General features: G+C 36.5%; 4 protein-coding genes across 4 annotated transcripts; 1 reads left to right on the forward strand and 3 right to left on the reverse strand.

The window, feature by feature from the left end:
• Nucleotides 1-11,715: 11,715 nt before the first annotated feature.
• Nucleotides 11,716-12,657, reverse strand: OR13G1 (olfactory receptor family 13 subfamily G member 1). Its single transcript, XM_026685635.2, has one exon. The coding sequence runs from the start codon at nucleotides 12,655-12,657 to the stop codon at nucleotides 11,716-11,718; it is 942 nt and encodes a 313-aa protein (XP_026541420.2).
• Nucleotides 12,658-22,370: 9,713 nt separating this feature from the next.
• Nucleotides 22,371-23,387, reverse strand: LOC113424027 (olfactory receptor 13A1-like). Its single transcript, XM_087945959.1, has 2 exons — nucleotides 22,645-23,387; nucleotides 22,371-22,413 (listed from the first exon to the last, which is right to left on the reverse strand). The coding sequence occupies exons 1-2, from the start codon at nucleotides 23,385-23,387 to the stop codon at nucleotides 22,371-22,373; spliced, it is 786 nt and encodes a 261-aa protein (XP_087802085.1).
• A 17,263-nt stretch (nucleotides 23,388-40,650) lies between these two features.
• On the reverse strand, nucleotides 40,651-42,091 carry LOC113424028 (olfactory receptor 13A1-like). The gene is given in 3 exon segments (XM_087945960.1): nucleotides 40,651-40,948; nucleotides 40,950-41,620; nucleotides 42,086-42,091. Coding segments are annotated over 3 exon segments (975 nt in total).
• A 23,572-nt stretch (nucleotides 42,092-65,663) lies between these two features.
• On the forward strand, nucleotides 65,664-66,808 carry LOC113424029 (olfactory receptor 13G1-like). Its single transcript, XM_026685637.1, has 2 exons — nucleotides 65,664-65,669; nucleotides 65,852-66,808. The coding sequence occupies exons 1-2, from the start codon at nucleotides 65,664-65,666 to the stop codon at nucleotides 66,806-66,808; spliced, it is 963 nt and encodes a 320-aa protein (XP_026541422.1).
• The last annotated feature ends 1,420 nt before the right edge of the window (nucleotides 66,809-68,228 follow it).

The raw sequence follows: 68,228 nt of genomic DNA on the forward strand, positions 1-68,228 counted from the left end.
TTACAGGTGGTACCTAGCCCCAGCAAGGCTGGCCAAAATGTATCCAAACACAAAAGCAGAATGTTGGAAGTGTAAACACAAAAGCAGAATGTTCTTCCATATGTGGTGGCAGTGTCCAGAGGTTAAAAAATATTGGATGAGGGTACAAAGATGGTTATTAGAAATTACAGAGCAAAAATTAGAACACGAACCAGAAGTATTTTTATTAGGAATAGTTAAAGGAAAATTGAGCATGGTCATCCAACACATCATTATACATATCATAACTGCAGCGAGAATAGCCTTCGCACAGGGATGGAAGAAGGAAAAGATACCATCTGAAGAAGACTTGACACAAAAAATAATGGATTGTGCAGAACTGGATAAATTCACAATGGAATTAAAAGACAAAGATGATTCGGACTATTATGCGGTTTGGGATAGGTGGTACAAATGAGTGGAGGATAGAAATAAGAGCTGATGTTTATGTATAAAATGTGAGGTATATATTAATAATGACACCAACACTGTTAATGTGAATAGAGATTTGTATTTTTGTTTTTTAAAAATAAAGATATTAAAAAAAATAGAATCTGAAGTAAAGACCCTAAGTGAAGACCAGCAAAAGAGTGGGTTGCAATTGTATCCCAGTGATACTAATAGAATGATACTTAGGTATTTTTGGCAAGGAAATTATTCATGAAGAAATCAGGAGTTAAACTCATTGAATTGGTTCAAAATATAAGAAAAGTAAAATTGACAGGAATTATTTTTGAATATTCTATATCATAGTGAATTGTGGAAGTACCAGCTTCTCATTAAGAACAGTGTTAAATCCACAATCCTTTATTTATGATTTTGGAAATAATCTGATTGATCTCAGAGATGGCTATAGTCTCCTGGCTACTTACTTTTTGTATTGGACCCAGAGTAACATTGTTTGTAACACTGTTAACAGTTAACACTGTTATATTATTGCTTGCAATAAATCCTATGTGAATTAATTTTCTCTCAATTAGAATATGAAAGTACCCTATCAATTATTGAATTAATTTCAAAGTTAATCATGTAGCATTTATTGCAAAGTGTATTCCATGATATATAGGTGGAAGTCTATAGGAAAGGGGAATAAATTCTCACCTTGGTTCTGCTTTTTGACACCTAAAATATGATTAAATAAAATAAAGTAAAAATATTTTACAGTTATCCTATATAAAAATAAGTACAGCAAAGGCAGTCCGGAAGCATCTTAAGAAATATGTCATGAATCATGTAAAGCAGGGGTCTTCAAACTTGAGAACTTTAAGATTTGTGGACTTCAACTCCCAGAATTCCTCCTCCAGTCATGTTAACTCAGGAATTCTGGGAGTTGAAGTCCACAAGTCTTAAACTTGCCAAGTTTAAGATATAAAGTGTTCCTTTAAAGACTACATTTAACTCACTGGGGAATACTCATTGGGAAATATAATAAGGCCCCTTAATACCTTCCCTAACATAATTGCCGTATTTGTTGAAACCTATGCCCAACACAATTCTTCTCCTTGCCCTTCTCTGTCTCTTTTTCCTTTTCTGAGTTTTAATAACCTCTCACTCTCCAGGGCAGCAAGCAAATGAGCTTGTCTTTGTTGTATTTGGCATTTTTGAAGATTTAAGTATTGGAAAGGGAGAAAGACCCTACCCTTAACCCTTAAAAATATTTGTTCCATGGGCTTCTCACCATGATGCTACTGTCAGCTTTGGGATTGTAGCTTTGGGATTGCCACACAGCTGCAGAGGATTGGAAGGGGCTGATGTTGTTTGAGTAGCTCTCAGTAGACAAAATAGATTCGTTAATAATTCAAGGTCATTGTGAATGGCGCAGAAAGAATTGAGACTGAAGAAGGATTGGTTCACGTGTTGTATGATGTAGGGAAAAGGGCCTGGTTTGTAGGTTGGGTCCTTGTGGGAAGTCTGGGAGGAAACTTTAGTTTTGGAATTCCACAGAGGTACCAAGTTTCTATTCTAATAAAAGTACTTTGAGATTATGATTGTCTGGAGTTACTGGCTGGAATGCATAATCTCTGGAATGCTGACAATATTCCGAAACTCAACTAACACAGCACTCCCATAAGGGGGAGCAAAAAGGGGTTGTTAGGATTTATTCCAGTGATGGAGAAAGCCAAAGAATCAGCCAACATAGAAGGTGATAAAGAAGGAGCTTGGGGGCTCCAGAGCATTAGCCAAATCCCTCAAAACCCCCCAGAGGAGATGATGCAAGCATTTAGATATGCAGAGGAAAGACATGATTTAGGAGCCAGGCCCAGATGTTCCGACTCATGGGAGAGTTGTCAGACGACATTAAACAAACTGGGAAAAATCTTTCTCAAGCCCTCTACATACAGCAAAGGAGAAAAACTAGAGGTTTGAGGCCCAAATTGAATCAGAACCCTCTCAAGAAGACAACCCATAGATTTATTCTAGGAGCTGATTGTTAGCAGAATTACCACAACAATTTCAGCAATTAAAGATGGAAAGTTTTGCCTCAAAGCCACAACCTATCCAGCCAAGTTGGAACCTGGCACAGCCCATCTTCTCTTTCCCCAGTGTTACGAGGGAAGAGGAATTTACTCTGATGCCAGTTGGACAGCCCACAATGATGAGAGAGGCAGACTACAATAGATATGTTGCAACCTCCAAGTCCTCCTCCCCAACATCCAGAAAGAAATTTACCCCCTGCAGAAAGTATCCCTCCAGGGTGGGGATTTTATCCAGGCCAGAAGTGGATCCAGTGCCAATGGATGCCAGTGCCAATAACGTCCTGGTCCAAAAGGGAGTCAGCAATCCCTTCCCCAAAAAGGGATATGCACAGGCAGCAGACAGCAATCACTCCCCCTTCACCCATGCAGAGAGTAAGGCAACACCCACCCTCTGCATGGCAGGCACCAAATCAACCCCTACTTGGAGCAACCCTGCAGAGGCCCCTCTCCCAGGGAGACACAACCCAGCCAGGCCTCAGAAAACCCTTCCAAACTAGACACATACCTTGTCAGGCTCCTTTCATTCCAGCCCAACCTGCAGGTGCCAGGTTGATACCACCTCCCCACCCACAACCCAGACTTGACCAGATACAGTTCAAGGCCATTTTTGATGGGTGCCATGAACAATTTTCTTATTTCCTCACTCAAATCTGGTCCCATATGGACCAATTTGGAGGCCAATACGCAACAGAGCGTGATCTGGTTACTGCAATAACAGTTGGGATGAATGAAGTGGATGCTTCTGACTGGGTAGCCCAGTTGCACTCTGAACAAGCCCCAGAGCTACAAGATGTCAATGGATTTATTCGGTTATTGAGATTCAGATTTGAAAATCCAGACAGGGCAGCAAAAAATGAAGACAAATTAATGGAAATGAAACAGGGCAAGCAACTCTTATCAGACTTTATATGGGACTTTAGAAGGGTCACGAGACATCTCATGGATTGGCCATAAAGAATAATCTTACACTATTTTAAAAATGCCATTGACCTAAAGAAAGCCTGTAACGTTAGAGGAATACCAGAGACTCTGTAACGATGGTATACCACCACCCTTAAATTAGACTGCGACATCAACCAACAAAAAAGACCCCTACCTGAAGGCCTGCCTAGGAGAACTGTGGCCAGATGACCACTGACCAAACCTGCTGAAGCTACTCCCATCTGACCCAACAGGATGATAAAGTGTTACCATTGTGGCCAGGATGGCCATAGAGCAGCCAACTGTCTGGTCCCCGCACCTGTTCCACAAGCACCACAATCAAAGTCTAACACAGCCATCAGGGATCGAAAAAATCAAGGAAAGTCTCCCTACACTAGCCACTTTGCTAGACACATCCTGGAAGTTCCTCTCCACACAGAAAGGAGCAACACACTTCCAGATCAACACCATCTCCCTGGAAAACCCACAGATGATGATGACTCTATGGTGAGTGCTCCCATCATACCTTTTACTGTCAAAGTGAAGTTAGTGTACCGAACATGGGGAAGGCAGGGGAATTAGAAGCTGTCATTGATACTGGATGCTCCAGATGCCTTATTGGGCTCCCTATCGTTGAACAATTGGGTATAAAGACTAAACCACTAAAATGCCCAATCAGATTTGAGCAAGTGGATGGAACATTAAGTGGGGGGACCCCAGCCACCCAAATGACAGAGTTAATCAAAATGGAGAGGGGCCCTCACCGCAAACTCATATGCTTTATAGTGGCTCCAAGAATGTCAGAATTGGTCATATTGGGACTTGCTTGGATAGATAAATGGGCCCCTAGCATCAAGTGGGAGGATGGATTCTGGAAAATCATTATAGGAGTAGGCCCACTGCCCCCTTCCTCCCACTAAGGAAACACCACCCGACCTGGATCCAAAAATGGAAGCAGCAGCAACAGCCTTGAACCTTCTCCCAGGTGCTCCCCAAGTACCCAGACAATACATAGACTTGGCTGAAACATTCATTGAAGAGGAATGTAATGTTTTACCTCCACATCAAGCCACTGATTGAGCCATAAAATTAAAATCAAGGCAAAACTGCCAAAACCAAAGATGTATTCCATGACAACATTTGAAATAACTGAATTGAGGAAATACATCAATAACAATTTGGACAGAGGTTTTATTGAAACTGCCAAATCTAGATTAGCCACCCCAGTGCTGTTCGAAGAAAAGAAAGATGGTGGCTTGATATTATGTGTTGATTTTAGGGGTGTAAATGGCATGTGCATCAAAAACATGTACCCTCTCCCCCACATGAAAGACTTATTAAACCACCTGTCAAAAGGCAAGGTCTTCACCAAGCTAGATCTGAGAGAAGCTTACTACAGAGTCTGTATAAAAGAAGGAGACAAATGTAAACAGCCTTCAAGTGCCTTTTGGGCAGTTTCAATTCCGAGTTATGTCTTTCGGACTCCAAGGGGCCCCTGCAGTATTTATGCAACTCATCAATGAAGTATTACATCTGCACCTGTACCAGGGGTTCTACCTGAATAACATCCTTATATTCAGCGAAACCACCAAAGAACATGTCAAATTGGTCAGACAAATGCTGAAAAAACTTTTAGCCACCAAGTTATACATAAAACTGTCAAAATGTGAATTCCACAAGGAGTTGTTGGATTACCTTGGTTACCAAATATCTAACCAGAGGATTGAGATGGATCCTGGGAAAGTGAAAGCTGTGCTAGATTGGCAACCCCCCAAAACATGCAAGCAACTTCAAAGTTTTTTGGGTTTTGCCAATTTCTATAGACAATTCATTCCTCCTTTTGCCGAGGTCACTCTCCCTTTGACAGAATTGTTAAAAACAGAGCCTTCCCCCCTCAAACCGAAGCCCAGCCAACCCCTTGTTTGGACAATGGACTGTCAGAAAGCTTTTGAAACCTTAAAACGCCTCTTTGCAGCTGAGCCCATTCTCCAACATCCGGACCCAACCAGATCTTTTATAGTCCAATCTGATGTGAGTGTTGTGGTGGTTGCGGAAGACTTCCTCCAAAAAGATTCTCAGAACTGATTGATGCCTTGCGCTTATATGTCCAAAAAACTGACAGACACAGAGCTAAGATGAGCGGTCTGGGAAAAAGAAGTATATGCTGTACGATGGGCTTTACTGACTTGGAGGCATTTCCTAGAAGGGGTGAAAGAGCCGTTCGAGGTGTGGACTGATCACAAGAACCTTGAGGCTCTAAAAACACCTTGAAAGTTATCACCTAAATAAGTTCGCTGGGCTCAATATTTCAAGCAGTTCAACTTCAACATGAAATATATCCCTGGAGGAAAAAATATATTGGTGGACGCCCTATCCAGGAAACCCCAATTTGACAGTCGCTGAGAAGAAGTGGTGCAGACTATGATATCAGAGGCTCAATTGGCAGGCCAAGTAACTACTTGAGACCAAGCCAATTGTAACCCCAGATGCCTAGAAGACAACTGAATTAAAAACAGCCCTATTCACCGATCCCTGATTCCTGGAGCATCAAATCAAATTGACAATGAATGAGAGATTGGCTTGGAAAGAGACTAAGCTTTATGTACCCACAAATAATGATACTAAAGGGTAGCCATGACTTGAGGTTGGGAGAACATTTTGGGTTCTTAAAGAACCTACATTTAGTCAGAAGACAGTTCTGGTGGCCAAAAATGAAACCTGACATCAAAGATTGTGTAAAAAGCTGCTCAATTTGTGCAACAATGAAACACAGAAACCCCCCTGGCCTCTTTCAACAAGTAGCTGAACCAACACAATCGTGGGAAGAAATTGCAATGGACTTTATTGTAGAATTACCTGAAAGTGGAGAAAATACAATCATTTGGACTGTTATTGACTTATTCTCTAAACAGGCCCACTTTACAGCCTGTAAAGGATTTCCATCTGCAAAAAAGCTTGCAAAACTCTTCATGAAGCATAACTTTAGGCTACACAGAGTACCTCGCAGAATAATCTCAGACAGAGGAGTACAGTTTACTGCTAAATTTTGGAGAGAGTTTCTAAAGTCTCTTGGGTCATCTCAAGGATTATCTTCAGCATTCCATCCAGCATGCAATGGAGCAGCAGAGAGGTGGAACAATACATTAGATGCTATGTAAATTATCAGCAAAAAAACTGGGCCGAGTTATTACCATTTGCGGAGGTTGCTTATAATAATGCAGTACATAGCAGCACAGGATTGACTCCATTCCAAATCAATACGGGCATGGAATTTGTCCCTGTGCCAGAATTACTGAAAGAACCCCCCACATCCATGTCTGTAACAGAATGGATGAACTCATTAAAAAAGGGTTGGGGGGATACAACAAAAGCTTTGATGGAAGCTGCTAAGGACTACAAAAAAACAAACTTAGATCCCTCCAACAACCATTTAAAGTGGGAGATAAAGTATATTTGTCAACAAAATATCTTAGATTGAAACTCCCTAGTAAGAAGTTGGACCCAAAATTTTTAGGCCCATTCCCGATAACAAAAGTAATCAATCCAGACACAGTCCAATTAAGTCTTCCCTGGTTACTGGGAAAAATACACCCAGTGTTCCATAGTAGTTTACTAAAACCGGCTGTTACATCAACAATAAGACCACTGACAACCACTCCCCCTCAGCCTTTACTCATACAGGGTGAGAAGCATTACGAGGTTAAGAGAATCTTCGATTCCAGATTACACTGAGGATGGTTACAATACTTAGTATTGTGGAAAGGTTACCCAATCTCGGAGGCAACTTGGGTAAAATGTTGGGATGTACATGCTGATAGATTGGTTAACCAATTTCATGAGGAATTTCCCAACAAGCCAAAGGGCCCTCTTGGAGTGGGGAGAGGGGGTTAGGACATAACATTAACCCGTTTGTATTTGTTTCTTATGTTTCTTTTTAGGAGGTGAATTTCTTAAGGGGGGGATATTTGTCAGCTTTGGAATTGTTATTAAAAGCTGCCACACAGCTGCGGAAGATTGGAGGGGGCTGATGTTGTTTGAGTAGCTCTCAGTAGACAAAATAGATTCTTTAATAATTCAAGGTCATTGTGAATGGCGCAGCAAGAACTGAGACTGAAGGAGGATTGGTTCACGTGATGTACAATGTGAGGAAAAGGGGATGGTTTGTAGGTTGGGTCCTTGTGGGAAGTCTGGTGGGGGGGACTTTAGTTTTGGAATTCCACAGAGGTACCAAGTTTCTATTCTAATAAAAGTACTTTGAGATTATGATTGTCTTGGAGTTACTGGCTGGAATGCATAATATCTGGAAGGCTGACAGCTACCATATCAGAGACATTTTCCAGATCTCCAGAAGATAAAGAGGAATACTTCTGTTCCCCTTTAAACATTGCCCATCACTGCTGCTAAATCAAATAAAGTGTGTACTAGGATTGTACATTGCAAAAAATAAAAATAAAAGGATTCAGTAGTTTTTTAGATATTAAAAAGCAAAGATTTCCCAATTAATTAAAATTTCTCTTCAGTATCCTGAAAAATCTTCCACTACTGCATTAATTTTAATGTGTAAATTTATTAAATATCTGTAATGTATTTGTTAACATCTTCATTTTTCTAAGGCTGGAGAACTTCAGAAGAGAATCAATTATTCTTAATTTAATATAAATCAATGCACAGTTTTAGTTAGTGAAATGGCAAAAACAAGAACACTGGAGAAAGATAATCATGTTTTTCAGAATCTTTGAACTTTTGTTTTAAGTCAACAATATACATAAGGCTGGAAAAGACCTTGGAGGTCTTCTGCTCCAGCTCCATGCTCATGGTAGGAGTCTTATACCATCCCAATCAAACAGTTATCCAATGTATTTTTTGAAAACCTCTAATGATGGAGCATATGCAACCAAAGAAGACAAATTATTTCATTTATTAATTGTTCTCACTGTCAGAAAATTTCTCCTTACCTCTAGGGTTGGATCTATCTTTAACAAGCTTCCATCATCCTGCCCTTTCCTCTTCTTTGTGACATCTCCTCAAGTACTAGAAGATAGTTGTCATATCACCCTAATCCTCTTCTTTAATAGGCTGGACATACCTGGTTTCCTCAATTATTTATTTATTTATTTATTTTTATTTATTTGATTTGCCAATTGTTTACAAGATAATAAGTATAAGTGTATACATAGTTGTGAATATATGAAATGGGTACATATAAGAAAAATAAAAGAAGAATAAGAGAAACAATAGGACAGGGACGGTAGGCACGTTGGTGCGCTTATGCACGCCCCCTACACACCTCTTAGGAAAGGGGTGAGGTCAATAGTAGACAGTCTAAGGTTAAAGTTTTTGGGGTTTGGGGAAGAAACTACAGAGTCGGGTAGAGTATTCCAGACATTGACCACTCTATTGCTGAAGTCGTATTTCCTGCAATCAAGTTTGGTGCGGTTAACTTTGAGTTTGTATCTATTGTTTGCTCTTGTGTTGTTATGGTTGAAGCTGAAGTATTCATTGACAGGTAGGACATTGCAATGTATGATTTTATATACCATGCTTAAATCAGACCGAAGACGGCGTAATTCAAGGTTTTCTAGTTCTAGAATTTCAAGTCTGGTGGCATAAGGTATTCTACAACGAGTAGAGGAGTGGAGAACTCTTCTTGTGAAATATTTCTGGACTTTCTCAATTGTGCTAATATCAGATACGTAATGTGGGTTCCAGACTGATGAACTGTATTCAAGTATTGGTCTAGCAAATGTTTTGTATGCTCTAGTTAGTAGTGTGATATTACCAGAGAAAAAGCTACGTAGGATTAGGTTAACAACTCTTAATGCCTTTTTGGCTATGTAGTTGCAGTGGGCTCTAGCACTTAGATCATTAGAGGTGAGTATTCCAAGGTCCTTTACAGAGCTTGGGTCATCAACAAGATCTTGACTATTCAGCTTGTATTTTATTTTCTGATTTTTTTGCCAATATGTAAGACAGAGCATTTATTTGTTGAGATTTGAAGTTGCCATTTGTTTGACCATTCTGATACATAGTCAAGATCTTTTTGTAGGGTAGCAGTATTGTCTGTGGTATTGAACAGCTTTACATCATCAGCGAAAAGAACGCAATTGCTCTTAATATGATCACAGAGGTCATTTATGTATTTTAGCATTAAGAATTTTGACCATCTTTGCTGCTACACAATTTCCAGGGTCTCAACTTTGTATTATGGTGAGCAGAAATAAACATAGTATTATAGATGTGGCCTTTCTCCTCCTCCCCCTCCTATTACTCTCCATTCTCATTCTATTTCCTCCTCCTCCTCCTCCTCCTCCTCCTCCTCCTCCTCCTCCTCCTCCTCCTCCTCCTCCTCCTCCTCCTCCTCCTCCTTCTCCTCCTCCTCCTCCTCCTCCTCCTCCTCCTCCTCCTTCATTTTAATACCCCCCACTATTCACTTTCTATACACACATACACTTTACTTATGTTGGATGCCACCCATAATTGTTGTTTGTGAGATATATAAATTTGGTGTAATTATTAAATAATTAATAAATGCATGAAATTTTTACAGTGTTTTAACAGCCTCCCTGCCTCCTTCTCAAGTTTAATAGGCATTTCAGAATAAACATCTCCAGTTTTGGATGTTTACTTTTAAAGGCATTATTGGTTTTGCTTTTAGCTTAAAGAGGGAGATGGAAACAGGGAAAATGACTCTTTTTTGAGCTTCATCAAAACCCATAACATTGTGACTCTTTTTTCCTCCTTTTCTGTGAAATTGTAGTCTGTCATTTTAAATTATTGCCATCTTTTCTTCCATTTTATGATTCCTGATTTTGATATATCTGTCTTCTATTTTCTCTAGAGCAATGTTTTTCAACCTCATGATCTTTATTTTATGCTACACATCTTAATATTCATGAGGTTTAAAAATATTCATGAGGTTTAAAAATATTCATGAGGTTGAAATGAGTTCCTTTCTCCAAACTTGTCTGCTTTCCTCCAACGTCTGCCTATGCCCCTAGATAACCAAGCATCTGGAATCTACACAGTGCAATACAACACCCACAACCTGTGTTACATATTTTCAAGAAAAGACAGCTGGCTCACAAGGTTTTAATTGGGCAAGAAGTTTCTATGTGTTCATCTGATACTTTGGTACAAAGTGAAAAACTCATCTCTTGAAACTAATTACAGCACCTTGAAGCAATTAATCCTGCCACAAGCTATATCTTTGGTTTCTGAGAAACTGAAAATATTTCCAATTGGATTTTTTTTTAAGTTTGCTACAGACATGTATGCATTCACAGAGTAAATAAGTCAGTGTGCAATATTATATGGCAAACTTGTGCCCACCTTTGGGATTGAGAAACACAAATTATTACTGATATTTAAAAATAACTTAAATATATAAAAAGCATGAAATTGCTTACAGTTTGTAATTTCATATCATACAGTACCCACTATCCCATACAACAAGTACTTATAAATAAATCATTTATTTTTAAATGTTGCATTGCTGCCTTCTCAATATGAAACATACATTACTTCCTTCTAACACTAAGGTTCCAATATGAAATGCAGCAGGCTGCTAAAATAATGCAAATCTTAATTACCTTGTATCCAAATTGAAAAATTGGCTGTATGTGTTTAACAAGCTATAGCCTAAATAAAATTAAGTGTATTATATATCTTATAAAAGAACACTAATCATATACTGCATATATCAAAATAATTAAAAAAACCAATTAAAAAGAAAATGAGATGTAAAATTATTCATTAAATTCAATCAATTGTAAAAAAGTAATATTTATCTCTGTTTTATATGTATACCAAATCACAAGCACAGTAGAATATTGATTGCCATTGTATATTTCATACATTTCTACTACAGCAACATTTCATTTTATAAATTACATCTTATAAACAGGAATACAATATTAATCAAGAGAAATGATTTAAGTTCTCTTCAAATAAAGCTAACTCTAAATCACTTCTGTTTCAGCCAGTTTTTGAAAATTCTGGAAGATTCAAAGTGCATTAATGCATATTAATATAGTCAAAATTGTTCTAATAACTAAAACCCTGATTATTGTTCTGGAGATGACTTAATTAAAAGCATTTACAGAAACTATTTACATCTTTTCTAAACATAACCACAAACATACAAATAAAATATTTACTGTTTTATATTATGCAATGTAGATATATATATATTTATTTCTCCAATCTGGGATAATCATGTCTGGAGCGGTGAGAAAGATATATACCCTATATTTTGTCACTCACATGAAGATAATAAATATATTCATTTTTAAATAATTCATTAAAACAGATCTTGCTGGAAGAATTTTCTGTCAATTAATTTTCTGAGAGCTTGCTTAACATCAGTGTTTCTCAGAGAGTATATAAGGGGATTGAGGACTGGAGTGACAACAGAATAAATAATAGCAATCACCTTGTCTTCCTCTAAAGAGTACATTGAAGCAGGACGGAGGAATGTATAGATAATGGTGGAATAGTAAAAGCTAACAACCAAGAGATGGGAAGAGCATGTGGAGAAGGCCTTCTTCTTTCCTTCTGTGGAACGGATTCTGAAGATGCTCCTCAGTATAAACCAATACGATAAGAAGGTCAGGGTACAGCTGCCTATAGCAATAACAATGGAAGCTGCAAAAACCATGATTTCATTCAGGCTTGTGTCTGAACAAGAGATCTTGAACATTGGTGGTAGATAACAGAAGAAGTGATTGATGATGTTGGAATCACAGAAGGAAAGTCTTAATACAAGTCCTGTCTGAATTGAGGAATTTATTATACCTATCAGCCATAGCCCAGACATTGTCCCAAAGCAAACCTCCTTCCTCATGATTACTGTATATTGCAGAGGTTGGCAAATAGCAGCATAGCGATCAAAAGCCATAAATGCAAGAAGCAGGAGCTCTGTTCCTAAAGTCAAAGTAAAGAGAAATACCTGTGCAATGCAGCCAGGAAATACAATAGTCTTTCTCTGGGTTAAAAGAATTTGCAGTAATTTGGGAACTATTATAGAAATTGAACTTACATTTATAAAAGACAAATTGATTAACAAAAAGTACATGGGTGTGTGAAGTTTCCTGCAGACACTGATGGCAAGGATGATTAGAAAGTTTCCTACCAGAGCCACTCCATAGATGAGAAGAAAAGTCCAAAAGATGACCATTTGCTTTTCAACGGAACTCGAAAAACCTATCAAGATGAATTTTGTAACAGTGGAAGAGTTCTCCATGTTCAAGTTTGTGATGCAAGGGAATGAAACAGCACATCACTTTGTGTAGAGATGCTCTTTCTTGGCATGTAGACTGTTTTTCATTCTATTAATAAAGAATTCTATTCTATAAATAAATATCCCTATTATATATATTCAAAATATATAAGGATAATGGAAAAAATCCATAGAGAAGCTTTCCAAAGCAATTAAATCTTACAAAATAGTTGAAACCTTTTTTTTTGTTTGTAAACCAGGCTTCCAAATGCTCCTAATTAGTCAAAGTGGTTAAATTTCTGGGGAGGGGAGGAAGTTGTAGGAAACAAGCAGTAGTGTTGAAATCATGTCCACCTTAAATAGGCTTTTAGAGGGCTTGCAGATGTCCAAATTAGAGCATTACAGAAACATAAATGGAATCTTATAAAATTTAAAAACTGTAATAATACTATTCAACCAGTTTTCATATAAGCTGCAACAAGTTTATTTTTATTCTCTCTGAATATGTAATCTCTATGTCAAACTACTTTTATACTGCCCCACAGTTCCCTAGTGATGTTCTTTGGAGATTGGTTGTTTTAATTAGAGAAAAGAACTTTTAGAAATCTGTAGATTTTCAGTATTGCATACACCTGCGTATCTACAGAGACTTCTTTTGTCTTAAAAATTTCTCCAACACTGATTACAATGGTTATAATTGTGTCAATATTTATTTGGATTGATTGATTGATTAAAGTTATATGCTGCTTTTTCTTATCTCTCAGGTGATTCTGGGCAGCTCACAATAGTATTAAAATGTAGCTATTAAAATCTTAAATTAAGAATTACAACAATTAAACAAATAAAGTTTAAAAAGATGGGCAATGACAGTACAGGAGTGGGTTCCACAAATCCCATGGTGAGAAATAGTGCCTCAGATAACCTGGTCCCATATCACAAAGGGCATTGGGTGATACCCAATATTTTGAATTGGACCCAGAAGCAACTGGAAACCAATTCAGCTCATGTAACAGCAGTGTTACATGTGCCATCCTAGAGTCTGTACTATATGTACAGTTTAATGACTCTTTCAAATTCAAACAAGAATGCATTATGATGGTCTTCTGTCTTCTGTAGTATTACAGCTAGAGAACAGAATGTGCCAAACAAGAGATGATAGGTCGGAATCTATGAGATCATAGTTGGCTTTTTTGAATTTGTATTTTGGGGATCCATCATTATGGTCCTCTTTGTGAGGGTGTAAATTGAGTCAAAAGTTAATCATATTGTGGTCATAGTTTGAAAAGAGTTCTTGTATTTGTAGTCCATATATTGAGGGTGAGCAGTTGTTGAGTCTAGTGTTGTTCGTTACTAATTGATCCAGTCCCAGTGTAGTAACACCATTGTACAGGGTTGCATGTATGGGTTCGGATGTACATTCATTTAGGGTTCAATCTACAAATTTAGATAAACTTATAGTTAAGCTTATAAATTTATAACTTAGAAGAAAGACCAAATAAAGCAGTAGCAAAAAATAAATAAATGTCAAGGCAAACTTTTACACAGCCAGCAGAAAAAATATATACAAAGTTAGAATTAAGAAGGCATCAAGAAATAGCAAATGCTACCTCTGCAAAGAAGTTGAAGAAATAGTGGCCCACTTCGTTAGCTGCTGCAAGAAGATCACACACACTAATTACAGACAAGGGCATGTAGCAACAAGGGCATAGGGCAAGAAATACTATGCCTGCAAGCAAGATCTGTTAGGGCCACAAAATGAGAAAGTAATAAACAATGAAGAAGCCAAAGTGCTCTGGCACTTATAATCCAAAAACCTGCAAATAACACCCAGATTTAACAATTTTAATAATAAAGACCAAAAAAAAGTCTGGATAGTGGACATTGCAGCAGTTTCAAACAGCAGAACAGAAGAGAAAGAACTGGAGAAAATCACAACATCCAAAGCCTTGCAAACAGAAATAAAATGACTATGGTGAAAGCAAGCAGGAATGGTATGAATAGAAATAGGTGCCCTGGGTGTACTCCCAAAATTATTGAAGCACTATTTGAAAACTATTTTCATTAACAAAACCACCACCAATTAATTGCAAAATGCAGTGTTATTCTGAACAATTTATATTTATATTCTGTGGCAATGTTTTTAATATATGTAATCTGCTTATCATAATTCCTTGGGAAGGATAGTTGGAAAAAAAATACCAAATACAGTCTAAACATCTGTGCAATGAATTATAATAAAATATGTGTATTGTAGAAAAAAAATAAACATTTGGGCAAATGGTGTCCAAAGATGAATGTTAAAATATAAATACATTATTTATTATAATGCCAATAAAATAATTTAAAGAACTCCACGATCAATTCCGAGATAGCTTCCAGCAATTCAGAGAATGAGATTTCTATGCAGCAAGGAGGTTGATGCAGTATCAAAAATCCCAATTCCAAAAGCCCACCTTTAGAATCAGGGATTCACAGCCAACAATTTGTGAAACAGGATTCTGAAGGTCAACAAAGACTCTTAAATGACAAATCTTATTCTCCTTCCCTGCTCTGTGGCCTCAGTTGGTGGCATGCCTGAGATCCCATTGGCACATTTCAGAAAAGGGACTTCATCCTCTCCAGACCCAGTCAATCTGTAATTCTATAGAACTTGTATACTGTAATTTACAAGGCTTATTGCATTGAGTAGCTTGCATTTAAGGCCAGTTGTGGTTGGAATAGATGTAGTTAGGGGTGTGCGTGCCTAGTTTTGAGTGATATTAGATTGGATGGGGCGGGGTTGGATGCAGAGTTGTGGGTTATGTGACTTTCTTTTGATGCAATCAGCTTGGTAGTCAATGTATAGGTCCTTTTCTCCATTGTCTAGATGGTTTTTGAGTTCTGAGCAGAGTTCACGAGAGTGGATTCATTGCAGTATGGATAAGTCTGGTCTTGAGCGAAGTTTTTTGTGGTTGGGATTGGTTTTTGCAATGGCGTTTATTGTATGAATGAATATGCGTTTGCTGGACTCATTTTTGCATACAACTCTACAAAATCTTGGGGCCACAGAGCTGTCATTGTATTTGTACCCAGGGCCATCTCTGGTTATTTCAATGATATCTTCAGGAGAGATGTTTGTTGTATTTGAGTTGCTTATGATATCACGAACTTTGGTGATGTCGTCTGATTCGTTGGTGTCTTTGAGACCAAATAAGATGGCATTTAGATGTTTTTATTCATGTTCCATGATGTCTTTGATGAGTAAGGGGATATTATTTGAGGAATTATTTGATGGGATAGTAATTGTTTGTGGCTGTGGTTTGGTGGTTATTTTTGGTTGTAGTTGTGATTGTAGTTGAGGTATTGGTTATGGTTGTTGTGGAATTTGATTTTGAGCTGATAGGTACTCACTTACCTGTGCTGTATTATTTTCAAGAGAGATTAGGCTTGCTTGTATAGTTGTTTCAAAATGTGTTGCTAAGCGTTCTTCTATTGAGTGAATGAGTGATTCTATGCTTTCAACTCTGTCAGGTAGGGTACTCAGTTTGTTTAGCTTAGGAGAACATGATGGACATAGATAAGAGAATGTATCTGATTTTTTAACCATATCAGCTAGGCTTTTGTTTGCTTTTAAGCAGGCAGGGTGGGCTTCATTGTCGCATAGGCAGCATTTGATGTAAATTTTGCTTTCATTGATGGTTTCAAGACATCTGAAACATGTCTGGGAGGTCATTGGTAGAGATATTTTTCTTTTGTTTTGGTTTGGAGTTTTTGGCTGGCATGGCCAATGGCAATAGTACAGTAATCAATTACAATAGCTAGTTAATGTGATAGGTAGACAGTTAATGAATGTTGGTAATTAATAAATGTTAATTGATGCATTAGAGAACAAATCAAAAGTAAGGTTACTTATTACTAAAAATCAATCAATCCATCGATTATTCAAATCACTCTAATCAAAATTTTTTGCTAAGCAACAAACATCCTAATTAATTGCAGTAATTACTAAACACACTGGTCAATTAAATTCACTAAATCACTGATTTTACTAATCAGATATTCAGTAATCACACTATATGCATTAAACACTCAATCACACTAATCAATAAAAACAATAAATTAATTAAGCATTTGATAAAAATTAATTATTTTAAAGAAATTGATTTGGAGAAATCATTATCTAATCTTTGATATAGGTCTTAAGGTAGAAAGTTATAAGTTTTGAGATAATGAAAGTAATGAAGTAGTATTGAGAGTCAGCAAATAAAGAGTTATTGCTTTGCTTAGCTGTTGCTGATATTTGAGAATAGGTTTATAACCCCTAATAAACTGGCAGGAGGCCTCTTTTCCTGGGCTGGAAAACAGCAGTTCCTTTGTGTCAAACAAGGTTTTAAAACATGAACAGAGGAAATATTTTCAAGTGCTACTCAAGCTGTTTGCCTCTTTCCTCTTGAAAATAATCAGTGAGCAAGGGTTTACACTCTCTTTCTTGTTTTGTAGATTGAGTTTTTGAGATAGTAAAGATGCAAAGATGCTGAAGGGGGGATCTCTGACCCCTTCTCTTTGAATTAAAAAGAAAGTTTGTGGCTCAGAGAGAGAAAATAATTCAGGGAAAGGATTCGGGCAATCTGATTACTTATAACCTTGCTTTGATTTATTGCTGCTGTTATCCGATCTGCTGGGGACACTTGTTGTAAAAACTGTAGGTTTTGAACAAGCTGAAATAAGAGCAATACATGCAGCTGAAAAGACAGGTTATCATAGGCCATTCTAATCACAATTATATTATTGACCAATCAGGCATTAAGCAGCAGCAGCTGAAAGTCAGAGCCTCTGCTATCTCTGATTATCTCTATCCACCCACCAGATCAGGCAGGGTGGGTGTTCTCCATGTCTCTTCTGTGAAGCTATGTAACCTCATGGCTTTTCATTTCAGTTCTTGATCTTGAAACAGCTGCCCCATGAGAGTTAGACAATCCTTCTCCTACTGTTAGTTTGGGGTGTTGCTGTAGTCTGGCTTGTGTATTTCCGATATTCTAAAAGGAAAGACTGAATATTTGAAAAGGAGAAATATCTAATAACAGAGGTTTAGGCTTATTTTTGTGCCCAAAGATATCACCACTTAAATATTAAATTTTAATTATAATTTATGTGATGTTTCTTGATATTAAGAAAGGAAGTATTGCTTGTTCATTTCCTCATTTTAAAAATTAAAAATAATTTTATATAACATAAAATTATGTTCATTTCTTTTCCCAGATGACCCATTTTTAGGGTATAATCTCCAAAATATAATTTAAGACTAAGTATGGCCCTGAAATCCAAAACATTCCTACTGTATCCTATCAGGTTGAAATCCAAGTGTTGTTGTTGTTAGTTGAAAAGTCATGTCTGACCCCATGGACAATGTTCCTCCAAGCCTTCCTGTCCTCTACCATCCTCATTTAAGCTCACGCTTACTGCTTCAGTGACTCTATCCAGCAACCTCATTCTCTGTCATCTCCTTCTTTTGCCCTCAATTGTTTCCAGCATTTGGCTCTTCTCCAGTGAGTCCTTCCTTCTCATTAGGTGGCCAAAGTATTTGAGTTTCATCTTTAGGATCTGGCCTTCTAAAAAGGAGTCAGGGTTGATCTCCTCTAGGACTGACTGCTTTCATCGCCTTGCAGTCTAAGGAACTCACAGGAGTCTTCTCCAGCACCATAGTTCAAAGGCCTCAATTCTTTGATGCTCAGCCTTTCTTATGGTCCAAATTTCACAGCCAAACATTGCAACAGGGAAAACCATAGCCTTGATTAAACACACTTTTTTTTGGCAGGGTGATGTCTTTGCTTTTTAGTATGCTGTCTATATATAGCTTTCCTCCCCAGAAGTAAGTGTCTTTTAATTTATGGCTGTAGTCCCCATTTGTGGTGATTTTGGAGCCCAGGAAAATAAAATCTGTCACTACCTCCATTTCTTTCCCATCTATTTGCCAGGAATTGAGAGGGTCAGATGCCATAATCTTAGTTTTCTTAATGTTGAGTTTCAAGCCAACTTTTGTACTCTCCTTCTTCACCTGCATCAAGAGTCTCTTTAGTTCTTCTTCACTTTCTGCTATTAGAGTGGTATCATCTGCATATCTGAGGTTGTTGATATTTCTTCTGGCAATCTTAATTCCAACTTTTGATTCATCTAGCCCTGCCTTTCTCATTATGCATTCTGCATATAAGTTAAATAGGCAGAGCAACAGTATACAGCATAGCCGGACTCCTTTCCAATTTTGCTTCTTGACCCATGTATAAGTTTCTCAAGAGGCAAATAAGATGGTCTGGTATTCCCATCTCTTTAAGAACTTGCCCTAATTTGTTGTGATCCACACAATCAAAGGCTTTAGCATAGTCAATAAAGCAGAAGTAGATGTTTTTCTGGATCTCCCTAGCTTTCTCCATGATCCAGTGTATGTTGGCAATTTGATCTCTAGTTCCTCTGCCTTTTTGAAATCCTACCTGGTAGCTGGAGCGTAGCTTGTAGGATTTTGAGCATAACTTTACTAGCATATGAAATGAGTGCAATGGTGTGGTAGTTTGAACAAACCAAAGTAATAGGTACAAATTAAATTCATTTAATACAGAATCAGTTTATAGCATATTGTATTCATGTGATGAACAATAAATTCAGGATACATTTTGAAAATGTATCATTTGCTTCTCTACATTGTCTGATACTATATTAAAACTCTGATTAATTAATACATCAAAGATTGAGTACTATTGAGACTTCCGGTTTGAGTTCCTTCACCGAAAGACCGAAACCACGATCTTGCATGGTTTTGATCCATGCTCACCACTGGAGCACCCCAAGCCGGCTGGTTTTGGGGCTAAGCCACCCCGTAGAGGTGGTGGAGAGGGGGGAGACTGCCAGTAGGGTTGAGGAGAGCCACATCTCTCCTCCTCAGCTGGTCATTACTCCCTTTCCCGAAGGCAGTTGCAGCGATGGTCAGAAATGGCCACCGAAGAACTCGACTGGAAAAGAATGTGCAGGAGGAAGATAAGAAGAGAAAGTTTTGGTTTGACCCGGGTTAAACTGCAAAAGCAACAATGTAAGATACCCTGGAATTTAAACTATAAAAAAATAACATTGTTCCCAAAGAAGATTTTGAAGCAGCGAAGGAGAGAGGGAAGGGAAAAGATTTGGTTTTTTTTTTCTTCCCTTCCCTATACTGACAGCTAAGAGACTTAAGCAAGAAATTGAAAAAAAATCCACTTTGACATCAATAGGCATTTAAGCTGAAAATAAAATGTCAAAGGGATAATAAAGATTTCTGGGTACTTAAAAGCTTTTAAAAGCAGGAAAGGAGAGAAAAAGAATAAAAGGGCAGGATCTGGAAAAATGGAGGAGATTGCCTGGAACTAAAGGGAATTGTTAGGAATAACATAGGTTACCTAACGTAGTTTGGGTAAAATAATATATATAAACTATGATAGTGAATTTATGTGTGTGTCACTTTAACTGCAAAGCATGTAATTTTGGGTGCGGTTGTAAAATCGCCATAAGAGGGAGCAAGAGAACTTGATTGATTGCTGGCTTACTGGATTGCTTGCAGACGATGATGGATTGATGGTTTGATAACTGCGTGTTCTTTGCTGTTGCTGAAGGAAGAAAAGAGGTTTGACTTCTTCATATCTCTAACTGAGAAGAGATATATTACAGGACTGATATTTGTAAGTTTACTGATCTCTTTTTCGACACTGGATTTTGCAACTGGATAATCTCCGGACGGACTGAACTAGTGAATGATATATGGACTGTTTGACTATGCTATAACTATTACTGGAATAAACTATTTAACTAGCACATTGTATCTGTTTTACTGAGTGTAAGCTACAAAAACGTTTATCTCACATACCTGCCTGACTGCCATGCAGATTCTGCTAGGGTGTATATCCCTAACAGGAATGTACAGTGAAACCTCAACAAGATTCCTAAAAGATACATTTTAACTGAAACTTGGCAACAAAATAATAGAACCCCAGGAAGAGAAAGTAGAAAAAAGAAGCAAGAAGACACAGCTTTGGATTATTTGAATTACTTGGTGATCTTTGGATTTTTGGTTATTGCATTTAAATGACTAAAATCAATCAGGTGGTTGTTTAAAAGTGTTTAAAATGGCACCACTTTTAGAAGAACTGAAAATGGAACTTTAAAAGTACAAAGAAGATGCACAAGAAGGGAGAGGCTCTTTTGGCTTCGTATTTCAACTCTTAGAAATGGAGATCTGGAACTATGAGAAACAACAAGAAATGCTTGCAGAACAAGAAGACTGGGACAAAGAAGAAGCCATCTTTAATGATCAAGTAATTTTATGTGGGGGGAAAAGGAAAGGGGGAAAAGAGAATTAAAAGTTTAAGATTTGAAAAAACAACCAAAAACAGAATAGTTTGAAAAATAAATATAATATTAGAAAGCAACAGAAGGGGGGATTACAGAAGAGAGAATTAGAAGTAGAGAGACAAGGAGGGAAAGGGGAGGAAGAAGAAGAGGGGGAAGAAGGAAAGGAAAAGAAGTTATAAAGGACAGAAACAAGATATAGAGAAACAGGGGAAAGGTATAAGAATTGAAAGTATAAGCCTGTTTAGAGATAATGGGTGAAAACTTAATTGTAAAAGAAATTCTGCAAAGGTACATAAGATAGTATTGTTATATTACAAATAGAAATAATTTTAGAAAATATGATTAAAATGATGGATAAAATATTTATCGTAATCTAGTGGAATGTTTGTTAATAAATAAATGAAATAAAGTGAATGAGAGAATTAAATTAGGAAAGATGGGAACATTTTAATTATTATTAATGATTTATAAAATATAAGTGAAGAGAAATATGGGGGGGAGAATTAATTATGGAAAGTTTATAAGTGTTCCCAAGGAAGTATGATATTTAATTGAAAAGAAATGTTAAAGATGTTAAGATTTTAATGAATATTAATGATAGAATTGAATTGGAATGGAATGAGTGCTTTATTTACATATATACATATATACATATATACTTGTTTTCTTAACAAACAAAGCTGAGTACCACACACACACACACACACACACACACACACACACACACACACACACACACACACACATATATATATATATATATATATATATATATATATATATATATATATATATATATATATAATCTTTTTTAAGAATATAGTGTGTATTTTAAGAATGTACCAAGAAGAATTTGATTGGAAGTTATGTATTATATTGAATATTATAATTTTAAAGGTATACATTGAAGCTTAAATAAGAGTTGAATGGATAAAATTAAAAGGATAAAGTTAAAAGATATAAAGGTGTCATACTCCAATTAGTAACTACAGGGGAAAAATTGTTTAATGATAAAAGATAATATGAAATTGAAACAGGACAGACAAAAGTATAAATGTAATGATTTGAATTGAGATGAGATAATCAAAATAAAGTTGAGAAAATTAAAAGAGGGGAAAAACTATGTAAAAAATGTAAAACAGTAATAAGATATGGAATAGAACACAAAAATGAGCATGAAATTGAGTTTGTGTCTGTATGAAGAAGTGATAACCCGGGACCATGCTATTTTCAAAAAAAGATGTTTTATTTGTATTATGTTTTTTTTTTTTTTGTGAAAACCCAAATAAAATTTTCAAAAAAAAAAAAAAAGATTGAGTACTATTAACTTTCAGAGAGCTACATTATATAGATTAATAATTATATAATTAAAAGATATATGTTAACGTTTAAAGATCTCTATTAAGTCTTATTATTTCTTCAAATATATCCAAATAATAAAGGCAAAAATTGACATCAAATTGAGAGAGGGAAAAAGAAATATAGATATGTGCATTTTATATTGTGTAACAGGCTCCAAGCACAAAATATAGCATGAAATGGTAATGAAATATGGTTTTCTGCGCATCAGAACTGCAGAAGCATTTTATTGATGAAATTTAAGATCTTGGAAGATCTTAAATTTTCACTCTGAAATTTCCTGTGAGCACCTTCATTGCTTCTTTAACATCTTTGTTCCTCAAAGAATATATGAGTGGATTGATAACTGGAGTTATTACTGAATAAATAAGAGACACAAGCTTGTCCTTATCTAAGAAATAGACAGAAGAGGGTCTCATGTATGTGTAGATGATTGCAGAAAAGTAAAAACTGATTACAAAGAGATGTGAGGAACATGTGGAGAATGCTTTCTTCTTCCCTTCAGTAGAACGGATCCTGAAGATAGTCCTCAGTATAAAAAAATAGGAAGTTAGAGTCAACCCACAAGTACACATGCCATAAACCACATCTGCAACCTTTGTCATAAACTCATTTATGCCAGTGTCCGAACATGAAAGATGTAATACTGTAGGGATATCACAATAGAAATGATTTATAACATTGGAATCACAAAAAGAAAGCTGCAGGAGAACTCCCGTATTCACAGCAGTATTTATCATTCCAGTAATCCATACAAAGATTGCAATGCCAACACATACTTCTTTCCTCATGATAATAGTGTAATGCAAAGGGTGGCAGATGGCAGCATAGCGATCAAAAGCCATAAATGAGAGAAGGACCAACTCTGACCCCAATGCCCATATAATGAAAAATATCTGTGTGATGCAGCCATGAAATGAAATTATTTTTCTATGGGTCCAGAGACTTTGTAGTAACCTAGGAATGGTAACTGAGACAGACAGTATATTTAGTAAGGACAAATTGAATATGAGGAAGTACATGGGTGAGTGGAGTTTCTTGAACATAGATATGGTAAAAATAAGGAGTAAATTGGCAGTTAGAGCTGCAACATAAATGAAGGCAAACACCCAGAAAAGAAGAATCTGCAGCTCAGGGGAATCAGTGAGACCCAGCAGAATAAACTGTGTGATGGCAGAATTATTTCTTATTTCAGCAACTCTGATTATAGTGACCTAAAAAGACATATTATAGGATTAATTCTTTCCTGATGTAATCATCATTTGTAATATTAAAGATAATCAATGGTGGATACAAAGACTAAATAAATAAATATCATCAACAACAAAAACCCAGGTATTTTATTCTGAAAACTCATGGTCAATCAAGATGATCAGATTCATCGACTTAGAACTAAAATGCTTTATATATACTGTCTGGTTGAATATATACAATGTTAATTTTCTTGATATTTAAAAATCATATATTATTTTTTTCATAAATTATTTCCATTTCAGATAACATACCAAAGACATGGTATAATTCTCTTTAGAATGTGTTAAATAACCTGTTAACTTAAGAGCAATCAAGATCTAAAGATTTATGTAGTCCTGAAGTTAATAATCTGCCAAAAGTATCTTTTTATCCTTCTGCAATTGATCATATGGCTAATGATCTTAGCTTATCAAGAAAACATAATTTACTTAATTCTAAATTACAATACAAAGTAACAAACATTAAGTAGCACATGTGATCTGTGCATTTCTGGCAGTAATTGGAGGTTATTTGAAATGCAAATTGTCATTGTGAAACTTTTATTCTGTACTGGGAACATACTTTAGTTTTGAAGGTCTTATTTGATGAATACTTGCTGTGATCCAATACAGATTAGAATCCATCTGGTTTCAGTGTGGATCAAAACAAACCACTAATAATTTCCTAACATTATTCAGAAAATTGAAATCAGAAGAATTCTTCAAAATTGTACTCTTTTGCTAAATAAGATTAAGAGTTTGAATGGGACCTGTTGAATGGAACTAGATGTCTCCAAAGATAAATAATATTTTTCCCTAAACTGAAATGACAAATATACAGTATAACAAGACAATTTTAGATCTGAACTGAGGTTTTCTTAAGCTTTCTAATTGAATAGATTTTTTGCTCCTTAATATATAGTTATGAACTAAACTTCGTTGGCAAGATATTGTGTATTTGTACATTATTATTTTTATATTGTTTAGTTATTTACTGTCAGTAGTATTTAATTATAAGTACTTAATTACAGTTGTTTTTATGTTTGTGTTTAGAGTATTATGAAATCTGGATTGAGTGCTCTTTTTTAAAAGCTAGAATGTCCTCATTACATTTCTTTCTATAGGAGTTAATTTATGTTATCCTACCTTAAATTTCATTTATCAAAATAAAGTTTCTATATATTTTTAAGTCTAGGTAACTTTTCACTGATAATGAATTGAAAATCTCTTTATGGCATGTTCTAATTATTTCCACTAATAAGTATTATGAATGAGATAATAAATTATGTAGTTTTCTTATTAGTGGGTTTAACCATGCACACAATTTAATAAGAATTAAGGAAGTTAAATTGATCATCCACATTCAGTGATTTCAAACTTAAGAAACCACAATTGTTTTAAAATAGCATATTAAAAAGCAAATATTTTGAAAGAAAATATATTTAAAATCTACTGTATTTGGTTTTTTTTAAAAAAAAGGCTGTTATTTACTATATGAAATATGGAAAGTACACACATAATCAGAAATCATATTTTATGAATGAATGAGAGAGGGGGGGAGGGAGGGAGGGAGGGAGAGGGAGGGAGGGAGGAGGAAAAGAAGGAAGGAAGGAAAGAAGAAAGGAAAGAAAAAAGGAAGGAAAAACAGAAAAAACATTTCTCATGTAGAAAATATGAATAGTCTTATATATTCCTGTGATGATATAACATTCAGTTTTTAATTAGTTATAGTCATTTCATTTAACAATAGAAGAAAATAAAAACAAAATTAATTAAACTAATATTAATATTAATTAAACTAATATGCACAATATACTTTTTGGAATAATCTTCTAAAAGAGACTACTTACTGCAGAAGGAAAATCATTGTCTGTAAGAGTACAATATATATAACAAAGTGATAAAAGCTGATTTTTCCCCCTTTTCAATGTGAATTGACATATTGGAAAACAGAGAAGGTTGGAGAAATATATGATTCAATTTTAATGAAAAGAATCTAACTATATATTATACTTTCATTACCCTAATTAATATGAAATGTGTAGGAAATGGTAATGCAGTAAAGATGATGATTTTAAAAAATCTCAGAAAGATTCTTTAAAAAAAAAAAGGATAAATAACAATCTGAAACAAAAGTATACTTAACATGAACAGCAAAGGTTAAAATAAATCTATGAAATGAAAGGGAAGTGTACCAGATTTAGATATCTAAATCCCTCCCTTATAGAAGTTCAAAGAAAGGTAAAAAAAAAAAAGGATGGAAGAATTGAAACAGTTACCTTCATTCTTATTTCTTTTTTACTTTCTTTTTTTGTGCTAGGCTTTGGTTCTCTGAGTGATGGAAATATATTTTGGTTTGACATTTATAATCAGCAAACCATTGGAGCCAATCACTTTTCATCAGTCTGATGGGAAGGGCTAAGTCTAAGATAGGCACCTTATTTACAGTATAATCCAATCTTCTGGTTCTTTCTTCTAACAAATTGATGAGAAGGAGAAAGTCCTTGGAGTAATGAAAAGAAGCATGGTCCTTCCAATTCCAAAACAACTTTTGTTTACATTTTCATTTAGCTCTATAATTACATTTTGTACATTAACAAAAGTCCAACTTTTACTTTTAGTCTTGTTCAACTAAAATGTATTTGTTAAAAGCTCTTTAAAATGCAGTTTTAGTGGGGAGATTTATAGCACAATGTTGCCTCTTTAATAGATTAAACTGGGATGAATTACCTAGGTTACACTTGCACTAATAGAGTTATTAATATATGGATTGAAACTCAACTACAGTTTTATATCCAATAGTTTCCTAGAATTTATGAAAATAAATTGTACATAAGTGTTTTGGTTATGAAAAAAACCAATAAATATACAAGACTAAGTTTGCATCTCTCTAAAGATTTTTATAAAATATATGTGTCACTTGTTCAGACAATGTTGTGTGTGTGTACACACACACACACATATTCCAGAATTTATATTTTATTTGCAATACATCCTTCCACAAAGTCCTGCTATGTTTCCTCATTGTGAGGGTGGATTTTCTTGGGTGGGACCAATAAATAATAAGAACTATAGAGAAAGAGTAAACATATACAATCCAGCAGGATCACTGTTAGGAATGATAGTCACCTAACAGTTGGGTTGGCAATATATAAACCAGGATATTCATTTAATACTGTTGTATCTTTAAGAGAATGTTGTAATTGTGATTGGCTGAGGTTCCTCCAATGGCCATAAGATGGAGCCAGTAACCTGGTTAGTTCTTTTTTGCATTTCCTTTGCTTCCTCAGATAACACTCAGATAACTGAGTGTTAGTGTGAATACACAGTACTGTATACAGACAGCTGTGTATTGTTTAATTGTGGGTTACTGTCCTGGTAAAGATGGCACAAGACCCGTCAACAAGTCTATCACTGATAACCCAGTTGGATGGAACAAACTATGTTTCCTGGTCTATGAACTGCAGTCTACTTCTGCGTAGGGAAGGGTTATGGGCTGCAGTTCAGGATCCACTGGATGTAAATGCTTGGGATCCAGATGATGAGGATGATGCCAAAAAGTTAGCTGACTTTAAACGGAACAATGAACGAGCTCTTTGTATAATTAGATTAACACTGAGAGACCAGCAGCTAGTCCATATTTGTGGAGAAGAGTCTGCTGTTAGGTGTTGGGAGAATTTGAAGAGGATTTATGTTCGTGACAGTGTGGGTGCACACATACATCTTACACTTAAACTGTTTAGAACATGTCTTCTGAAAGGTGGAGATATGTTAGCTTATTTGAACTTTATGAAAAGAACTTTTCAAGAGCTACATGAAAAGGAACTGTTTTTTTCAGAGCTGAATCGGGTTTACATCATTCTTTCTTCATTGGATGAAAGTTATGATAATTATGTATCTTCACTGGAAGTCCTGACCAGAAATGAACTGACATTGACTGACATAACCGGACGATTGTTAGAAGAGGCCAGAAGAAGGCAGGATAGAGACCAACTGAGAGAGAAACAACTATAAGAAGAGGATTTGTTTTCAACTGCCTATGCTGTTAGGAAATGTTTTTCTTGTGGGGCTAAGGAACATATAGCTAGATTCTGCAAGAAGGACAAACAACAGAATACTGGTAATCACCAGAAGGCTAAGAAGAATGTTAATTTAGCTATGTCTAGCAATTCAACTGTAAACCATGATTTGTGGGTAGCTGATAGTGGAGCATCACAGTGCATTACTAGAACTAGAGAGAGGTTTGTAAAGATGTCCATGAGTAAGCAACATGTATCATTGGCAAATGGATGGAAGATGAAAGCATCTGGTGAAGGTACTGCATATTGTTCATGTGTAAATGAGCATTTACCTATGTTATATGTATCTAAATTGAAATTTAATTTGTCATCAATAAGGGCTTTAGTTAATATTGGTTATGTAGTAACCTTTAGGGGAGATAACTGTTTAATAGAGAAAGAGGGTAAAAGTGTTACTGCTACTTTAAAGAATGATTTATATGTAACACATGATGAACAGTTAAAGATGACTAACTCAGTTTATAACAATGTTAAGCCACATGATGAATGTATACATTTACTGCATAGACGTCTGGGGCACATTAATTTCAAAATGCTGAAACAAACTGTTAAATTGTCAGAGGGAGTAAAATTAAAACCCTGTAGCAAGTACTTAAACTGTAATGCCTGTAATCAGGAGAAAAGCAAGGTTACTCCTGCAAACAGACTGAATGGGTTTAAGACCAAAAACCCTTTAGAAGTTGTTTTTGATGACATAATTGGTCCTAAGACACCCAGTTTGGGAGGTGCCTGCTATGTTTTGAGTATAATGAACCATTACTCATGGTACGGTTTTTGCTATCTAATGAAAAACAAAACAGAAACGTTCCAACATTTCTTTAACTGGCTAAGATTTGCTGAAAGGAAAATGAGACATAGGGTAATTACCTTAGTTACAGATAACGGGACTGAGTTTATTAACACTAGATTCCAAACGATATTGAAATTGGCTGGTGTCGAGCATAAGCGTTCTGCCCCTTACAGGCCACAACATAACTTGTTTATAGAACGAAGGGGGCAAATGTTACAAGCCATGGCTTGCACTATGTTATCTGATTCAGATTTGCCTGCAACATTGTGGGGTGAAGCTATAATGTGTAGCAACCATGTTTTAAATAATGTGGTGAAGACAACAACTGGTGAATTGCCATTCACTCGTTGGCATGGCAGAAAACCAATTTAAGTTATCTACATACATTTGGAGCTCCAGCATGGGTGCATATTCCCTCATAAGTAAGAGTGAAACAGCAACATAGAGCTAGGAAATTATTTTTTGTAGGTTACAAGGCCAACCATAGATCATTTACATTCTGGGCTCCAGGCACAGCTAATGTTTACTGTAGTGCTAGTGCTAAATTTCTTGAGCACATTGGGTGGAATAAGCTAGAACAGGAATCCAACAATGATGTTGTTATTGACACCCAAGTAGTCCCTAACAATGAAATAGTTAAACCATCAATAGCCATTAAAAAGGAAGAACAGGTACAGGAGGAGGTAGAAGAACAGGAGCAGGTGGAACATGAGAGTCCACCAATAAGCCCTGAGTTACCTAGACATTCAACCCGTGTAACATGACCTGATAGATATCAGGCTAGTATAGCATGCCAAGTAAATATAGTTCCTACTAACTATAATGAACTGAAACTGTTAAGGTTCAGGCTGCTTGGCAGGAAGCAATGGATAAGGAACTGAAATCCTTACAAAGGTTGGAGGCTGATGAAAATGTCAGGTTACCACCAGGTCAACATGCCATACGGTGTAAGTGGATTTATAAAATTAAGACAAGGATGGATGGGACTGTTACCCATAAAGCCAGGTTAGTAGCACAAGGGTTCAATCAGTCAGCCAACAACTACGATGAGGTGTTTGCACCTAGTCTGAAGGCTACCACATTACGAGCAGCATTAGTGTGGGCAGCTAAGAAGAAATACACAATAAACCATTCAGATGTTGAGACGGCATATTTACATGCACCATTGCAACATACTATATATTTAAAAAAGCCTTTGGGGATAAAAACTGATAACAAAATTGATTGCTGGAGATTAAAAAAGAGTCTTTATGGCTTGAAGCAATCAGGCTATGAATGGAACCAGTGCATAGTGAAGGAATTAACAAAGATAGGTTTTGTAGCTGGCATGGCTGATCCATGTTTATTAAAAAAGGAAAGTGATGGTGTAATTTCATTGTTGCTATTGTTCACTGATGACATAGCATTAATCACAAAAACTGAGCAAGAAGCTACTGGGATTATTTCACTGTTAGAGAAGAAATTTAAAATCAAACATTTAGGTGAGATTAAACAGTATCTTGGTTTGAAAATAGAAAAAAACTAAGGGAGGCTACAAAATCTCACAGGCAGATAAAATTAATCAGTTACTGAAGAACTTTAAAATGGAACTCTGTAAACCGGCTAAGACACCAATGAGCCAGGAGTTTAGCCACAGTGATGTGCAAAGTCCTGTTTTTGACAAAAACATTTTTCAATCATTAATTGGTAGTTTATCCTATCTTTAGTAATTGGTCTAGGCCAGACATAGCATATGACTGCAATTGATGATTGATTGGTGTGATATTGTTCCATTAATTAATTTAATCAACGTACCATCTTAACAAACCTACCATGACAAGAAAAAAATCCTATGCCAAAGCACTACCTACAGAGAACATAATCCCCACCAATGATCCACAAGACTCCTGCACATGCCTTAAATGCTACAAAAATCTAAAGGATAATGAAAACTCCATCAAATGTTCTCTGTGTAAGAAATACACTCATCATGACTGCTTGGGATTAACCGAGCAATTTATTCAATACCTGGAATCATCCAATGAGTTTCCATATTACTGCAATTCATGCAAACCCAAACTGGATCTGTTGGAAAGAATTGATACCATTGAAACCATAGTAGCATCCCTGGACGCATGCAAACCCAAACTGGATCTGTTGGAAAGAATTGATACCATTGAAACCATAGTAGCATCCCTGGACGCCATAAAAGAAAGAATATCCAACCTTGAAAAAAAAGAAACAACGCAAAAACTTGAACTTCCAATAGCTACAAACCACATCTCTACCCAACAACCACAACCCAATCCAAAACCCAATCCACAAATAAACACAACCCAGACAAATATTGATATCCCAATCCTCATCAGAGAAGCTGTTGAGCGTGAACGGAAACGTCAAACGCCATCTTATTTGGTCTAGAGGTCACCAATAACAATGATGACATCACAACTGTCCGAAACATCATCAGGGATTATCAAGCATCAACCATCTCCGCTGATGAAATACTTGACATTTCACGCATTGGCCGAGAGCTCAATAACAGTGACGGCTCTGTAGCCCCACGCCTGTGCAGAGTCATTTGCAAAAATGAAACAAGCAAACGTAAATTCATTTATACTATAAACTCACTCGCCAAAACCAACACCAACCATAAGAACCTCCGTTCGCCCTGACCTAACCATACAGCAACGTGCCCGCTCCCGTGTACTCCGCATTGAACTCAAAAACCGTCTAGACAATGGAGAGAAGGACCTGTACATTGACTACCATGCTGACTGTATCAAAAGTAAGCCACGCAACCCAATACTCAGCTTTTACCCTCAACCACAACCCTACCTCAACCGATCCACCATCACCCAAGACTAGGCACGCACGCCCCAACTACCTCAATTCCAACTACTGCCGGCCTTAAATGCAAACTACTCAATGCAAGAAGCCTCGTGAATAAAATACCTGAATTTCTCATCCTCCTAAATATGGCTAACTTTGACATTATATTTGTCTGTGAAACATGGCTCAATGCATCTCTCCCTGACTCCATTACCACAGTAAGAGACTATCATGTTTACCGATCAGATCGTGAAAATCGTCGAGGAGGTGGTGTTGCTATCTTCTATAAAAATCCTTACATCTAAAAAATATCCAAGTTACCCAGGAGCTTGCTCTTCCTGAGACCATCATCTGTGAACTATCCTTAAATATCACAATTCGATTCTTACTATGTTACAGAGCACCTGATTATGACATCGAACATGTAAACAAGCTAAATACATTACTAACATGGGCTGCATCCTGCCCATACCCTTTTATCTTTCTTGGTGATTTCAATCTACCTCATATTGACTGGACCCTAAATGATTGTACAACTGAAATCATACACACAACCTTCTACAATGCTACTACAAATCTGGGACTGGAACAACTAGTAACCAACAACACTAGACTAAACAACTGCCTCGATCTCATCTTCTGCAATAGTTTGAATTTAATTTACGGAATACAAACTAAAGAACCCTTTTCCAGTAGCGACCACAATATGATTGACTTTTGTCTCAACATACGTCCACACAAAAATCACCACAATGATGTAATTCCTAATTGTAACTTCAAAAAGGCAACTATGATCTTATACACAACGATCTCTCATCCCTTGATTGGCAATCTCTATTCACTGGATGCAATACTGTTGAAGACCATTACAACATATTTTTACTTGAAGTCAAAAGAGTCATCAAACTATATGTACCAACAACAACTCCCAAAACAAAACAAAAAAGCAGATTACCCATATCAATAAGGAAACTTCAATCCAAAAAGAGATCACTCTGGCGGAAAAACAAATCTGGTCACGTTGCCAATTTCAAAAACCGATACAAAAATTTATGCCACCAGATAAAGACCGAATGCACCAATTATCACATTAAACAAGAGGAAAACCTTCTAAGCACCAATTCCACCCGTGCTTTTTACAATTTTGTAAACAACAAACTAAAAGACTCAAGGTCCATCCCTCCCTTGATAGGACCTGATGGTAAAGACTGCAACGACGACACCATTAAAGCCAACATCTTTAACACATTCTTCGGCTCAGTATTTGTAAACAGCAATGGATCATGCCCAGTATTTCCTAGCCGTACCACAGATAACAACAATGATCTAATACATATCGATTTCACAGAAGACAATGTTGAAAAAGCACTACGCAACCTAAAACCATCTCTATCTATTGGACCGGATGGAATATGTGCCTACTTCTTAAGAAAGCTATCCACTGCCATAGCCAAACCTCTAAGCATAATCTTTGAAAAATCTTTCAGAACCAGCTCCTTGCCTAACCTATGGTCACAAGCCACAGTCATCCCCATCTTCAAAAAGGGAGACCCAAGCCTAGTTGAAAATTACAGGCCAATCTCCTTATGCTGTGTCACCTGTAAAGTCATGGAATCAATTATTAACCAATCCATCATCCTTCACTTAGAGACAAATAACCTACTCTCCAATAAACAATTTGGTTTCAGAAAAAAACTATCCTGTAATCTGCAACTCTTACACTGCAAAAACATATGGACGACACAACTCGACCAGGGCAAAGCAATAGATGCAATCTACATAGACTTCTGTAAAGCCTTTGATTCAGTGGTACACGACAAACTACTCCTAAAAATAAAATCCTATGGTATCTCTGGACAACTGAATAACTGGATAGAAGCATTCCTGTCAAACAGACAACAAATGGTCAAAATCGGGAGCGTACTATCAAATCCAGTACCTGTCAATAGTGGTGTTCCCCAAGGCAGTGTTCTAGGACCAACTCTCTTCATACTCTACATAAACGACCTCTGTGATCATATTAAGAGCAATTGCGTTCTCTTCGCTGATGATGTAAAGCTGTTCAATACCACAGACAATACTGCTACCCTACAAAAAGATCTTGACTATGTATCAGAGTGGTCAAACAAATGGCAACTTCAAATCTCAACAAATAAATGCTCTGTCTTACATATTGGCAAAAAAATCAGAAAATAAAATACAAGCTGAATAGTCAAGATCTTGTTGATGACTCAAGCTCTGTAAAGGACCTTGGAATACTCACCTCTAATGATCTAAGTGCTAGAGCCCACTGCAACTACATAGCCAAAAAGGCATTAAGAGTTGTTAACCTAATCCTACGTAGCTTTTTCTCTGGTAATATCACACTACTAACCAGAGCATACAAAACATTTGCTAGACCAATACTCGAATACAGTTCATCAGTCTGGAACCCACACTACGTATCTGATATTAGCACAATTGAGAAAGTCCAGAAATATTTCACAAGAAGAGTTCTCCACTCCTCTACTCGTTGTAGAATACCTTATGCCACCAGACTTGAAATTCTAGAACTTGAAAACCTTGAATTACGCCGTCTTCGGTCTGACTTAAGCATGGTATATAAAATCATACATTGCAATGTCCTACCTGTCAATGAATACTTCAGCTTCAACCATAACAACACAAGAGCACACAATAGATACAAACTCAAAGTAAACCGCACCAAACTTGATTGCAGGAAATACGACTTCAGCAATAGAGTGGTCAATGTCTGGAATACTCTACCCGACTCTGTAGTTTCTTCCCCAAACCCCAAAAACTTTAACCTTAGACTGTCTACTATTGACCTCACCCCTTTCCTAAGAGGTCTGTAGGGGGCGTGCATAAGCGCACCAACGTGCCTACCGTCCCTGTCCTATTGTTTCTCTTATTCTTTTATTTTTCTTATATGTACCCATTTCATGTATTCACAACTATGTATACACTTATACTTATTATCTTGTAAACAATTGGCAAATCAAATAAATAAATAAATAAAATAAATATAGTGTCAACCAATTAGCCAGGTTTAATGTTGAGCCTACTGAAAGGCACTGGCAAGCTGCTAAGTGTGTGTTGAGATATCTTAAACAAACAATGCATTATGCATTATATTTGGGGCCTAAGGATGAACTAAGTTTAACTGCATATGCCGATGCAAGTTTCACTACAGATGTACCTACACGTAAATCAATGTCAGGTACTGTAGTGTTATTAGGAAAGGTGTTAATTGGATGGCGGTCTATTATCAACAATGGAAGCTGAATTCTCATGTTTGTCCCTATTATGTATGGGCGTAGTATGTTATAAACAACTAATGATAGACATGGGAAGTAATGTAAGGGAACCTATTGTTGTATATGAAGACAACCAATCAGCAATTCAGATGGCTTCCAATTTTGCCGTAAAGACAAGATCAAAACACACTGATCTATGATATCTGATTGTGAGACTATGTGTTCAAAGTAAAATGATTAAACTGGAGTACTGCATGTCAGAGAATAACATTGCAGATCATTTTACGAAAGCCCAAGGCACTGTAAAACATAAGGCTTGCTGTGAGGAATATGAACTTAAACTGTAAGGTTTTATATATTGTCCTACCCAAAGGGGAGAATGTTAGGAATGATAGTCACCTAACAGTTGGGTTGGCAATATATATACCAGGATAGTTATTTAATACTGTTGTATCTTTAAGAGAATGTTGTAATGGTGATTGGCTGAGGTTCCTCCAATGGCCATAAGATGGAGCCAAAAACCTGGTTTGTTCTTTTTTGCATTTCCTTTGCTTTCCTTTTGCCTTTTGCCTGATCATCATTCTGCTTGAATTGCTGTGAGTCTTGCAACTATTTGCAAACTCTGTTTACTGAACTTTGTTATGATACTGGTAGAGAAAAGGACTTCGTTTTTGGATTATCCCTAGACTGATTATTTTAAATACTAACTGCTTTAACCATGTATGATTTGGACTGTTTGTTGGACTTTGTCTACCTGTTTACAGGAAGTAAAACTTACATTTTACTATTCAGTGTATCTGTGTGCTGGTTGTGTGTTATTCATCACCACTCTCACTATGTTTCCCTGAGTGCACTCATTCTCCTAACAGGGAATACCTTAACAGTCACCCAAGGCATGTAATTTATCCCAGTGCCCCTCTAAGGCAGAGAGGTACCTGTATTGGTAAAGGAAAATGCTGGAAGTGAATTATCATTTTAGCGGCAATCAAAAATCTTTGTACACTGTGAAGGAAAAGACAATAAGTCAGTTTTGTTTTTCACAATGAAAACCACATGGATAGATATGATATTAATGATGTAAACTGGGTAATGTGCCTTAGAGCTTGGATGACATTTCAAGTACTATTGAAGTTGTTAGGAATATAAGTCACCTAACAGGTATTTGGGTTAGAAATATATAAACCAGGATAAACATTTTAGTACTATGTCTTTAAGAGATTGCAAAAACTGCAATTGGGTGTGGTTTTTCAAACGGCCATAAGATGGATCCAGAAACCTGGATTGTTTTGGTCTTAGTCTCAGAAGAGAGTGTGAGTGTATCTTTGTTTTCTTCTGTTGGAAAGTATTGCCGTTGCTCCATTTTTCCTAACTGACTGATATTTTCTGGATTTAATGTAAGTCTGTTACTGAACTGTTTTTTTGACACTGGACTTTGATATTTGGATTATCCCTGGATTGAAAACTGACTGATTTAACTTGTGAATGACTTTGGATTGCGTATTTTGGACTTTGCTTAAACCTTTCTGGAAATAAAAACCTACATTTACTGTACAGTGTATCTGTGTACTGTGTGTGTATTATTCAAACACTTCTCTCAAATACGTCTCCCTGTATGCGCTCATTCTCCTAACGGGGAATTACCTCAACAGAAGTATAACTGAAGATATTTCAAAGTATTATTTAATTTTACATCATGGCTAGATTAAAGATTTTATGAATGATGTTGCAACATAGGAAAATAAACTCATGTATAATTATTTTATTTTATTTAAAAAAAATACAATTAGAAAGATAAAAGCTGATACAAACAAAATCTATCTATAAACAAATCCTTAAAGCTGTCATTTCAGTCATTATCAGCAAGGAAAAAAATCAAGAAGGGTTACCAGAGCTAAAAACCTATTTATATTTTAGATTTGATCAAATAAATTAACTTTACATGCCTTCATTTTATTTCTTTAAATCTTGATTGTTAATTAGGATAATGTCTATTCAAATAATTTCTTGAAGTACACTGATTAGCAATATTGAAAGCTAACTATGTCCATTGTCTGGAGTTCAATCCAGTTTTTACAGAAAGACATCCAAATGAAGAGACTGCATAGTCCTGAGTTACATGAAGGATGAAAGAAGAGGTTAAGTTGGATGGAAGAAGAGGTTAAGTTAGCCAAACCCTAGAATATTTCAGGATATATCTAGTTAGTAAGAGAAAATAACATTTATTAATTATTAATTAAAAATAGCATGTATGGTTTTTAGCATTGCATATGCTTGCATACCATATCTTATCTTGGTCTTTAAAGTTTCTCCAACATTGATTTTAAGGGCCATTGTGACAATGTGTCAATATTTATTTTTATTGATTGATTAAATTTATATGCCACTTGTCACACTGTGTTGGGTGACTCTGGACAACTTATAATAAAAATATTTAAAACATCTTTTAAAAAAATAAAAATAAAAAATAACAATTTAATAAATAAGGTTAAGTAGAAAAGCAAGGACTGTACAGGGGTGGATGCTTGTTTCTCACTCAGTCAATCACACCCAGCATTGCACAACTCCATCAGGGCTTCCATCCAACCAGCAGAGCCAAGTTTTAAGGGTGGAGGCAGGTCTCACCCCTGGAACCATGACGTAGAAGACAGTTCTAAGTGATACCCAATACCTGGAATTGGACCCAGAAGCAGCTGGTCACCAATGCAGCTCATGTAACAGTGTGTTACATGTGCCATTCTAGGGGCCTCCCAGCTATCACAATTTTAGCTTGCAAATATTCTCCAAAGATAACCTCATGTAGAGTACACTGCAGTAATTCAACCAGGAGATGACTAGCACATGAGTGACTGAGCACAGAGTCTCATGATGCAGGAGCGGGCATTACTGGTGAAAACTCTTCCTCTCTGATGCTTCAAAGTCCAGCTTTCACATTTACAAAGTATCACAGGAAAAACCTTTGGCTGTGCAGTTCTTTTGTACACATCTTTATAGGTATTGAGACAACATGGCTTCTTAATATTTCATCCAAGACCTTCACTACTCATTTACAAATAGCAATTGGCAACATATTTATTCATCTCTCTGGTCTTTTATCACCAATAGTCAAGCCTAAAAGTATGTTCAGAATAGTGATATAAATATAGCACAGATCATAGGTATTTCTTCTTCCAATTTCAAAAACAATGACTATATTCCTTTAATATAATTTAGCATCAATTTGAATACAACAGATCTTCAAACAGATAGAATCAGAATTTCACACTTACATGGTAGTTCATGATTCACCTCTCCTTTGCCCATTTACAAATACCTGCTATTATTTTATATATTTCACATAGAAAACTTTTGATCAAACTGGCCAATTACCAATTAATGGCAGATATGCTAACATTCCCTATAAAGTGTGTGTGTGTGTGTGTGTGTGTGTGTGTGTGTGTGTGTGTGTGTGTGTACTACTGTCAAATTTGTAACAATAAATATGGCTCCTAGGTGTCTCCTAGTATGCTTCTTTCCCAGTACTATTTTTAGGGCTTCCCCGTAATGGTCATTTTTGTTTTATATTTCTTGTTTTATATTTCTTATAGCATTGTATTTTATTCCAATTGTGCTTTTTCATAAAGGCAACTGGACTTTCTTGGTTTTTTTTCCCCTTTCCTTTCACTTCTGTTCCAAGAAGCTTCTTCAGTTCTTCAGAACTTCTTGGATGAAAACAAAATGTTTTCAGAGACAAAAATCAAGAAAATTCAGTTCCTTTTGGAAAAAGCACCTGGGGACACTCATGACTTAGAAGATTGAGAATCTCCATAGATATTATATTGCTATGTTTATACACCAGTCAGCTGAGGAAGAAAAAAGGGCTTTGGAAGAATGTTTGAAGGACAGTGAAGGAGATGCATTGAAACCAGAATATTATGAAGGCTTACAGAGTACTGGAGTGACCAAACTGACTTACAAGGACAAATAAAGAATAGAAAAGAAATCATCAAAGTTTTATTGGCCAGTTCATAAAAAAATAGCAAGCAAAGCAAATAACAAGAGCTGTCAATGACTAATAGCAGGAAAGCTGAAGAAAAAGACAGTGGGGCTAATTCTGACTGCATAAGACAAAGCATTAAGAGCAAATACATAAAAAGCCAGAATTGAAAAGATAGCAATAGATACCAAATATTGCCTCTGCAAAGAAGCTGAAGAAATAGTAGCTGCAAAAATATCATACAAACTGATTATGGACAAGGTAATAACAATGATGCATTGAAATATCTGCAAGATATTTTTCTGTAGGCAAGAATTGGTAGGCAAAGTAATAAAAAAAATACAGAAACTAAAGTGCTCTGAGACTTAGAATTCAAACAGATCATCACCTGCCATATAATACAAGATTTAACCATTTTGATAATAAAGAAAAAATGTCTGGATAATGGACATTGCAGTCCCTGGGAAACAGAAGAAGAGCAAAGAGGAAGCAAAAGGGGAGAAAATCACAATATATAAAGACAGAAATAAAATGACTGTGGCAAAAGAAAGTACAGATAGCACCAATAATAATAGACACATGAGGCAATGCTAAAACTCTTGGAACAGTACTTGAAATCTATCAGAATTGATAGAACCATCCTTTGCAAAAGGAAGTGTTACTTCAAACAGCTTAAAAATACGTGACAATGTCTTTAATATATCAAAAATAATATCTGTCTATCACAGGTTATTGAGAAGGATAGTTAGACAAAAATACAAAATTCAGTCTAAAGACTTTGGTAATGAACTATAATAAAAATGTGTACTGTAAAAAATAAATGAATGTTAGAGTAAATTGCATCCCAAAATAATTTTTAAAATATAGATTGTCTACATATAACATGTCTACTATCAATAACATAATTAACTTCAGAATCCTGATTATAAAAATGCAGTTGTTTTTAAATTAAATTAATAATTTTTGTGGGATGGTGGTAGAAGGGAAATTGAAAGAATAAAGTATATGAGAAAATTGATGGATTCCAAAATAAAATATATGTAACATTTTAAGGAAATCCTTATCAATGGTGATACAATAAATATTCAATATTCTACTGATTTTCAAAATACAGTCATCCCTCCCAGTTCTGCAAACTACAAAAAAACTTAATTACTTCAAAAGTATTTTAAGTGTTATTTTTATTAAAGAAAGACAACAAAAATATATTAAGAATTGTAGCAGCAATTACAAAAAAACCCTAATCATGTCTATTCATTCTATGGTGTCACTTCAGTATAATCCTAAACACTTCAGTTCAAAGTACAAAAGAATAAAAAACATTATCTGCTATGACAAGAAAACTGATTGCTCTTTTAGATAAGGAAGGCTTTCCATACAGAACTTTATAACATGAAAATATGATGTTTCATTCAATATACACAGCAAAACATTGGACGTCATATAATAATAAAAACAGCATAAATAACACGATAAAATATAAAATATAAATAACAGTTGAGGAGCCAAATCAACCAAACTTTTGAATGTATGATGATTTTCTCACAAATCAAGTACTTTTAATTTCAAGGAGCCTTGGTGTTCTCTGAGATTGGCTGTTTTCTTCCAGATTTTTCATTACCCAAATTAGATGACATCATCAGTACTAGGATTGATTATGTTACCTAGTTTGGGTTATGAAATGTTTGAAAGAAAACAACCAAACTTGGAGAGCACCAAGAATCCCCTCATTTCAATCATGAGCTACAAATATCTCTTTTATTGGTGGTTTTAACTTCTCTCCCAATTTTACTATATAAAATCCTTTTAAAAAAAGTACTGATTCCCAAATCAGAAATCTTCAAGATGTACTATGAATGTAGCTTCATGTATTTGCAGAATGTTTTAAAGGAATGTTTCATCAAATAATCCTTATCTAATATACGTTTTCATGTAGCTTATAGAAACCATCAGGACATCATTGTATTTCTGGGTTGTCTGGAAAAAAAGGCTTGAGCAGTATTTTTGAAAATAAAAGATAAGATAATGTATCAATGTAATCATCATGAAAATAAAATGTTTGAAACCCAATTTTGTTACCATATATGATAAGTATGTTTGTATTTTTATACCAACAGAGAGACTCTTAAGAACAATATGTAATATATGAAGAAACATTGTTTAATGCTCACTGGAATTGTAGGAATATTTTACTGATGAAATTTAAGCTCTTGGAAGAACCCTGAAACTCAGTGAACATTTTCATTGTTTCTTTAACATCTTTGTTTCTCAAAGAATATATGAGTGGATTGATAACTGGAGTTATTACTAAATAAATAAGAGACACAAGCTTGTCCTTATCTAAGAAATAGACAGAAGAGGGTCTCATGTAGGTGTAGATGATTGCAGAATAATAAAAACTGATTACAAAGAGATGTGAGGAACATGTGGAGAATGCTTTCTTCTTCCCTTCAGTAGAACGAAAAATAGGAAGTTAGGGTCAACCCACAAGTACACATGCCATAAACCACATCTGCAACTTTTGTCATAAACTCATTTATGCTAGTGTCCGAATATGAAAGATGTAATACTGTAGGGATATCACAATAGAAATGATTTATAACATTGGAATCACAAAAAGAAAGCTGCAGGAGAACTCCCGTATTCACAGCAGTATTTATCATTCCAGTAATCCATACAAAGATTGCAATGCCAACACATACTTCTTTCCTCATGATAATAGTGTAATGCAAAGGGTGGCAGATGGCAGCATAGCGATCAAAAGCCATAAATGAGAGAAGGGCCAACTCTGACCCCAATGCCCTTATAATGAAAAATATCTGTGTGATGCAGCCATGAAATGAAATTATTTTTCTATGGGTCCAGAGACTTTGAAGTAATCTAGGAATTGTAACTGAGACAGAGACTATATTCAGTAAGGACAAATTGAATATAAGGAAGTACATGGGTGTGTGGAATTTCTTGAAAGAAGATATGATAAAGATAAGGAGGATGTTGGCTGTTAGAGCTGTAGCATAGATGAAAGCAAACACCCAGAAGAGAAGTATCTGCAGTTTAGGGGAATCGGTAAGGCCCAGTAGGATAATCTCTGTAATGGCAGAATGATTTTTTATTTCAGCAACTCTGATTGCAGTGACCTGGAAAGATACATTATATTATTTTTTTACTGATATAAACATCTCACACTTTTAATATTAAAGGTAATTAAAGTTTGATGAAAGACCCAATTTGATGTTCTAGAAATGCACTGGGCTGAAAATTGGAGGTTCTTAAGGTCTTGCTTTAGGCACAAAGGGGGAGAGGCAATACCTCTTGCTTCCTGTTCAGAAGTTAAATATCCTAAATCAAATTTAGAAAAAAAAGTTGCAGAGTTATTCCCTTTAATAGAATATATCTAACTGTATACTATATTTCTACTGGAAAATATGACAATTTGTGAGAGAATATAGTACAGTGAGGATCATTAATTCAAGAATTCCCAAAGTATTAGAATCAGAGCATTTTAGGAAAAACTGTAGATAAAGTTTTGGGAGAAAATAAGGTTAATAAAAGCATCAACATGAAATTCAGTCAAGATTATATCTGTTGCTGAAGATATTTACCTTCATTCTTATTTCTTTTTTGTTCTTACTGGGCTTTGGTTTTCTGTCGAATGGAACAGAAATTAAGCTTTGGCATCTATCAATTGCAAAACATTGGATCCAATTATTTTTTTTTAAAAAAGTTTTTATTGGTTTTTAAAAACAAACATAAACAAACAAAACATAAAAACATCAAGCCATCTTCCATATGTATACATACAGTGTGCCGGTTGGTTTACAAATTGTTTTGTGCTTCCATTTCGTAGTCTTCAATTACAATTACGTTGCATATAATCTCGTATTTTCAATCAAAAATTAAATACCTTAGTATCATTATTAATCAATCATTTGACTATAGTTTTATTCATTCATGTTTTACAAGATAATCATAATTTACTTAGTTTGTTTTATAACAGTTCATATTATCATCCCAAATCTATCCTAAAATCATTTTGTAGATATAATAAGAAAGAATTACATCTTTATATATTTATTATTTTCTAAAAGTCTACATATTTCATTACTGTATTTTATTGTCTAACCATTGATAGAATAGATCCCAAATTTTATAAAATTGTTTATCATCTTGTTCTCTAATTTCAAATGTCAATCTACTTATTTCAGCACATTCCAATATTTTCTTAATGATTTCCTCCTGTGATGGTGTTTTCTCATTTTTTCAGTTTTTGGCAAATACAATCCTAGCCGCTGTTAATACATTTACAATCAGATATTTCAAGTTTTTACTATATATTTCAGGTAAAATTCCCAATAAAAATATCTCTGGTTTCAAGTCTATATGTTTTTTTGTCATTTTTTCCAACCACATGTGGATTTTAGTCCAGTATTTTTTAGTATCCGCACAAGTCCACCACATATGGTAATATGAGCCAGGTATCTGATGACATTTCCAACATTTTTTGGATTTATTCTTGAACATTCTTGCTATTCTTGTTGGGGGGAAATGTAAAACATCTTATACAAATTTTCTTTATATGCTGTTGACATTGTCATTTTATAATTTTGAGACCACATTTTTTGCCATTTCTCTAAATCAACCCCATATCCAAAATTCTTCCCCCAAGCAATCATAGTTTCTTTAACTTGTTCTTCTAATTTAATTTCTAATAAATATCCATACAATTTTTTAATTACCTTTTCATCAGTACCTGTCAAAATCTTATCTAAATCAGTCAATTTATCATAGAAACCTTCTGTTTTAGAATCTTTATCATATCTAGAACATATTTGCACATATGAAAACCAATTTATCTTTATACCTTGTTCCTCTAGTTTTGCACAGATTTAAGTTCACCCTTTTCATTCAATATTTCATCATATCTAACTGTTTGTTCCTTTTTGTATATTATAGGATAAGAAAATGCTTCGATAGTCGATAGCCAGACTGGAATTTTCAAATAACATTGCCTTTTAGTCTTCTTCCAATTTAACCACAGAGCCTCCTGTATATAATGTCTTCTAAAGTACCCCTGTATTTTAGTTCCTTTATACCATAGGAAGGCATGGCACCTCAACAACAGATCTTGTCCTTCTAATGTCAACAATCTAGTATTTCCTAGTGTTATCCATTCCTTAACCCACATCAGATTTGTAGCTTGATAATACAACTCCCAATTAGGCAAACCAAATCCTCCTCTAATTCTAGCATCTTGCAAAAGTTTTAACTTTATTCTCGCTTTCTTACCTTGCCATATATATTTCCACACAATTTTATTTAAATCTTCAAAGTAATCTTTTCCAAGCCTAATTGGAATTGTTTGAAACAAATGTAGAAAATTCTGGGTAATATATTCATCTTGATTGTTGACATTCTCCTATTAATGACAATTGTATTTCTTTGCACTGTTCATTTAAGAAGGCATTTTATCTCTCCTAGCTATTTTCTGGAATTTTGTATTCAATTGGGTGTATCTTTCTTTTTCTCCCTTGCCTTTTGCCTTCCGTTCTTTCCTCAGCTATTTGTAAAGCTTTCTCAGACAGCCATTTTGCTTTCTTGCCTTTCTTTTTCTTTGGGATGGTTTTAGTTGCTACCTCTTGTACAATGTTGTGAACCTCCATCCATAGTTCTTAAGGCACTCTGTCTATCAGATCAAATTTGTTAAATCTGTTTGTCACCTCTACTGTATATTCATCAAGAATATGATTTAGTTCATACCTGAGTGGCCTAGTGCTTTTCCCTACTTTCTTCAATTTATATTTTGCAATGAGAAGCTCATAATCTGAATTACGGTCAGCTCCTGGTCTTGTATTTACTGACTGTATAGAGCTTCTTCCATTAGACAAGGGACAGCTACAGTCCACTACGATGAAGCCTCCCAGGAGGAAATAGAAGAGCCATTAGAAATAAATCGCCTCACACGCCCTAGAGCACCTTTAGCTCCACCAAGGAGAAACAACAGCCAGTTCACCAAACAACAATCCCCTTGTTTGAGTTGTGGGGGAAACCACCCTAGAGCCAAGTGCAGATTCAGAAATGCTATTTGTCTGAACTACCAGAAGCAAGGGCATATAGAAAACGATATTTCAATCAACAATTTAAGATATGCTGATGACACAGTTCTGCTTACCAGTAAGCATGAAGATTTTCATGTCTTCAACAACAGAGTCATAGAAATATCTGGAAAATACAGCTTGAAGTTTAACACCTCAAAAACCAAGGCCATGGTCATCAGCAAACAACTCATTAATGTACCATTGATAACTTTGGAAGAAATATCACTAGAAAAAGTGGAAAGGATCATGAATCTCAGTTCTAATTTACATGAAACCTGGAACATGACCACTGAAGTAAAAACAAGGATAGAGAAAGCTTGAACAGCATTCTTCAAAACGAAAAAAGTTCTTCTGTAGTCATGACATAAGCCTAAGATTGAAAATCAGGCTTGTCAGATGCTACATCTTTTCTATCCTGCTGTATGGAGTGAAGAGTTGGTCTCCGGCAGAACGCCACTTGAAGAGACTAGAACCGTGATGGCTAACCTATGGCATATGTGTCACAGGTGGCACGCAGAGCCATTTGTGTGGACACATGAACTCCAGCTTACCTGCACTGAGCATTCATTCACCTTCCAGCTGATTTTCAGCCTATTTGAGGCCTTTTTTTGGCCTCCCAGAGGCTCAAGGGAAGCCTCTGAAGCCTTTGGATGCCTCAAACAGTCCATTTTGTCACTTCCGGTATTTCCAGAAATATTGGAAGTGATGAAACAGACCCTCCAAAGGCTGCAGAGGCTCCCCTTAAGCCCCTGGGAGGCTGAAAAAGGCTGCAAAATGGGCTGAAAATCAGCAGGGAGATGTGTACATGTGCAGTGCAGGTAAGCGGGCGGTGGAGGGATCATGCGTGCATGCGCAGAGGGTGTGGGGGGCCCTGCGTGCATTGCCTTCTGGGTGCTGGCACACAAGCGCATGCACAATTTTCAGCACAGGAGCCCAAAAAGTTTAGCCACCACTGGAAGCATTTGAAATGTGGATTTACAGGTGGCTGTTATGGATAAGTTGGGTTGAAAAAAATCAGAATGAGATGATAAGCCTCCTGGGAAAGCCAAGTTGCCAAGGAAAAAAGCAAAAGTTAGAATATTTTGGACATGTGATAAATATGACATGTGACATCCCTATATTGCATATTACAGAATGTATCATTATATGCATTAGAATCAAATATTTATTGTGTAGAAAAAAAATCGAATTGTTCCTTCATCCTTTGACATGCTACTGTATATTGTATTTATGCGGCATTTATTGTACATCATCAGATGTTCAGAGATTTTCCAGCATATATACAAATAAAACTATTTATTTGAATGGAATTTATTTATTGACTCAATTCACATTTAATTGTATTTAAAAAGTATAGCTCAGCTTATTTTCAAAGTAAAAAAAAACAGAGTTAATATAAAACCAAGGGAGAGAGGAAGCGAAAGAATCATAAATAAGTAAACTGTTTTCCTTTAATGCTTGACTAAAAAGATCTGCCTTATGTAGATTTCAACAGACAAGGAACTGGAGGCCAGGAAAGTTCCTGAAGAAATGTGAGTTATTGCTTGCATTAAACGTTGATTGATGCCTAATAATAAAATAAGAAATAATATTTCTATAGAATAATCTTCTATAGAAATTCATAATATGATAAGCCACCTTAAAGAGGTTAATATCAACTTGCCAAAAGTTAACCATTAATTTAGATCTTTCAAAGGATCTACTGTGTTACAAACAGAACTAGTGGTTTTGAACGCTTATCAATATAGTGACACATTTCTTATATTGCTGTAGAAAAGTTACAATTTAAGATAACCATGAATTTTCAGACAAGAGCAGCAGTATAATCCTGGAAGTGCATCATAAATCAATAATGGAAAAATTCTACATGAGTTTATATTAGAAGAAAAAAGACCACGTGACTACTTTTAGTGAAGTTAAATGATAAAAAAAATACCTCCAAATGTATCTCTATTTAATTCTGAAATTGTTTTTTTCACATTTTTGTTTATTAATATGTCTTATCAAAAATATTAACAAACTTTCTATATCCTCTTCATTGGACTCATTGGACAGTGTCTACTACAGTATTTAGTATAGGCTTTGTCATGTACTGTAATTCTTCATGAATTATGTTTGGCTTTCAATTTCTACCTTTAAAAGAAGACTTAAGACTCCTCTCTTTAGTTGGATCTTTAATGCAAACTATGATCCTATTTGTGTTTTAACTATATTTTTTCTTTCTCTTTCCAAGTTTTAGTTTTTATTTATTATGTAACTCAACTTCAATGTGGATTTAGATGGGTTCTAAATAAATAAATAAATATTTTTTGAAGAAGTAATTTTATTTCTGGATAAAGAATCTCCAAACATTGGGCATAAAATAACAAGATATTTTAAATTCCATATGATCCAATATGTGTCTCATGGTATGAACTGCATCCAATTTTCATTAACTTTGCAGAAGTCACAATGCTGACAAGCAATACTACACAAATAATACCATGTTTCCCTGAAAATACAATCTACCGCAAAAGCCCTAGTTTGATTTTTATACATGTATCCAATATAAGCCCTACCCCCAAAATAAGTCATAATTAAGACCACACCTACCCCAGGATACATGGGTAAAAATTAAGCTAGGGTGGGGATGGGGTGGTGGACCTGCCCTATTACTTACCTTTGGACAATTGCAACCAGGCCTCACATATCCCAACACTTGCCTTGCAGGCCCATTTCTTCTGCTGAAGGCCTTTGCAGCTGATAACTCTTTCATTGGCTACAGAGGCCTTCAGGAAAGCCTTGCTGGCATTGCCAGATGCAGATGTCCTCTGATAGTAAAAAGGGGTGATGCATACAAGTGAGGTGAGTCAGTTGATGATATTCCCCCTGAAAATAATCCCTAGTGCCTTTTTTGGTGGCAAAAAATATAAGACAGAGTCTTATTTTGGGGGAAACATGGGTATATTCCTGTAAGGAGAAGCCTAACCTGTTCTATGATTAAAAAACAAACAAACAAAAGTTTGCATGTAATACCTATGAAGTATTGACTATCATGTAAACCAGGACCCTGGTTTATGTATCACAATTTGAAGAACATCCATGTGATCAAGTTTATTTCACATGCACATATTTTTGTAAAGCTCTAAAAAAAATGGCCATGTTCCTGAGGTGTGTGTGGGTCCTACATGCACCAAGGGCCTTCCCATGTTGGCTACATTATTAACGGGCCAGATACAGTATATTGTTTTTGTATGTACTTTGAATTAGACATTTTAATGTTTTCTACTGTGTTTTTTTTATTATTTATGTTGTTTTAAAATATTTTTAAAATGTTAATTGTAATATATATTTTGAATTGGGAGCTGCACAGAAGTATTTGCTGAGATAAGCAGCTATAGAAATCAAATAAATAAATAAATAAGTGAATGAATGAATGAATGAGGTAAATACTCCAATTTTAATGATGATTTAGAAGAAATATACATAAAATGGTAAATAAGGTCATGTCTACTGATCTTATCACATTAAAGGACATCTCCTAACAAAACAAAACAGCCTTTATAAGCTTAAGACAGGTGTAGATGGGACTGTTACCCATAAAGCCAGGTTAGTACACAAGGGTTCAATCAGGCAGCAAATGAATACGATGAGGTGTTTGCACCTAGTCTGAAGGCTACTACATTAAGGGCAGCATTACTGTGGGCAGCTAAGGAGAAATATATTATAAATCATTTAGATGTAGAGACGGCATATCTTCATGCACCGTTGCAACACACTATATATTTAAAGAAACCTTTAGGTATCAAAACTGATAATATAACTGATTGCTGGAGATTGAAAAAGAGTCTTTATGGCTTGAAGCAATCAGGATATGAGTGGAACCAGTGTATAGCTAAGGAATTAACTAAGATAGGTTTTGTAGCTGGCATGGCTGATCCATGTTTGTTTAAAAAGGAAAGTGATGGTGTAGTTTCATTGTTGCTATTGTTTACTGATGACATAGCATTAATCACCAAAACTGAGCTAGAAGCTACTGAGATTATTTCACTATTAGAAAAGAAATTTAAGATAAAACACTTAGATGAAATTAAACAATATCTTGGTTTAAAGATAGATAAAACTAGGGGAGGATACAAAATCTCACAGGCAGATAAAATTAACCAATTACTAAATAATTTTAAAATGCAACTTTGTAAACCGGCTAAGACACCAATGATCCAGGAGTTTAGTCACAGTGATGTACAAACTCCTGTTTTTGATAAAGATATTTATTAGTCCTTGATTGGTAGCTTATCTTATCTCAGTAATTGGTCGAGGCCAGATATAGCATACAGTATTAACCAATTAGCCAGGTTTAATGCTGAGCCAACTGAAAGGCAAGCTGCTAAGCCTGTGTTAAGATATCTGAAACAATCATTATGCATTGTATTTGGAACCTAAGGATGAACTAAATCTAACTGCATATGCCGATGTAAGTTTTGCTGCAGATGTAAATACACATAAATCTACGTCAGGTACTGTAGTATTATTAGGAAAAGTGTTGATTGGATGAAAATCTATTCGACAGAAACATCTAAGTTTGTCAACAATGGAGGCTGAATTCTCATGTTTGTCTTTATTATGTACAGATTTGGTTTGTTATAAGCAGATCATTTTACAAAAGCCCAAGGCTCTGTAAATCATAAGGCTTGCTGTGAGGATTATGGACTTAGAATGTAAGGTTGCATATATTGTCCTACCCAAAGGGGAGAATGTTAGGAATGTAAGTCACCTAACAGTTGGGTTGAAAATATATAAACCAGGATAGACATTTTAATACTGTCTCTTTAAGGGAATGCTAAAATTGTAATTGGGTGTGGTTCCTCAAATGGTCATAAGATGGAGCCAGAAACCTGGGTTGTTTAGTCCTGTTGTTGAGAGTGTTGCTGTTCCTGCATTTTCCCTATTGACTGTTGCTGATCGTCATTATTCTTGGATTGATGTGAGTCTATTACTGAACTGTTTTTGATACTGGACTTTGTTATTGGATTATCCCTGGACTGAAAACTGACTGCTATAACTGTGTATGACTTGGACTGTTTGTTGGACTTTGCTTAACTGTTTACTGGAAATAAAAAAACTACATTTTACTATACAGTGTGTTGTAGAGCGGCGGTTACAGAAGGGAGACGGAGCCAGGATAACGCTAACAACTTTATTCAGGGAATAAAGGGTCGCCGCGGCTTCAGATGCAATCTGACAGCCAGCTGGCGGCGACAGCTGATGCCGTTTGACAGCTCCCTTTACAGCCGGCTGTCAAACGGCATCAGCCAATGGGAGCGTTCGGCGCTCCCGCTCAGGCAGCGGACCAGAAGGAGAACTGCTGTCAAGTGCTAAATACATAACACTCCTTCCCCTGGTCGCGCGCATGCGCAGTCCATAAATCATAATGGCGGTCTTCGTTCGCGACCGGACCTTCGCGGTTCTGGAGGCTGGGCGGCTGCAGCACAGTTCTTCTTGCCTTCTGCGGTGCCAGGCGTCTGTGGAGGGTCGATGGCTGTTCCGGACCTGTCGTCTGGCGGCTGCTTTGGTAAGTCTACGCACGGTGGATAGTTGGCTGGAAAGTCGGGCCTCTGGTAGACCGGGTAGTGCTGCGGGGCGGCTGCGGCAGGCGGTGAGTAGACCGGGTAGCTCGGCGGCGGGTTGCCTAGGCTCTCGGCGGCGGGCGAGGTCCAGCGTCTCCGGAGTTGGTCGATGTGCCTTCTCCAGGTTCTCCCATCTTCCAGGAGGACTTTGTAAGACCTGGGCCCTGTAACAGAAACTATCTGCCCTGGCAGCCATAATGGTTGCCCTGCATAGTTCCTGGCATATACCAGGTCCTGCAGGGCAAAACCCCTGGCATGGCTGTCAGATGCCAGGGGTGTGCTGGAGGCGTAGTAGGGGTGCAACCTGTCCAGGGTTGTCCTGAGTCGCCTGCCCATTAAAAGTTCAGCAGGTGACTTGTTGGTGGTGGGGCATGGTGTGGCATGCTGTGTGAGCAGGTACGTGGATAACTTGGAGTGCCAGTCTGCCATGCTCAGCTTGGCTAAAACCTCCTTGGCTGATCTAACGGCCCTCTCGGCCAACCCATTACTAGCAGGGTGAAAGGGTGCTGTGAGTGCGTGTCTGATGCCAAGGTTGGCTGCGAAGATGGCAAACTCATTTGAGCTGAACTGAGGCCCGTTGTCTGACACCAGGGTGTCTGGCAGTCCATGCGTGGCGAACAGCTGGGTCAGAACCCTTGTGATGGCTTGTGTTGTGGTGGAAGTCAGCATGGCCACTTCGGTCCATTTAGAAAATGAGTCCACAACCACCAAGAAAGTCTTTCCCATTATGGGACCAGCTAGGTCAATGTGAACCCTGGCCCAGGGTGCCCCGCGTCCTCCCACCTGGTGGGTGTGGCTGTGGGTGGAGCTGCCCTTGTCGCCTGGCAGGCCTGGCATGCGTTGACCCAACTGGTAATTTGGGCATCTAGTCCAGGCCACCAAACGTAGCCGGGCCAAGGCCTTCATCCTCACCATGCCCGGATGTCCCACGTGCAGTGCCCTTAGAACTGGTTCTTGCAAGGAGGCAGGAATGACTACCCTTGTCCCCCACAACAGGCAGCCCTGAATTTCTGACAACTCCTGCTTGTGGGTCCTAAAGGGAATTAACTCAGGGCAAATTGTATATCCGGCCACCCCCTTCCCACCCAGTCCAGGACTTGCGAAATCAATGGATCTTTTTTTGAGTGTGCAGCAACATCCCCAGCTGAAACTGGGAGATCCAGTCCTGTGCACTCGAAGATTGCGTGGATGGGAGCTGGGTCCTCGACTGGCGTAGGCAGGGGGCATCTGCTGAGGGCATCTGCATGGCTCAGGTTTATTCCGGGGCGATGGATCAAGGTATATGAATAAGCGGCCAAAAAAAGAGTCCATCTGGTCATTCTTGGGGAAAGTACCTGTGGGGTTTGCTTGTCTCCAGCTAACAGTCCTAAAAGCAGTTTGTGGTCTGTTACCAGTTCAAAATAATGGCCATAGAGAAACTCATGGAACTTTTTTACAGCAGCTACAGCAGCCAAAGCCTCCTTATCGATCTGGCTGTAGTTTCTCTCAGCAGGAGAGAATGTCCTAGAAAAGTAGGCAATGGGTGCCTCTGATCCATTTGAAAGTCTGTGGCTTAGAACTGCTCCTATCCCAAAAGGTGAGGCATCATCTGCGAGTACTAGGGGCAAGTCCTTGCTAAATTGCACTAGAACTGCGTTTGAAGTCAATAGGGACTTCACTGCTCAGAAAGCGTTGGCTTCTATCTGCCCCCAGTGCCAGGGAACATTCTTGTCTAGGAGCCTATGCAGGGGCTCAGCTACAGAGGCTTTGTGGGGTAAGAAGGAAGCATAGAAGTTTAAAAGTCCTATAAAGGTCTGTAGTTCTACCTTGTTAGAAGGCGTGGGTGCATCGTGAATGGCTTTGACTTTGCTTTCAATAGGGTGAATTCCCGAGGAATCAATTCGATAACCCAGGAAGTCTACTTGACTGGTAGCTATGGTGCATTTTTCTTTTTTCAATTTGAGCCCATTTAGTCTAAACCTGTCAAGGACAGACCTAACCCTGAGTAACAACTGTGACTTGCTGGAGGCCGATACTAAAATGTCATCAAAGTATGGGACCACCCCGGGTAGGCCCTGGAGGATTCTTTCCTTACCCAGGACGGGGATGGTCCTTCCCTGGTAGTCCCGAAGATTCAGGTGGCAGGTGGTCAGCTTCCTCCTTGGGAACGAAGGCAGCATCTTCTTTAACGTGGACCATGCAATGATGGAGAGGGTTGACCCGGTGTCCACCTCCATATGGCAGGGTTTACCTTCTAAAAGAAGAGAAACGCTTATTTTGTTAGGGTTAGTGGAGACGCTGCCTGCGTGATAACAAGTGTAGCAGCTTTTTACTTGCCTTTGGAAAGAGGCAGAGGTTCGGGATCTTGGGACAGGGGCTTGTTCAGCTTGACAAACTCTGGCTATATGCCCTTGCTTCTGGCAGTTCAGACAAATAGCATTTCTGAATCTGCACTTGGCTCTAGGGTGGTTTCCCCCACAACTCAAACAAGGGGATTGTTGTTTGGTGAACTGGCTGTTGTTTCTCCTTGGTGGAGCTAAAGGTGCTCTAGGGCATGTGAGGTGATTTATTTCTAATGGCTCTTCTATTTCCTCCTGGGAGGCTTCATCGTAGTGGACTGTAGCCGTCCCTTGTCTAATGGAAGTACCTTGAATCTCAGCTGCAGACACTTCTGATAGCTCAGCAGCTTGAGCTTCTTCTAGGGCTAGGTTGAGATCTTTCTTGGCTAATAACCTACGTTGCAGCTTCAGATCTCTAACCCCCCCCCACAACTTGGTCAAGTAGCATATCATCAAGGTAGTCCCTGAACCCACAGTGGATGGCAGCAGATCTTAGAGCTGCCATATATTGGCTTAGGGTTTCTCCCTCAGCTTGAACCCTTCTCCTAAAGGCTAGCCTCCTAGCTATCTGAGAGGGTTTGGGGGAATAATGGTTGGCTAGAATATCCTTCAGCTCTTCCCAGGGAATAGACTTAATGGATCGTGGTGACACTAATGCTGAGGCAGTGTCGAAAACTGTAGCCCCACAAAAACTTAAAAAATAAGACCTTTTCCTCAGGTCTGTAGCCCTAGACAAGTCTATAGCGTTTAAAAAACATTCAAATCTATTAATGTAGGATTCCCAAGTCTCTGTTCCGGGCTGGAAATGTGGGAAGGTCGGCGTAGATGCCATTTGAGCGATAACCGTGGGTGTGCTAGGTGAGGAAAAATTCAGCGGTCGCTTTTAAAAAAGCGTTTCAGCAGCGCCTGTCAGCGGCGTTCGGCTCCTCAGCTTCGGAGCTTTGAAGTTCGCGCTCTTTTGGAGAGCGCCGGCGGTGGTGACTTCACTCGGTAATTAGCGGCTTCAGCTCTTTCTCTGTGTGACTTCGGCTCAATTGTTTCGCCTGGACGTCTTTACTGCATCCCTCCCTCGTCGCCAGTGTTGTAGAGCGGCGGTTACAGAAGGGAGACGGAGCCAGGATAACGCTAACAACTTTATTTTCAGGGAATAAAGGGTCGCCGCGGCTTCAGATGCAATCTGACAGCCAGCTGGCGGCGACAGCTGATGCCGTTTGACAGCTCCCTTTACAGCCCGGCTGTCAAACGGCATCAGCCAATGGGAGCTGCGGCGCTCCCGCTCAGGCAGCGGACCAGAAGGAGAACTGCTGTCAAGTGCTAAATACATAACACAGTGTATCTGTGTGCTGGTTGTGTGTTATTCCTCACCACTCTCGCTACGTTTCTCTGTGTGCACTCATTCTCCTAATGGAGAATTACCTCAACACAACCCCCACCCCAATAGTTCCTAAATTATTACCATAGATCTCCTTCTATAGATGTCTAAATTGTCATGTACAGCAGAGGAAAAAATATTGAATCAATAACATGTGAAGAATGTTGGGCATTTTTGCTTCAGTGGAAGGATCCTGATGATACCGTTCATGAATAGAATGTTAATGTCAAGCCACAGCTCCTGTCCCATAATATCATATCTGTGTCAGTTGCCATAAAGTCAAAGTTGGTGTTCCTTTATTTTAATCACCAACCAGCCATATTAACACACAACAATACATCATAAACACTTGTAGTGAGTTGTTCATTATTTTTCTGTGTTCACTCATTAGTGCATCCTGTCTTCTTAAAGCTAGTGATGTGATATGGCTCAAAACAGGTAGCCAGCAAATCAGAGTGGTTTTAATACTTTTGCTGATAATCCTCATAGTGTTGTTGAATCTGGCATCTAGCTTACTAGTATGGCAGCTGTTGAGACATACAGGGACAGAGTATTCTACTGTGAAGTAGACCAACCCTAGTGCTGATGTCCTGAGGTGGCTTCTGAAGTCCCCATTTAGTTCCACATGAATTCTATAGTCCTTGAAAAGGGGGGGTGACATCACAATGATATGATGTGAGATTCTGGGGCTCCAGAACTGGTGCCGGTACCACCACAACTGGGGGGTCCATTTGGATCAAAACCATCTTGTAGAGCGAGAAGAGCGTAGCCTTCTGATACCAGGGATATTGCAAAATCCCTGGTTGATCCAGGCAAAGCTCTTCAATCCGGCTGCAGAAGAAGTGGCCATTAAAGCTGCTGAAAGGTTGGGACAGCTCCGGAATGGAAGAGAGAAGAACGGAAAGTATGTCGGCTTTGGTGATACCTTTAAATTTTTCTTTTTTTAAGAGAGAGCACCCTAGGAGGGAAAGATTTGAGAATATTGAAGACAGAAGAAGAATAAGCAACTAAATTAAACTTGAAGTCAGAAGAATTGGTGTTATCTAAATGATTTTTACTGATTTTTAATAAGGAAGTTAAACTAAATGGACTGGACTTTTGCTAAAATAATACAATTTTCAAATTTGATTTTAAAGAGAGACTTTAAAATTACTATCATTCTTTTTGTGTTTTTGTTAGTTTTCCTTTTCTCTCAAAAAGAAAACTTTTTATTTTAATCTGCCTGGACATTTCCCCCCCTCTTTTTATAACTTTAAAAACTGCTGATAACTAAATGTTTTAAGCAAGACTGCCACCCAGAGGCCTTTAAAAAAATTCATATGGAAATTGGGGGGAATGTTTTTAACATCCACCAATTATTTTTATTAAGATAAAGAGAAGAGCACTGGATGAATGTTTTTAAAGGTGTTCCTCCTGGAAAATCACTCTAGCAGTTGGAGATTGAAGTTGAAAGAGTCAAGATTTGATCCTGGACTATAATCTTGCTGAATAGTATTGCAACTTAGTATTAGATATTAGGCCTTGGACAGTGTGTGGTGGAAGTAACTTGTTTTATGACTTATTTTGGTCTGCAACTGGGAACTCTTTGTTGTTAAACTATCAACCTGACTTTGGTTTTGTTGTTGGATTAAAAAAAATTTTTTTTTACTTCTCTCCTTTTAAAGAAGAAGGCCTGAGGCCTGGCTCTCTGACTTAGTTCTATTTTTTTTCCTTTTTTTTCCTTTTGATATTCTTTTTTTTCCCCTTTCTCCCTTTTCCTTTTTGCATTTTTCTTGTTTTTGTTTTTTTGTTGGGAATTTTTCCTATTTTTTAATTGTTCTCGCTTAATAGATTAGGGTCAGAAGAACCTGAGGATAGTTATTTTGGGCAACACGCCTGATTGGGATTACAATTAATCATTAATTAACAATGAAGAAATCAACCTCTCTTTAAGCTCAAATTCTCAGCGGAATCTTTGTGCTATGCTGCAGCAGGAGAAGGAGAAGGACAAGGAGAAGAAAAAGGGGAAGGAGGAGACACTACAAATGATAGTGCAATTAATATAAGATCAAGGTAAATGTCTGAAAGACAGGATGGAAAGAATAGAAGAGAAAACAATGAAAATAGATGAGAAATCTGAGAATATTCAACAAATTATGATGAAATATGAAAAGAGGTTTAAAAAAATAGAACAACATAGAGACCAGACAGATAAAAAAGTTGGAGAAATAGATAATAGATTGACAATGGTGGAACAGGATAAGGGAAAAGGAATGTTGGGCTGGGAGATTGAGAGAGCCAAATTCTACCTGAGATTCCAGAATATTGAAGAAGAAAAGGGAGAAAATGGTAGAATGGTAGAAATTTTGACAGCAGCCTTGAAGATACCTGAAGAGAAAATGATGTTTGGTATAGATGAAGCATTCCAATATTCACAAGATATGCTATGAGAAATAAATTACCAAGAGAAGTTCATGTGAGGTTCATTAAGAAAGCAATTAAAAGACAAATACTGCAGCATGCCAGAGATAACCCATTGAGATACAAAGGGAAAGAGACAATAGACCTGAAACAAGTACCAAGGAAAGTGAGAGAGTTCAAAAGAGAATTTCAATTCTTGATGAAAATATTAATTAAAAAAGAAGTAAACTATAGATGGTTGGTTCCAGAAGGTTTAACTTTTACTTGGCGAAAAAAATGATGTAGATTAGATTCAATAGAGAAGGCAGAATTATTTTATGACAAATTGTTTAGAGAGAGAGGAGAGAAGAAGGGAAATCCCAAAGGGAGATGGAGGAATTAAGAGATAAAGAAAAAAGAGATGAAATATTGCAAGAAGAAGGAGCAGCTGGTGGAAGAGAGGAGCCTAGAGAAGCAAGAGAGCAAAGAACAATGAGAGCAATAAATCCTACTTATAAAATATGAACAATGGAAGAAAATAAATTGATTTTAATTAATATAAATGGACTAAACTCACCCATTAAAAGGAAAAAGACACTTCACAAACTAGAAAAATTACAATTAGATATAGTCTGCCTGCAAGAAGTTCACATTAAATAACAACAAGCTCAAATATTGAAGTACCCAAGAATTGGTGATTTATATGCTTCATTGGCTGAACAAAATAAAAGAGGAGTAGTACTATACATAAAGAAAATAATCAAGGCCAAGTTAATTTATACAGATGAGGAAGGAAGAATCTTGATGGTGGAAATAATGGATAACAACTTGAAAATACTCTTAGTAGCAATCTATGCACCAAATGAAAAACAAGAAGAATTTTATTAAAAAGTTGCATGAGAAGATAGTAGAATTGGAATATGGCAATATTTGCATGTTGGGAGATTTTAATGCTATAGTAGACACAAAATCGAACTATAAAATACAGAAACTTAACAAAAAGAGTAGAAACACACTCCCAAAATCCTTTTTTTAAGATGGTGGAGGAACCTAGAATTAGAGATGTTTGGAGAGAAATGAACTCTAAAAGTAGACAATATACATTCTATTCTAATAGACACCTATCCTGGTCGAGAATTGACATGACATCGGAAATAATCTCTAATATACAAGAAATTAATATTGAAGCAAGTACTTGGGTGGACCACAATCCAATATGGGTTAAATGGCAAGGACAAAGGAAAAGATCAATATGGACTTGTAATGTAATTTAGAAAGAAAAAAAATTCTTACAGAAAATGGAAGAAGAATTGACATTCTTCTTTAAGGAGAATAAAAAAGAGGAAACTTCATTGCAGAACTTATGGGACACTATGAAGGCCTATACTAGAGGTCTGATTATAGACTATGCAAGAAGAAGAAAAATTAAGAAAAGACAGAACCAACAGATATTAGAGCAGGGATGGGCAAACTACGGCCCGCGGGCCACATCCGGCCTGTTGATCTTTTTAATCCGGCCCGCCGAAGATTGATACAGAATTAAGGTTTGATGTGAATGATTGAATGATTGCATTCATTTGATTTTGACTTGTAATGACAGGCATTTCGACACCAGGTGGCGGCCCGTCTGTCAAATTTTAAAAGTCAATGAGGCCCCTGGGCCAAAAAGTTTGCCCACCCCTGTATTAGAGCATGAATGCAGAAAACTTGTGAAAGAATTACAAAAATACCCACAAAAATAATTATTAAAAAACAAATGGAGGTTATTAACCCTAAAATAGAGTTGACAGAAAAAGAAGAACTAGCTTAAAAAATTAGAAGTGCCAAACAAAACTTCTTTGAAAACACGAATAAACCTGGTAGATGGTTGGCATATAAATTGAAAAAAGATAGAGAAGTGAAAAAGATAGTACAGCAGATTGATGATCAAAGTGTGAGCCATAATGGAAATGAGGAAAAGAAAGAGATTGTACAGAATGACTATGAGACATAGGATAAACAAGAGAACATTGAAGAAGAAAAAGTTAAACAATATCTACAAGAAGCAGAGTTACCTCAAATATCTGAAGACATAATGCTAGAAGGGAAAATAACAATGATGGAACTGACAGAAGCATTAAACAGACAAAATGTTGGGAAGGCCACAGGCCTGGATGGCGTTCCAGCTGAATTTTATAAGATTACAGAAACTGTTGAGTAATATAATGCTTGAAGTGATGAATGAAGTCTTATTGAAAGCTAAAATACCTGACTCATGAGCAGAAGCATATATTACTTTAATACCAAAAGAGGACACCGAATTACAACAGATTAAAAATTATAGACCTATTTCCCTGTTAAATGTAGATTATAAAATCTTTGCTTCAATAATGGCAGAAAGACTTAACTGATACTTGAGTAACTATTCATGTTGATCAAAATGGATTTCTGCCTAAGAGACAGATCAAAGACAACATAAGAATAATTTTGGATACTCTGGAATATTATGAAACTCATTCAGAGAATTTCAGCCTTGGTATTTTTAGATGTGCAAAAAGCCTTTGATAATGTAAAGTGGCAGTTTATGATATTACAGATGGAACAGATGGCCTTTGAAGAAAGATTTATAAAAGCAGTTGAGGCAATATATCAAAAGCAATCTGCTAAAGTGATGATTAATGGAGATTTGACGAAAAATATCAATATTGAAAAAGGAACTAGACAAGGATATCCTTTGTCGCTATTAATGTTTGTGTTGACTTTGGAGGTGTTAAATAGAAATATCAGAGACAATAGGGAAATAAAGAGAATGAAAATAAAAAGGAGGAATACAAGCTACAAGCCTTTGCAGATGATTTGGTTTTCATATTGGAGGAACCATTGAAATCAGCACCCAAATTGTTTGAAAAAATTGAGGAATATGGACAGGTGGCAGGATTGAAAATAAATAAGGATAAAACCAAGATATTAGTTATGAATATGACAGGAAAACAAAAGACTGTCTTGACAGAAGGACTGAACATTCAGATTATAATTAAAGTAAAATACCTAGGAATATACCTAACAGCAAGATGCGGAACTTTGAAAGAAGATAATTATGTTAAACTTAAAAAACAGATTGCAACAGATCTAAAAAATTGGCAGAATCTACAATTATCTCTGATAGAGAGAATATCTACAATTAAGATGAATATATTACCAAGGATATTATATTCGTTTCAGACTATTCCAATTAAATTGGGGGAAGAATTTTTTATGGATTTAAATAAAATAATATTGAAGTACATAGGAAAGGGGAAGAAGGCAAGAATTAAACTTAAGTTGTTACAAGATGCTAGAATAAGAGAAGGATTTGGCTTACCTAACTGGGAATTATATTATCAGGTGGGGGCATTGATGTGGATCAAAGAATGGGTTTTATTAAGGAATGTTAGATTGTTAACATTAGAAGGTCATGATTTATTACTGGGATGACATGCTTTTTATGGTATAAAGAAAGTAAAACTCATGGGTATTTTAAGAGACATTATATATGAGATTCTTTATTGTTGATATGGGAGAAAATAAGAATAGAATAATAGAATAGAATACTTTATTGGCCAAGTGTGATTGGACACACAAGGAATTTGTCTTGGTGTAAATACTCTCAGTATACATAAAGAAAAGGTACATTCATTAAGAATCAAGAATCATAACTTACAACACTTAATGATAGTCATAAGGTACAATCAACAATCAAATTATACGAGGAAACAGTCAATATAAATCATAAGGATACAAGCAACAAAGTTACAGTCCTACAATCAGAAGTGGAAGGGGATGGGTGATAAGGAGTGATGAGAAGATTAACAGTAATAGTAGTGTACACTTTGTAAATAGTTGAACAGTGTTGAGGGAATTATTTGTTTAGCAGAGTGATGGCTTTCGGGAAAATGTTCTTGTGTCTAGTTGTTCTGGTGTGCAGTGCTCTATAGCATCGTTCTGAGGGAAGGAGTTGAAAAAGTTTATGTCCGGGATGTGAGGGGTCTGTAAATATTTCCACAGCCCTCTTTTTGACTCATGCAGTATGCAGGTCTTCAATTGAAGGCAGGTGGGTAGTAATTGTTTTTTCTGCAGTCCTAATTATCCTCTGAAGTCTGTGACTGTCCTGTTGGGTTGAAGAACCAAACCAGACAGTTATAGAGGTGCAGATGATAGACTCAATAATTCCTCTATAGAACTGTATCAGCAGCTCCTTGGGCAGTTTGAGCTTTCTGAGTTGGCGCAGAAAGAACATTCTTTGTTGTGCTTTTTTAATGATGTTTTTGTTGTTAGGTGTCCATTTTAGGTCATGTGATATAGTAGAACCTAGAAATTTGAAGGTCTCTACTATTGATACTGTGTTGTTTAGTATTGTAAGAGGTGGTAGTATGGGAGGGTTTCTTCTAAATTCTACCACCATTTCTATGGTTTTGAGTGTGTTCAGTTCCAGATTATTCCAGTTACACCATGAGGCAAGTTGTATAACCTCCTGTCTGTATGCAGATTCATCATTGTCTTGAATGAGACCAATCACTGTTGTGTCATCAGCAAACTTCAGTATTTTAACAGATGGATCGTTTGAGATGCAGTCATTGGTATATAGGGAGAAGAGACGTGGAGATAGCACACAGCCTTGAGGGGCCCCTGGGCTGATTGTACAGGTATCGGATGTGATTCCACCTAGCTTCACTTGCTGCTTCCTGTCTGTTATTAAGCTTATGTTCCACTTACAAGTGTGTTCAGGTACCACTAGTGGGTTTAATTTACTTAGAAGAGTGCCTGGAATGATGGTATTGAATGCTGAACTGAAGTCTACAAAGAGGATCCTTGCGTAGGTATTTGGAGATTCAAGGTGTTGTAGGATGTAATGCAGAGCCATGTTAACAGCATCATCTGTCAATCTATTTGCTCGGTATGCAAACTGCATGGTATCTAACAGCAGATCCATGATGGTTTTCAGGTGGGACAGCACAAGCCTTTCAAAGATTTTCATAACTACAGATGTTAGAGCATTCAGTTCCTTGATGGAGGGCTTCTTTGGCAATGGGATGATGGTAGAACATTTGAAGCAGGAAGGAACATAGCACATCTCTAGTGATCTATTAAAGGTTCAGGTAAAGATGGGGGCCAATTGGTCAGCACATACTTTTAAGCAAGAAGGAGTTATCTTGTCTGGCCCTGGTGCTTTTCCTGGCTTCTGTCTGTGTAATAGATCTTGCACTTCTTTTTCTGTGATCACCAGAAGTTGTGAGCCAAATGGATTGGGGCCAGTTGTAGGAGGCTTGGCTGTTGTTGATGTGTTTGAGATGTGGGTTGTGGAGATAGGTGGCTGTAGTTTCTTTTCAAACGTGCAGTAAAACACATTCAGGTCATCTGCTAATTGTTGATTTCCTTCTGCCTGGGAAGGAGGTTTGCTGAAGCCAGTGATGTTTCTAAGAGTTTTTCACATGTTTGCTGGTTCATTTGTTGAGAATTGATTCTTTAACTTTTCAGAGTACTGTATATACTCGAGTATAAGCCTAGTTTTTCAGCCCATTTTTGTGCTGAAAAAATCCCCTCGGCTTATACTCGAGTCAGATCCCTCTGGAAAAAAATGGTGTGGAGTCGCTGGCCTCCGGCGGCAGCGACTCCCAGCCCAGCCGGGAAGGAAAGGCAAAAGCGTTTTGCCTTTCCCTTCCCAGGCAGCGGGACTGGGGCGCTCCGGCGGCAGCGACTCCCAACAGCCCCAGCCGGAAGGGAAAGGCAAAAAGCGCTTTGCCTTTCCCTTCCAGCGACTGACTGGGGCCGCCGGCGGTAGTGACTCCTGACTCAGGGGCCTCCGAGGGAGGGGAAGAGAGTGACTCCTGCCTCCCGCTGTCATCATCATCTTCTTCTTTTGGGTTAGTGAATCAATTAAACCTTTCATGATAGTGAGATCGTTTCCCAAATTAATTATTTTTATTTTTGAAATTTACCAGTAGCTGCTGCATTTCCCACCCTCGGCTTATACTCGAGTCAATAAGTTTTCCCAGTTTTTTTGTGTAAAATTAGGTGCCTCGGCTTATATTCGGGTCGACTTATACTCGAGTATATACGGTAGCTTCTTTTTGATGCTCTGATCTCTCTTGTTAATATATTTCTGGCCTGGTTGTATAGCATTCTGTCACCTTTTCTGTAGGCTTCCTCTTTGGAACAACATATTTGCTTAAGTTTAGCTGTGAACCAAGGTTTATTGTTACTATATATTTGCAGGTTCCTTACTGGTACACATAAGTCTTTGCAGAAGCTAACATATGATGTTACAGTATCTGTGAGCTCATCTAGGTCTGCAGAGGCATCTTCAAAAGCATTCCAATCAGAGCAATCAAGGCAGGCCTGGAGTTTCAGCTTTGCCTCATCCGACCAAGTCTTCACTGATTTAATGGTTTAATGGTTTTAAATCTTTGTCTGTAGGCAGGGACAAGGTGAATCATGCAGTGGTCAGAGTGTCCCACAGCTGCTCGTGGTAAAGACCTATAAGCATCTTTTACTGTTGTGTAGCAGTGGTCTAAAGTATTTTTGCCTCTGGTGGGACAATTTACATGCTGGAAATATTTTGGGAGCTCTTTCCTTAAATTAGCTTAATTTAAATCTCCTAAAATGATGGGAAGGGAACCTGGGTGTTTGGCTTCAGCATCCATAATTTGATCAGCAAGAGTTTGTAATGCCTTGTTTACACAGGCTTGTGGAGGAACATACACAGCTATTAGGAGAAATGAGGAGAACTCACATGGAGAGTAAAATGGCTTGCAGTTGGTGTGTAAAGGCCCTAAGTTTTCATCACAAAACTTATATATATAGTTATATCCTGAGATCAACTGTTGTTGATATATAAACATAATCCTCCACCCTTTGTTTTACCTGATGTCTCTTTAATTCTGTCTGATCTAAATGTCTGAAATCCTGGAATGTATATGGTGTTGTCCCCATGAATTTGTTTATTAAGCCAGGTTTCAGTAAAACAAAGAACAGTTGAATTATAAAAATCAGAATTCCATCTATTTAAGAGATGAATTTCATCCATGTTGTTAGCCAGTGAGCGTAAATTGGTCAGAAAGATTGAAGGGAGAAGAGTTTTTTTTCCCTTTATTCCTTAGTTTGTTTAAAATTTCCATCTGAAAACATGAAAATTCCAGTCTGATTGTCAACTACAGAAGCATTTGCATACCCAGTTGCTTATAGAATGAAACACACGGTTAGATATGGCGAAATTTTAAATGAAAAGGGTGAACTCAAATCTAAACAAGAACTAGAGGAGAAAGCAATTAAGATGAATTGGTATACATATATGCAAATACATTCTAGGTATGATAAAGATTGTAAAACAGAGGGATTTTATAACGAATTTACAGAATTGGATGAAATTTTAACAGGTACTGATGAGAAAATGATTAAAAAAACTTTATGGTTATCTACTTGGAATTAAATTGGAGGAAGAACAAATTAAAGAACAAATTCCTGGGTGAGGAATTTTGGATATGGTATAGATCTAGATAAATAACAAAAATTATAGTCTCAAAGTTATAAATTGACAATGTTGGTAGCGTATAAAGAGAATTTGTATAAGATGTTTTACAGGTGGCACTTACCCCCAGCATGAATAGGAAGGATGTTCAAGAATAAATTGGAAAGATGTTGGAAGTGTCATCAGATACCTGGATTATATTACCATATGTGGTGGACATGTGTTGATGCTAAGAGATACTGGACTAAGATTCATACATGGCTTGAAAAAATGACAAAACAGCATATAGATTTGAAACCAGAGATATTTTTATTAGGTATCTTGCCTGAAGGATACAGTAGAAAATTGACGTATTTGATTATAAAGGTGTTAACAACGGCTAAAATTGCATTTGCTAGAGATTGGAAGAGTGAAAAAATTCCAGTAGAGGAAGAGGTGATTAAGAAAATGATGGAATGTGCAGAAATGAGTAAATTGACATTAGCAATTAGAGAGCAAGAAGACAAAGAATATTATAAAATTTGGGATTTATTTTATCAATAGTTAGACAAGAAAATAGAGAAGTAAACTATGTCTTGAAAAGGAATAGTACAATGTGTAAGATAATATGATGTAATGATGTTATATAATTTAATATGAGGAAACAAATTGTATGTTCCCGGGTTTGTTAAAACTGAGATTTGCTCGATAAGAAATATACAAATTTATAGTTGAGTCTAATAATGAAACAATAATAATACAATATAACATAATATAATATTTATAGTTGATCTATGTAATATGAATGTATGTTTGGAAGGGAAGACTGTTGACATTGTGACATTGCACGAAAGAAATGTACCAACCGACACGCTGTATTTTGTATTTAGGTTGCTGTTTTATGTTTGTGTTTGTTAGTGTTTCTCTTTAAAAAAAAACTTTTACAAAAAATTTCTATAGTCCTAATGAGCAAATATATAAAATTAAATGTTATTTCATCCAATCAAAAACTATGGAGCATTTTAGGAAGTTGGCAAATAGAGTTTTAACATAGTATGATAGACTTGCAGGGCTGGTGCATTGTGCAACAAGGTTACATAGTGTAATAAGATTGGGACTGGATTAGGGACTTCTGTCCTCACTGTGAGGTGTGTGGGTGGGTGGGTGGGTGGGTGCACGAAGGGAGGCTCAGCCAATCTCATACATATTGTATACATATTGTACTCTGACAATAAAGGTAATAATGATAATTTAAGATGGGTTGTAAGCTACCCAGACTTAGATATGATGGACAGCCAATAAATTTTACAAAAATACAATAATACAATAAAATAATAAAATAAAATAATAAATAATGAAGTGAAATGAAATTAAATAAACAAAATAAAGTAAATAAATCGGACAATATGGAAATGGAACTATGGGAAGTCTTACAAACTGAAACCTATCCAGTGTGATGGAATGAATTCTTAGGCAAATGTAATTTGTGAAAATTAGATAACATGAGATCTACAAGCAAAATGGAGCCTCATTTCATACTCCAGGGCCATTCTGAGAACAAATGCCCAAAATTGGTATTATGATTAGTCACCAAATTTGTATCTTCAGCCCTGTAATAAATGTAATATGATTTACATGTTAACGTGAATAAAATAAAAGTGCAAGTAAGCATTAGGTTCTCCATTTTTAATTTGACTAGTTTTTCCCCCCCTGGTGATGATTAATAGATATCACCTACATAATGCCTTTAAGGTTTCCCTCCCAGTGGTTTCATTATTTTGATTAATGAAGATTTTACATTGATGATGTACATTCATTGAGATCATCACTCATTAAATTGTTAGAAGGAAAAACCATATACTAGCCCAAGAAAAATCAAACAGCCAAGTATATGTCTCAGTCATAAGCAAGAGAATAAGCTCTTTATTCAGAACATTTAAAAACAGAGATGGAGGTAATTCTTTCATTTTATTCCATGCTATAACATTTCATCATCTTCTTTATTATTTGTAGCACTTGCAGATAATTTTTCTATAAACATTTGAATGAATGAGTAAAAGTATCAAATGCCTACTAAAATTGATATTGAATTTGATACTTTATATATATTTAATACAAAACCATGTATCTCTCTAGCATTCCAGCATCAACAATATTGACATAAAAAACAAGACTGCTGTATTGGAGTTTATCCTTGTTGGGCTATCTACAACAACTGAAATGCAGTCCCTTCTCTTCTGGATATTCATTTTCATCTACACGATGGCCCTAATTGCCAACTTTGTCCTCATTCTTACCATATACTCTTGTAGAAAACTCCACACCCCCATGTATTTCCTCATTGTCAATTTGTCTTTAGTGAATGTATTCTCCATTTCAGTTACAATACCTAAATTGCTACATAATCTTTTGACCGGAAGAAAGACCATCTCATTTTACGGATGCATTGCACAGGTCTATCTGTTTGTCTGGGCTTTGGGAACAGAACTTCTTCTTCTCTCATTCATGGCTTTTGATCGCTATGCTGCTATCTGTCACCCTTTGCAATACACTGTTATTATGAAGAAGGAAGTGTGTTTGGGCATAGCAAGTATTGTATGGATTTTTGGAATGATCAATTCTGGAATCCATGCTGGACTTACATTAGAGCTCTCTTTTTGTAACTCCAATATTATCAATCACTTCTTCTGTGATATACCTCCTTTATTGCAACTCTCATGTTCAGATAAAAATCCAAATGAAATTATGGAATTTATTTCAGATGTGATATTTGGGATTTGCAGCTGTGGACTAACTTTCACATCCTATTTTTTTATATTAAAAAACATTTGCTCATTGCGTTCCACTGAAGGGAAGAAGAAAGCCTTCTCCACATGTTCTTCACACTTCATTGTAATCAGTATTTTCTTTTCTTCAGTGATCTACACATATATCAGGCCCTCCTCAGTCTATGCTCTTGATCAGGACAAGCTAATTTCTCTTCTTTATTCAGTGGTAACACCAGTTGTTAATCCAATCATATATTCATTGAGAAATAAAGATTTTATAGAAGGATTGAAAGCACTTATAAGACGAATTAGGCTGTTCAGTTGAACCTACATTTTTGAAACCCAATCTGAAGGGGGGGGAAATCTAGCAGACAAAAAGTCAACACTTTGTATTAAACAGAACATTTTCCCCATTTGTTATTTGGGTCCTATAATTATAATCATAAATGTATATATAGATATTATGCATAATGGCTTTTTCCTTCTCTCTGTAGGTCATCAAAATTCTAAAATTTGTGCAGAGTTCTATGAAACAATGACACACACACATGCACAAACACATTCACACACGTGTGTGTATGTGTGTGTGTGTGTATGTGTGTGTGTGTGTGTATCTCCTAAGTTAGAAAATTGTTGGGAGCAGCAGATACACCATCCCAGAACTCTTTTGAGTTGTTCCCATATTGGAGCATTTTCACTGAATAATCTTGGTCTCAGTGGTAAATTATCTCACTCAGAACAGAGTCTTCACTCAGGTGCATATGCATATGAAAAGTTCCAATCAAGCTATACCCTTAGTAAATTTTATATCAATGTCTCAGTGATTAAGCATTAAGGCAAATCTTTCAGCATGTCATGCTAATATTGTGCATCTTTTTGCAAACATCTTGGGTTTCTGAATAATTTTAAATTTTTGCATGTTGCAGAAGACAAGTCATAATGTAACAAATTTAAGTATACAATAACTTCAGCATAATTTTGCTAATATAAAATACATCTTGTCTTTTGAGACAAACATAAAAGGAAAAAAAAAACATACAAGACATCTGCTTTAGAAAATGGCCAAACATCACATGAAAATTTATCTTCACATCTCTTTTTATTCTCATATAATATTTCTAAACCATAAATGCATATGTACATAGGTAAGAATTTTTACCAAGCTCTTTGTACTATCTTCATTTATTTCAAAGATAGGAAACTTCCTTCAAGCTGGCAGGCCCAGACCTTAAGTTATATATCAGCAACACATGGCCATCATGTGACTAAAAGTTGAGATTACTCAAATTCATATGCATATGCACCTGAGTGAAGACTCTGTTCTGAGTGAGATAATTTACCACTGAGACCAAGATTATTCAGTGAAAATGCTCCAATATGGGAACAACTCAAAAGAGTTCTGGGATGGTATATCTGCTGCTCCCAGCAATTTTTTAACTTAGGAGATACAAGGGAGGAAATTCAGATAATAAATGTAGTAGTATTGCTATTACAATATACTAAATAATTGAGTGGTTTATAGGTTGGATGAAGATCTGAAGAAAGACAAAGGTTAGCAAATTAATGAGTGGTAATTGATGAAAATTGGATTATTATTTTTTGATTCTGGGCATTGTACAATACTTTAAAAAACAATAAATATATAAGAACATTAATTATAGAAAACAATAATTGTTAATAATGATATGGTTTGTTTTTCTCTTCTTTTAACTTGGCTTTATTTTAACTTCCTGATTTTATTTAAT

The sequence above is a fragment of the Notechis scutatus genome, chromosome Z (assembly GCF_049901735.1).
Source record: "Notechis scutatus isolate UNSWTSFEM ecotype Mainland chromosome Z, rNotScu1.2, whole genome shotgun sequence".
NCBI classification, from domain to species: domain Eukaryota; kingdom Metazoa; phylum Chordata; class Lepidosauria; order Squamata; family Elapidae; genus Notechis; species Notechis scutatus.

What these genes read in the sequence shown, in the direction of transcription:
- LOC113424027 (XM_087945959.1), bottom strand. Translation starts at nt 23,387, where the DNA reads ATGTTCAAGAAACTCCACTCACCCATGTACTTCCTCATATTCAATTTG. An exon ending in TTGAGGAACAAAGATGTTAA is followed by an intron (nt 22,414 to 22,644) that starts AGAAGCAATGAA and finishes CCTTTATTATTT; the next exon opens with GGATATATTTGAAGAAATAA.
- OR13G1 (XM_026685635.2), bottom strand. Translation starts at nt 12,657, where the DNA reads ATGGAGAACTCTTCCACTGTTACAAAATTCATCTTGATAGGTTTTTCG.